The sequence below is a fragment of the Cupressus sempervirens genome, chromosome 10 (assembly GCF_028749045.1).
Source record: "Cupressus sempervirens isolate cs-2001-9-10 chromosome 10, ASM2874904v1, whole genome shotgun sequence".
Taxonomy (NCBI): domain Eukaryota; kingdom Viridiplantae; phylum Streptophyta; class Pinopsida; order Cupressales; family Cupressaceae; genus Cupressus; species Cupressus sempervirens.
The window spans coordinates 302824112-302896200 of NC_143127.1; positions in this window are offsets into that span (position 1 = coordinate 302824112).

The window sequence follows — 72089 nt, forward strand, 5'->3', positions numbered from 1 at the left end:
TACAATACTGATTGAAAACTCCAAATATGCAAGTTGGTTGTCAGATTTGAGATTGAAACCCCAGAGAAAAATCATTTTTGTCAAAACTTTTCTGATTCTCAAGATCATCCAAAGATGCAAGAGAAGAGCATACTTGATTTTTCAAAAACTACAATAAAATTTATTAGCCCCCCCCAAATCTCTCAAAAAAGGAAACTAAAATCTACTCTTGCACATAGAAAAACTCTGATACCGTGTTAGAATCTGAAAAGATTAATAACCCAGAAAACTAGTGCAAAGAGTAAATATCTAAATTATGAATGCAAATGATACAAAATCAAAATAGCATCATAGAGTTAGTCTCCAAGAGAGTAATGCAAATGCTGGAAGCAAAATAGCATTAAGAGGATGCAAAAATAAGAGATGCAAATACAAGCCAAGTAGCATGCTTATATAGGCTAGGAAGAGGGAGGAGGTGGCAACAACAACCAATGAGGAACAACCATCTATTGGACTAAAGATAGAAAAGTATCTTCCCAAGATAGCTAATGGATGCTCACATGTAGGAAGGTGACACCTCACAACCATTCACCTAATAAGACATGCTTTATTAACCTAAGCGAGATTATTAAAAGTGTAGGAAAAACCTAGCAAAATAGGAAAAATAAAAAACTACACTAACAGTTGTTTGATCAAAACTCTCCTAAAAATGAGGTTCTCAGCTTTTTTAGACTCAATGTGATCTACATAAAATTCTTTTTTGCAATCCTCTTGCACATATGCCATTCTTTTGTCCTCATTTGAGGAAGAAGGCTTCTTTGGGCATCTGTAGGTTGGATGATCGAAGCGGCCATAATTGTAACATTTCATACTTGCAAAGTATGAATTGGATCTTCCTTATCCTCTCCCTCTACTTGACCCTCCTTGGTTGTCTCTCCCTCTATTGTAACCACCTCTTGAGGTGTTATCACTAGCTGGCTCTATGAACTTGCTTTCATCTTGATTCTTCTACTCACTACCTCTACCCTGGTAGCCTCCTCTTTGCCCTCTTTGATTTATTCCCTTGCCTCTATCCTTAGAATTAGAATCTCCTTTCCTTTTTTTCTTTCCCTCTACCTTTAGAGCTAGCTGATGGCATCTTTGAACTGTGGTAGCTTCTCGCAAATTGAGCTCTTCTTGGATATTGTACTTTAAGCTACCTAGATATCTTGCCACTTTGATTGGCTCATCTTCTTTCTGCATCGATCTTATACATAACCTATAAAATTCCTTAGTATAAGAGGTCACATCTAGATTTTTTTTCTTCAATCCTTTCCTTCTCTTATGGATTGAATTTAAAATTCTTTAGGAAAAAAGTTCTCCTTCTTTTTAGTGACCATAGCATTCCAATTAGCTATACGAGTCTTTCCCATACTGATTCTTTCATCTTGTACATATTTCCACTATGTTATAGTTGAGCTTCTAATCCTTGTTTTTTCAAGTTTAACCTTTTGTGCCTCTGATACCCCCTCACACTCAAAATGGTTCTCCATGCCATCTATCTAGTCCATGATGACATCTATGTCCATATTTTTGCTGAAAAGTGGTACACCTTCTAGAGATTTTCCTCCTAGGGCTTTGATAGCCTTCAAGAAGGGCTCTCTATTCAAGATATGGTTAGCTTTAGGGACTATATCCTTCTTTGCTACCTTACCCTTCTCAAATTCTTCTTCTTCTTTTCTTCTTGCTACTTTAGTACATGCATCTACTTGCACCTTTACCTCTGATAGAGATTATTCAAGAACTTTAATCTTCTCCATTTTGTCATCAATTTACTTGGCTAGTTCTACATTTTTTATGATGTTGGTTTCATCTAATGACTCTCTAGTAGTTGTAGACATCCACCAACTATTCCCAAATATTTAACTTTGTCTGATACTGCTCTAATGTAACAACAAATCTTGATCACAAACCTTAAGCTCTTTGGGATCTTCTTAGGCCTTCCACCTAATCAAATAGATCTTCTTTCACACCTTATTCCTTTAAGGATTCTATCAAAGAGATCACACTTCTTCAATTGGTGCACATCAACAGGTCAGTACAAGATTGCTCAAACTTCCACAAACACACAAATAACCCCAATGCTCCTTGGACCTTTCCACTTGGTCAAATTAATACATAGACATGCCTTAGGTTACTCATCAACATTCTACACGCAAAACAAATACAAAAAGCTATTCAAATTGCAATCCACGGGTCAATTTGTATTAAGTTGCTTAGAAAAAGGCCACAAGAATTAGCCCTCCACATACACTAAAACTTAGATATTTTGAAAAATTCCTTAACAATAGCCAAAAAAAATCACTTTTGTAGTTAGCCTTTTTAGAGTACTTGAAGATTTTTTTAACTCTTAAGCCCCCAACTTGTCCATACTACCCAAGCACAATTTTAGGCTTAATTTAAGGGTTTCAAGGATTTTGGTGTTGTTTAGGTTTTATACCTCCTAAAAGTCCTTACCAAGAATCCTCCTCTAGGTTGGATTTATCCCTCACCATATACTTACTCACTCGAATCAAACATTTTAATCCACTCCCAAAAAAAATTGTATATTTGTGATCCCTAACCAAACATGGTTTGCTTTCCTAGGGCATCGCACTAAAAATGCTTGCTATTCCTCCCATGGGCTCTGCTTTTCTATACATAATAAAAAACATGTCTAGTTCGAAACCCCAAGAGGCCATACATTTCACACACTAGAAAATGGCCCTAAGATTCCATTTTGTGCTCGCAACTAAGTTTAGAACAAGATCATGCTAACTTACAAAATTATTTATTTGAACACACAAAACTCTCTAAAAAAAAGCACAAAATAAAAAATAAAGTAAAGGAAAAACTCCACTAACACTTCCAATTCAAAAAACCTTAAGTCTAATACATATAATGCATGAAAAAAAATCAAAACAAGAAATTATTGTACTAATGAAAATGTTGATTACATTCTATACAATGTCATTCTCCTTCTCCCAACCTCTTAAAAATGTTGAGTTTGACCTTATATAGGCTTGGAATTTATGATTTGATATACTTTAGGTGGTTGAAGGTATCCCGCAGAGAATTTTCTCCTTTTCCAGAAAAGGTGCAAAAGTTATAATGACAACTTTGCAAGAAATAAGTAATTTTTGCAATTTTGCAAATTATCTACCCAAACTTCCTCTACTTGCTACCAAACTTTAAAAAACCCTAAGATGGATCCAAAACACCTCACAAGGACCCTAATACACTTTTTCCCCCTATTTGTCTCTGAAATCCCAAAAATTCTCTATTGAAACAGATGAGCTATTAGGAGCAATATTGCATTGTGGGGCTCTTCTAACCTATCTAATGTTAGCATAGGACCAAGCTGATCCTATTGATGTTTTTCAAATATTAAGAAACCAAACACTTAATACCAAGATAATGAAACTCAAAAAATCTAAGGATCAACTACTTCCCATTAACAATTTATATGTGCTTCTTATCTGGAGCCAACTTCAACAAAATCAAGACTGATTTTCTACTCTTTAGGCTCTACAAAACCAAGATGGGTGTACCTAAGGGATGAAATATTTTCAATATAACATTAGACCTATACTTTATTCTGTCCATTACATTTAAAAACCATACACATCCCTTAAAAGTAGATTTGGTCACAATTCTTCTTAGATTTACACATAATTCTAGTAGTAGTAGCTAACTAAAACTCAGAAGTTACATGCAAAAAAGTACTAACTGGCATTGAAAATCCTTCAAACAATAAAATAAAATGGATTTTTGAATTATGTTTAATGATTCTCTATGACCTTTCCTTCTACGGACTAAAATAATTAGATTGGTGCCTAATCTATAGGGATTAAAAGTCTATTCAATTTCTAGATTTGACTGATTGCATTACAATCAATATTATCAGCAATTCTTACTGAAACTCATTCTTATAGACATCCCTTCTATTATCATGGTCATCATGTCAATTCGACTAAAGCATTTACTTCATTCTTTGAATTAAAAGAAATATAAAATTCACATAAAATCTGATCTAATTGCATTCAATTGAGTAATAATTGCTTATATAACTTCGAGGCAAACAAATAATTAAAATGGAGACAAGATTCATTTGAAAAATTTGCATACAATTGAATAAAACCTAGAATAGCTCAAGACCAAGCATCTAGATCATGTCACAATGATACATTTTCATAAATTTACAGAGAAAAATATCATAAAGTATACACACAAAAAACTAAAGCGAACAAACTTAGTAAAGACTTAAAAAGATAATAATTTGGACCATCTCTCTATCCTTGGAATCTCACTTATATAGTGTGAGATGCAACAAGCTTCATGCATAGAGAACTAATAGTTGTCCTTTTGAAAAAAGATATTTACATTTTGTAGCTGTCACAAAAAGAAAAAAAAAATTTTACAGAAAATCTTTACATCGAAATATTCTTTAGTTGGGCCGCTTTTCTATTACACTTCCAAAACTATGAATTCCATGACTAATTCTTTTGTTATTCTAACTCCTCAAAGTATGTGGCTATCAAGCTTGCTAATCATGTGTCTTGTTCTGATATGTACAAGATAACATCAACTTGGCAGTTTTCGTTGTCTTTATCATTAACTATTAGAGTAACAGTTACTTTTGAATCGCCATCTACCCCATCATCTTCTACCACCTATTCCAAAGAAAAAGGTTCTTCTTTCAATTTTTTGAAAATAGTGTCATTGAGCCAATCAAAATTTAAGATCTCCCTCTTCTTCTTTCTCACAAAATTTCCAACCTTTTCAATTTCAACAAAATCTTTTCTAATGGTATTGTAGAATAATTGTACTTTGACAAGTTCTTCATTGGTTATTGCCCATAGTACATGCCCTTTTTCATTTATGACACTGTTCATTCTTTGGCATAAAAATTCATCTAATTCTTTTCCCCATTCATCCCTTTCTTTTAATTTGTTATCTTTTTTCAATGCACTAGGGAAGAGATCAAACTTTTCTGCCATATATTTGGACAAACAAATTATTATCCTTTTCTATACAAAAGAAAAATTCTCATCAAAATCTTTTAGATTACTAAGCATATCAAAAATCTTCTCTATTTGATGACAAGATAATTTGATGATAGAGATACACATGGAAGTGATATCATTATCTCTCTCACTCCACTTTTGAACAATGGGTTTTTATGTGTCTTCATCTCTCCTCATCTCATCCCACATATCTAAAATTCCTACCAACTGATTATAAAATGTTGGCCACCCAATGTTATCTACTATAAAAAAATAATAATTCCTAAGCTTCTCTTCATATTAGTTATTTAATTCTACAAGCATTTCCCACAATTTATTCTTTTCCTCTTCAAATTCTTCCATAGTATAGGATTCAAGCCTCTGTGGAGCATCTAGTAATTCAACAATGGGAATGGACTTAACTGGCTCAATTGGGGAGCAAGGATATACAATTCTTTGCCTACTGGATTCTCCCATTTTCCTCTTTCCAAGTTGTTTATCCATTTGGGATGTTTGATTTTCTAGTAATTGTATCTTTTTCCCTCTTTCATCATATGCCTTAAGTATTTCTTCAAACTTGGCATTGAGTTCTAATAATCTACTTTTTTATTTCCCAGCCACCACATCCACATACTCTAACATTTCTTTAGCCATTCTTGTAACCTGTTGACTACCCACTTCATCAACCCTATATACCGTAAGAGCACCAGTATGTTCTGCACTTGAAATTTCTTGAATTCTAGTCCTTTTTATTTTTTCAATTGACCATATGACCAAGGCTTGATGATCATTACTAAACTTTATCCCCCTATGTGCTTTTAATGTCTCTTCCTCTATTTTCTACTACATATCCTTTTCTTTTCTAATAGAATAAAAAATCAAAGCATTAACTATGTCTCACTCAGGCAAACCCAAGACCCTTGACTCCTTAACCAACTATCTTCTAGCCTAAGGTGTTAGCTGGGAAAAATCCTCCATATATTTAGCCTTCACCTCTTCCATAATGTCAGAGTTAGATTTATTTGGCTACTCTACCTTTATCTTTTTACATTTTTCCTCAAAATTTCATATGTTTCTCCTCCACAAAAATTGTGCAAAAGCCCTAGATCTAAAAAAACTTTCTTCATCTAATGAACTTTTGATAAGTTTGCCCTATAATAGGATCTATCTCCTTACATCTATAATTAGAAATGATGAGGTCAAAGGAGGCCATGGGAGGCTTGTTAGGCACTCCTCTTGCCATATCAGTAGTGGTAACAACTATATCTCCTTCCCCACCCATTTGTCTTAATTTTTATCTTAAAGATGCTTCAACTTTTATTTGGAGTGGGGTTTGAGTTGATGAATACTCTTCCACATCAGAACAGGATCCCTATTCTAGTATCTATCTCTTGGGTGCACTAGTAGCAGGTGGACTCTCTGGTCTTGGCCTTTTGTAAGGGGGGGCATGTTGTATTTTCTATGCTACAACATATCCTACCCTCCTCTACAATGTATATTGGCCTAGAGTAACTATCATCTCGATATTTATTCTTCTCTCCACTTCCACTACTTTATCAGGATATGCTTTAACAAAGGTACCCTTCTTTTAGGTCATAGCTTGCATTATTATAGTAAAACTATTCATTAATATGTTCATTCTAGCCCTACAATACTTCTTAACTTTCAAAGGATTATAATTGGGGTCAAAAGAATTAATGAATTCTAAAACTTTACTGAAGAATATCCATTTTTCTTTTCTAACTTCTTGTTCCAGTAATGAAAAAATATTTCTAATAAAATCTTCAAGGAAGTATACATGTTGTGTAAAAACCTTATCTTTTGTCCTCTCCCTTAGGAGGTCATAGAATCCTTCTAGGTCAATATATCTTGCATGGGATTCTGCCATGTGATATCTATTCAAAAATAGATTAAGATTTCACCATCCTTTTCTTACAAAGACAAAATCACGAGCCACAATGACAATAGGAAAGAAAATGCCTTTACCTTTGCCTGTTATACCTCTTTCTTCAATGGTTCCAAATTTCCACAATAATTCTACAGTTCCTATCTTCAGAGGTACATGGAAAGGTAGAACATGAGGTTTTACTGAAAACCATAACCTCTAATCATAGTAGAAACATTGTATTGGATTGTCTCTCCCCAATTATGATAAACCATAAGTCCCTTAGCATGATCCTTAGGTCTAATTAATTCTAGTAATGGTTGTGGGATCCTTGGACTATCCCCTCTTAGGAGCAATCTAAGCCTTGATGCAAAGTATCTGTCAAATCTAACATAGCTGGCATCCCTAGCTTCCCAAGTCATGTTAGCACTCCATAGCTAAACTGGGATCTTCTCTCCATTCTTTTCTAGTTTTGGCTTCATCTCCTTAGAGAAAAAGGTAACCCCCTTGTAAAGACATATGTGCACCAGTAAGTAACACCAGCAAAAGGGCCTATTCACCTTACATTGAGATATACCCACCAAACCATTATGAATTTCTTCTACAAGGAAAGTAACAAAATCAAGAATGGTGCTCATTCCAAACTACAATTTCTAAGCCATAATAAGAACAATAGAACCTTGGATGTATTCCTTGTCATTCAATCCAAATATGTTACAAAGAGTGAAATATAAATCTTGGGATCTAGGATTAAAATACTTCTTCATTAATGGCTCTAGGGTGTTTGGTGTGACCAAGGCTAGTGACCCAATCTTGACAATATGTTGTTGCCATGACCCTACTCTCAAATATACCCTTTGTGCATCATACCTTGCTTGAAAATCATCCATATCAATAGGATAATGAACTGCATGATTAGGGTTGAATTTAAAAACCTCACTGATTAATGTAGGTGAAACCCTAAAAGGATTTTCTCCAGCATGATTCTTTACAATTCTAGTGATATGGTCATACTTTTTGGCCATATCATGCAATATATCACTATCGAAGAAAACCCTAAGAACAACCAATTTTTTGATATCAAATTCCCAAACAATACTTAGAGGGGTGTCTAGGCTGCATTTAGACAACTATTTTTTAAACAATTCTAACCCTCCTACATAAACCTTGGCATCTCTCAACCAATTGGCCTTATCATAAAAATCGTCACTCACAACCAACCTAGGGTTTTTTGGAATAAGCTCTTTGCCTATTGTTATTTCATTTATAGAGAGTGGAAATTGTTCAATGAAATCATCATGAATAGATCTTTTAAGATAATCCGTGTGACTAGAGAATTCCTTTCATAGAGGTATTTTTGAAAAATTCAATTTTACACAATTCCAATTCCTTGATTTTCAATAGTTATAGACCACTTAGTTGTTGAATTATGCTTCCTTTTCTATGTAAATTGTGTTGTAATTCACTGAAATCTTTGAAGAATTTTGATGCCCTAGCTCTAAATAAACCTTGTGCTCCGAGAATTATTTGCGATTGTGTGGTTTAGTAATGACAAATTTTTAATTTATACCAGGGCATTAAGATCACACAAATTAGTTTTGAGCAGTATTGATTTCCTTTAGCCATTAACTTTATGTTGTGCTTTATATTTGAATTTCATCCTTTGATCTCATAGCATCGGATGACTTTGTTTAAAAAGAAAAATTGTTTTAAAACTTTGAATATCTTGGCAACATGTCAAGGAGGTGCTTAGTCGTATTTTTTAAAGTTTGAGCATTTTGAAAATTTAGGTAAGTGTCAGTCATCAATTCCCTCAAGATTGACAGTCATGAAGATTCACAATATCATGCCAAATAAACTTTTAATATTGTGACCCAACTAGTATTCCACTTCCATACCCTTTTCAAACCTAGCATAAATCAAAAAATACCCTTCACAATTGGTTCCACCTTCCCACATGGTAGATTGGCACCTCCTCACATTGTTTAAGTGTCATGTAACTTCAAATTGTGGGTAAGTGTCAACCTTTGATCTTGTATAGATCAACAATCACAAAAATTGCACCTTTATAACATCCAGTCAGCTAATTTGACCAATACAATATCACCTTTTAAAATAGACATGTTTTGGCAATGGCCATGACAAAGACTTCATTACAGCTTGTGACAAGGGTGGTTCCATAACATTACCATCTACTACATGTCCTATTAGCACTTCCTCACATTATCTAAATATCGATCATTCTCTCAAAGTGTGTAAGTGCCAGCTGTTGATCTTGAAAAGATCAATAGTAGAACAATTTGCATCTTTCAAATGGTGTGAGACACTAGTGATGATTTCATCATGGACATGTGTCATTGAGGTGCATGCCCACATTGTTTAAAGTTCTTGCAACTCAATATTGTGAGAAAGCATTGTCCATTTATCTAGCAAAGATCAATGGTGGGATAGAATTACACGAGGTAGTACTAAGTCAAATACCTTAGCCAATGAATGCATTACACTTGTAGTACTGGTCTATCACATTTGTTAGTAGTAGTAATTCCTTTCAAATAATGTAGTGTTGATATCACCATATGCTAGACGTCAACAAGGCACTTTCCCACTTTGTTTAAAAACCTCTCATCTTCATCTAGTGGGTAAGTGCCAACCATTGATCTTGAAAAGACCAATGGTGGATAAGATGCATACTTGAGAGCTATACATGACATCTCTCTTATCATCACTTCAAACAAGTGTCAACACAACACATGCCTTCTTTGCTTAAACCTCGAGCAACTCCATCTTTTAGTAAAGTGCCAACCGTTGATCTTGAAAAGATCAACAGTGCATCAGAAATAAGAATAGAACAATCCATTAGGAATGAGACCACCAATGAGGTCATAGGAAAATGGAACATATCAGATTTTTACAACAAAAATAGTATTTGTCCTCAGCTAATGCTATGTGGCTTAAAGGCACTTCCCTGCATTATCTAAAAAGCTTGCAACTCCATCTTATGGGTAACTACCATTTGTCAATATTACTAAGATCAATAATTGACAAGAAGTACTCATCTAAGATTGAAAGGTTTCACATTAATGCTTAGGAGACATGACCACAGTTAAGGTAAGCTTGGAAAATAAGAGGTCTATTCGCGAGAAATAATAATAAAATAATCTTTGTAAAAAGAAAACTTAGGTTAAACTTATCCCATACTATTTTGAAATTGAATACCTCTTTCAAAGCTAGGGCACATAATGAGGGTTTTATTTTATCTTTGAAGAATTTTGAACTAGAGTTTTGACTAAGAATTACCAATTTTTCAAAATGACCCTAGGTTTTTTATATTGAGGTACAACATATGGCAAGAGAAAAAAACCAGGCCAATAGTGGCTTTTTCTAGGGACAATGAATACACTAAATTCATATGAGGGCTCAGAATCCCTATGAGAAGCAGACCACAAAATTGACACTCCTTCTAACTTGACAACTCGAGAGAGCGACAATAGTAGAAAAAGAATATACAAGGACTGCACATAGACAGCAAGGATATACTAATATATAGAAAACCCCAAAAACTATTGTTCATGGAGAAAACAAGTTTTTTAGTAGAAATACTTCATCAAGAACTATCCATGAACTAGTAGCTCAAGAATGTTACCTGATAGATCTTTCAATAAATAAGAATCCTCTCCCCATTAGGCTTCAATTAGATACGGACCCAACCATATAGGGTCAAATTTTCCATCTTTTCCTTTATCCTCAATTCTGGCATTCCACATGAGGACTAAATCTTCAAATTCAAATTTCTTACTCACTATCATTTATCATAAAGTATCTTAACTTGTAGTTGCAACTTTTGATTTCTGGGAGATGCTTCCCTCCTAGTCTCAGTCAATCTTACAAGCTTATCCAGTCTTTCCTACATATCATCAATAATATCTTCATCATATTTTTGGACACTATTATAAAATCCCACTAGATTATTTTGAGGCACCCTTGCCTTGATTCCATACATAATATCAAAGGGTGCTACTCCTATAGCCTTTTTTATAGTCACCTTGTCAGCCCATATTGCTAATTGCAATTTAGAGTTCCATGTTTTCTTATTATCATCCAATGTTCTCTTTATCACCTTCAATAAAATTTTATTTGCAGATTCAGCTTGTCCATTTCCTTGTGGATGATATGGAGAAGATGTTGATCTTGTAATGCCAAAATTCTCACAAAATTTGATAAATTCCTCAGATCTAAAACACATTGCATCATCTATCAGAATCCTCTAAGGGCAACCAAATCTAGAAATGATATTATTTAGCAAAAAAATGTTGACAATCTTGCTAGTTGCATTTCTTGCAGGAATTGCCTCCATCCATTTTGTGAAGTAATCAACTACAACCAATATCCATGAATCACTAGTACTAGACTTAGGAGGAACCTCACCTATAAAATCCATTCCCCATTGTTGAAATGATTCTTAAACTTCAACTGGTTTTAATGGAGTGTTTCCTAAAAATTTCTATTTACCTACAAATCTTTGACAGGTGTCACATTTCCTAATCATTATCTGAGCATCTTTGAAGAGAGAAGGCCACCAGAATATAGCTCTCATTACTTTATGTGCAGTGGTCTTGACCATATATTATCCTCCACATATCCTTGAATGCATTTCCTTCAATATTTCTTTTGATTTTTTTTATCAACACATTTCAATAATATTCCTTCAATGTTTCTCCACCATAAATTATTTTGGACAATAATATACCTATTGGCCTGTAACTTAGTATTTCTTTTTTGTTCTCAATCAAATGGGAAGGGGATGCCATATGTTAAAGATAATAAATAACATTAGTATAACATTCATTGTGGTCCATTTCACATAAGCCTAATCTTGGGTTATCGGCTACTATATTGATCTAATTGGAATCTAAGTTGGATTGACCCATAAGCTTGGCTAGTCCTTGACCTCTTACCAATTTAATGATCTAAATTTCAATATTAAATTCTTGGATCCTATTGATCCATCTATATCTTCTACCTAAGACTTCTTGCTGAGAAAATATGTCCTTGACAGCTACACTAGGTACAAAAAGCAATAACAATGGCATCTACCAAATAACACCTAAAAGCCTTGATAGCTTTCACCAAGGCATATATTTTCTTCTCATTTATTTTATACTTCAAATCAATAGGCTATAATGACTTACTAAGAAAAGAAAAAGGTTATTCAAATCCTTCCTCATTTTTCTATAACAACACTACAGCTACAATACATGGAAAGATGCAAAAGAGAATATGTGCATTGGTTTTATGTAATCTAGGGTTCTAAGCGCTGGAGAATTTTTTATAGTAGCTTTAATATCTTGAAATTCCTATGAAGTTTTACCATCCCAATTGATAGTGGCTCCTTTATTAAGCATTTTTGAAATGGGCCTACTAATTTCTGAAAATTTGTGACAAATCTCCTTAGGAAGTTTACTTGCCCAAAGAAAGTTTGTATTCCTTTCACATTTTTTTTGTTTAGGAACCTTGACAATGGTTGTCACTCTTTTAGGATATTTCTTTACTCTATCCTTTTATACTATGTGTGCCATTAACTTTCCTTTAGTTAGCCCAAATGAACACTTCTTTTGATTTAAGGACACCCCATATTCCAAGGCTTTGATAAAAATCTTTCTAGATGGATACAATGATCACTAGGTTTCTTGGAATATGTTGTAAGGTAATCTTGGTATACTACCATAAATTTATCAATATACTCATGGAATGCAACATCCATAGCTCTTTGTAAGGTAGCACTTGCAATAATTAAACCAAATGGCATCCTCACATATACATAAGTTCCCCATGGAGTTGTAAAAGCTATCTTAAATCAAATTCAATTTCTTTCAGAAGGACCCGATTATATCCTAAAATTCCATCCATCATGGACATTAACTAAAACCTAGTTACCTATTGCAACATAGCTTCCATATTTGGTAGTCCATAATTATCCTTTAGGGATGCAATATTCAAATTTATGAAGTCTACACATAATCTTATGTCTCCATTCTTTTTTGGATAGGTACTAAATTTGAAACCTAGGTGGAATGTCTAATTGACTTACTTATCCCTCCACACGTTAACTTCATCAACTCTTCTTGCATTTTGGGGGTTACAGTGGGATCTACTGGTCTCTGCTTCTATCTAAAAGGTTTTACATTATCTTTTAGTGGTATTACATGTTGAAACAAATCTTCCCTATAAGCTTTAAGGTCATCATATGACCATGTAAAAATGCATATATACTTCCTTAGCAAGTCAATTAGTGGTTTTCTAATTTCAGTAGGAAAATTTTGGCCATTATAAACTTTCTTGGGAGCCTTAGTAGTACCAAGATTTATTTCTTCTAATTCTTGAGGCTTAGGGTCCCTAATTCTAGGATTTACTCTATCTTGATTATCAAAAATATTCTCCAAGACCACTAAACCCTTAGGTACCTTGTTGATTTTCAACTGCATAATCTCCTGGCCAAATATAGTTTCCTTATCATTAATGGTTTCGATTAGATCACTGCAATCCATTTCTTGACCATAGTACTTATCTTCACTTATCATGAAGTTTAAAATATCTTTGTCATCTTCAAAAACTTGCCAATTTTCAACATTTTTAGGTATTGAAGGCCTATTTTGAACTTCCATTTGTGATATTCCTACAAATGACATTTCCTTAGGCTTAATTGCTACATTTGCTAGTAAGTCTACTATTTTATTCTGACTCCAGTCTCTCCATGAAATACGAAATGCATCAAAAAACTCTAGTTTATCCTAGACTACATTTCTATATTGTTTCAACCTTTTATTTTTTAAAGCATAAGTTTCCTTTATTTGTGAGATAACCAATTCAGAATCACCAATGACATGTAACTTTTTGATTCCATGATGGGTTGAAACTTTTAGTCTTAACAACAAGGTTTCATACTCTACTATATTGTTGGTACAAGAAAAGTTCAAAGTGAAAGAATGTCTAAATCTATTCTTCTTAGGAGAGACAAAAACTACCCTTGCCCCTAAACCTTCTTTGGAACTAGCCCCATCAAAATACATGGTCCAAAAAACTGGTGAATCCATACAACATTCCACTTCATGTTCAATCACAGTAGGAAATTTCTCTACTTCTGAATGATCAACTTTACCCTAAAACCATTTACACCAGTGTCCATAAAGCAAGTTGAATCCTTATTAATTCCTTCTCCTAGAATCTTGTTCCCTATCAATCCTAACTACCTTATCACCTATATGGAAATTTTCATAAGATAAATCACACTATAGGATACATCCCATACTAGCACTCTATTTCCTAGAAAGCAACATCCCATAATGTGGAGGAATGTCAACCATATGGACTAACCTGGTAAATTCTGCCTTAGGACATGTAGCTAGTTTGAATGGTAATGCATTGATACTGCCTATAATTGGGATTTCTCTAGCATCCATACTTATACATCTACCTGGCTTGGTATCTAAGTTCAAACCTAGAGCTTCCATGACTTTAAATTGCATAATCGTGTTAGATGCTCCTGAGTCTATCATGCAATTTTTTAGGGTTTTTCCTTTTATGATCAAATTGAGAAAAAATGAGTCAATATATTCAATGTAGGCTACTAATGAGTCATCCAAGAACATTTCATGGATTTGGGATATGTTAGATTGTGGTGACTGATCAGGAAAGTACTGTACATACTTCATAAATAGTGGTAGCCGACATATTATGGCCGACATATGGCCGACATGTTATAACCCTAAAGCGGTTTAATACTTGTATAAAAAGGGCTTAGGGTTGGGTATTTTTGATATGTGGTGATACGAAATTGGTTCTTGCGGCGGTATTGAGCTGTAAGGGATTACGGATTGTAATCAGGTTGTAATCACTGGATTGTAATAAGATCGGACTTGCTGTTTGGTGGACGTAGCCCAGGGATTGGGTGAACCACGTTAAATCTTGGTGCCTTGTGTTCATTTCTGTGTGTTCTATTATTTTCTGTTATTGGTTATATTTGCATGTAGTTTTTATTTCTGTCCGTGGTTTATCCTAACAAGTGGTATCAGAGCCTAGTTGTTTCTCAGTTATCCTCTGCAGGAAAGTCTCACGGTTAAGTGGGAGTCTCACGGTTGAGTGGGAGCAATGGCAGATGATGGTAAGCTGAGGGTTGATAGGTTTAATGGGCAGAACTTCCAGTTATGGAAGATGCAAATGGAAGACTATTTATATCAGAAGGATTTGTGGAAGCCGTTGGAAGGAAAAGCCAAGAATCAGGGAACTATGTCAGAGGCTGAATGGGATCTTTTGGATAGAAAGGCACTCGGAAGCATTCGGTTATGCTTGGCACCATCAGTGGCATTTAATATTACAAAAGCAAAGACGACAGAAGATTTGATGAAAACCCTAGCGACACTGTATGAAAAGCCCTCCGCTTCAAATAAGGTATTTCTCATGAAGCGTTTATTTAATATGAAAATGGCAGAAGGTGGATCTGTTGCAGATCATTTAAATGAGTTTAATACTATTACTAGTCAATTATCTTCTGTGGGTATCAATTTTGATGAAGAAATTAGGGCTCTCTTGATTTTGTGTTCTTTGCCTGAAAGCTGGAATGGCTTGGTAATGGCAGTGAGTAATTCTGTTCCTGGATCTAGTACCCTAAAATATGATGATGTGATCGGTGTTATTTTAAGTGAGGAAACTCGTAGAAAATCCTCAGGTGGATCTACATCAGGAAGTGCTTTAAATGCACAAAGCAGGGGCAGAACAACTGAAAGAGGAAGTAACTCTGGAAATCGTGGGAAATCAAGAGGAAAGTCAAAGGGGAGGAGGTCTCAATCGAGAGGACCAAATGATTGCTGGTACTGTGGGAAACCAAGGCACAAAAAGAAAGATTGCTGGACTCGAAAGAAAAATGAAGGAGATAAATCAGATGGAGACAAAGAGGCAAATGTGGTAAGTAACAAATCCGAAGAGGATGCTTTGCTTCTGTCTTTAGAGAGTGTTGATGATTCATGGGTTTTAGATTCTGGTGCTTCTTTTCATGCTACACCTCATAGAGGTTATTTCATTGATTATGTCCAAGGGGATTTTGGGCTTGTTTATTTGGGGGATAATGAACCCTGTCAGATTGTTGGAAAGGGAAAAATTAAGATTAAGTTGCAGAATGGGAATCATTGGCTACTACATGAGGTAAGACATGTTCCAAAACTAAGTAGAAATTTAATTTCAGTAGGGCAACTCGGTGATGAGGGTTGTGTAGTTACTTTTAATGATAAAAATTGGAAGGTTTCAAAAGGTTCCCTTGTAGTAGCAAAAGGTGTGAAAGTAGGCACCTTATATCTTTGTACAGGTCATATTGTTCCTTCTACTTTGATTGTTTCAGAGAAAAATGAATATTCAGGAACAATTACTGCAAATGAGCAGGGAGAACAAATAGCTGCTGTGGATTCTGATACAGCGCTGTGGCACAATAGACTTGGGCACATGAGTGAGAAAGGTATGAAAGTACTTCATTCAAGGAAAGTTTTACCAGGTCTAAAATGTGTGAATATGGATTTCTGTGAAAGTTGTGTGTATGGAAAACAAAAGAGAGTGAGTTTTGTAAAGACAGGGAAGGAAAACAAAAAGGAGAAATTAGAGCTTGTGCATACAGATGTATGGGGACCGGCTCAGGTATCTTCCCTTGGTGGCTCTCATTATTATGTTACATTTATTGATGACGCAACTAGAAAAGTATGGGTTTATTTCCTTAAACAGAAATCTGATGTATTTCAAACTTTTAAGAAATGGAAATGCTTGGTTGAAAATGAGACTGGTAAGAAATTAAAATGTCTCAGATCTGATAATGGTGGTGAGTATTGCAGTCATGAATTTGAAGATTATTGCTCCACTAATGGTATTCGTAGACAAAAAACTGTTCCAAGGACTCCACAGGAAAATGGAGTGGCTGAACGCATGAACAGGACTATAATGGAGCGCGCAAGGAGCATGAGGTTGCATGCTGGGTTGCCCTTACACATGTGGGTGGAGGCTGTCAATACTGCAGTATATTTGATTAATAGAGGTCCCTCTACTCCTTTGGGCTGTGGTATTCCAGAGGAAGCATGGACTGGCAAGAAGGTGAGTTATTCTTTTCTCAAGACCTTCGGTTGTGAAGCTTTTGCTCATATAGACTCTGAAAATAGAACCAAGCTAGAAGCTAAATCAAAGAAATGTGTCTTTGTTGGATATGGAATTAATGAATTTGGTTATAGGCTTTGGGATTTTGAAAATCATAAAATTATAAGAAGCCGGGATGTCATATTCAATGAAAAAGTGTTGTACAAAGATCTGTTGCAGCAACATGAGAAGAAAGAAGATGATTATGTAGTGCTGGATGATACTCCAAAAGCTGATGTTCCAGCCATTCCTCATGATGTGCAACAACCGCAACAACAAATACCACATACACCAGTGAATGTTAGACGGTCAACAAGGCCAATTAGACCTCCACAAAGGTTTTCTCCCTCTTTGTATTCTATTTTACTTACTGATGCTGGTGAACCTGAAAGTTATGATGAAGCTGTGCAGGTGGATACTAAGATTCAGTGGGAGTCTGCAATGAAAGATGAAATGGACTCTTTGCTGAAAAATAAGACATGGGATTTGTGCAAGTTGCCTGCAGGTAAAAAGGTTTTACAGAATAAATGGGTTTACAGGTTGAAAGAAGAGGAAGGAGGTAAGAAAAGATTTAAGGCCAGGTTAGTTGTAAAAGGATTTGCACAGAAAAAAGGAATTGATTTTGATGAAATATTTTCTCCTATTGTTAAAATGACTTCTATTCGTACTGTTTTAAGTCTTGTGGCTACTGAAGATTTGCATTTAGAGTAGATGGATGTTAAAACAGCCTTTCTTCATGGTGATTTGGATGAAGAAATATATATGGCTCAGCCACAGGGTTTTGAGGTCAAAGGTAAGGAGAACTTAGTGTGCAAATTGAAGAAAAGTTTATATGGCCTGAAGCAAGCACCTCGGCAATGGTATCTGAAATTTGACAGTTTTATGCATGCGCATGGATATAACAGGTGTCATTCAGATTACTATGTTTATTTTAAGAGGTTGGATGATGATAGCTACATTATTTTATGTCTATATGTTGATGATATGCTTATAGCTGGGTCTAACATGCATCATATTAAGGGGCTAAAACGCCAATTAGCACATGCATTTGCTATGAAGGATTTGGGGGCAGCAAAACAAATCTTTGGTATTAAGATTTGCAGAGATAGGAAGAATAGAACATTGACGCTATCTCAAGATGATTATGTTGAGAAGGTGTTGCAATGTTTCTCTATGGAGAATGCTAAAGCTGTCAGCACACCTTTACCTGGTCATTTGAAATTGACTAAGGAGATGTGTCCCAAGACACAGGAAGAGGAGGATAAGATGTCCAAGGTACCCTATGCTTCAGCTGTAGGAAGTTTGATGTATTCTATGGTATGCACTAGGCCAGATATTGCACATGCAGTGGGAGTCGTTAGCAGGTATATGAGTCATCCAGGTTTTGAGCATTGGAATGCTGTCAAGTGGATTCTCAGATATTTGAGAGGAACATCCAATAAATGTTTACACTTTGGGGGCTCTACTACTGATTTACAGGGCTATGTTGACTCAGATTTGGCTGGGGATATTGATACCAGGCGGAGTACTACAGGTTATGTCTTTACTGTTGGTGGGGCAGCCGTGAGCTGGGTTTCTAGGCTACAGAAGATTAATGCTCTCTCCACTACAGAGGCAGAGTATTTTGCTGCTACAGAGGCCGCCAAAGAGATGATATGGCTTCAGTTCTTCTTGGAAGAATTGGGACATCCTCAGAAGGATAATTTTTTGTTCACAGATAGTCAGAGTGCCATTCATCTTGCTAAGAATTCAGCTCTGCATTCTAAGACCAAACACATATAGTTGCGGTACCATTTCATTCGGTCAGTTTTGGAGGATGGACAGTTAAAGCTGGAGAAGATACATACCAATGAAAATCCAGCAGATATGTTAACAAAGGTTGTCACAAGGGAGAAGCTGAACTCCTCTTCAGCTTTAGTTGGTCTTTTAGACTAAATGTGAATAAAAGAACAACAGAGTCCAAGGTGGTTTGATCTAGTGGGAGCCCCATGCAGTAGTTGTATTGCTACAGGATCAGTCTCCAAGTGGGAGATTGTTGTTTAGTGTGGAGCCTGATCAGTCCCCAAGTGGGAGATTGTTAGATTGTGGTGACTGATCAGGAAAGTACTGTACATACTTCATAAATAGTGGGGTTCGGGGCATCGCCCCGAAAAAAAATTTTTTTGGAAGTAGCTGACATCGACATGGTAGCCGACATATTATGGCCGACATATGGCCGACATGTTATAACCCTAAAGCGGTTTAATACTTGTATAAAAAGGGCTTAGGGTTGGGTATTTTTGATATGTGGTGATACGAAATTGGTTCTTGCGGCGGTATTGAGCTGTAAGGGATTACGGATTGTAATCAGGTTGTAATCACTGGATTGTAATAAGATCGGACTTGCTGTTTGGTGGACGTAGCCCAGGGATTGGGTGAACCACGTTAAATCTTGGTGCCTTGTGTTCATTTCTATGTGTTCTATTATTTTCTGTTATTGGTTATATTTGCATGTAGTTTTTATTTCTGTCCGTGGTTTATCCTAACAGGATATAATACCACTATCTTCAGTTATTACTGGGGTTTGTTGGATGACATTTTGGTTAGCAATATTATTATTATTTCCTATCCCACCCAATCATGACAAAGCCTTACTCGTGTGCTCATCAATTCTAAATAAATCAGAAAAAAGTACTTTGACAGTAATTTGACACAACATAGATATGATATCAATAGGTTTAACTATAGTGGGGTGGAATTCCTTTGAACAGTAGGCATTATCATTGGTTTCATAAAGTTAGACCCTGATGTCTTCTCTTGTACAATTGTCTTTACCGAATCATTTATTTGGAACTAAACTTTCCTTTTAGGCTCCCACTACTTGGCCTTACTATATTTAGCCCTTGTTGTGTCTTCCTGAGTTTTCTTGCTATCATCCTTCATCTTGTGTGTAATATCCTTGATGAATATACTAGAAGATTTTCCAACATCATTTCCAGTTGTCCTATTCCTCAAATTATAGTCATTGTGCACTTGAGAAATCATTTCTACAATGATTTTGTCAATCACTTCTATGGAAGGCATTCTCAAATTTATACTTTCAATATTAGAGGATATATTACATACTTTGTCCTTATCATAACTTTCATCATCTGAGAACACTTGCTAATGGTGTAACTAATAGACAATTCTTTGATCTACAACATCATTTTCAGGCTCTTCCAAATCACAATCCATACAATCATCAAATATGCTTACCGTGTTGCAAGTTATATCATCATGGCTTTTTTCTTCTTCCTCTTCTTCATGTTGTGTACTCTGATATGAAGAAAAAGACTAAGAAACTACACAATAATAAGTAGAATGAGGCGATTGACATATAATGCACCATGGTACATCATCATTCATATTAATGGTGTTTCTTTACAAAGGATTTGGTGTACCCTTATCCTTTACATTCAGGATTTGATTAGGAATGGGTTTTCCATCTTTCCACTAAGTGGTATAAGGGTAATTTTGCATCCTTGGCTATCTGTTAAAATGGCTATTGTTCACAAGGGCCTTGTCAATAAAATTAGGTTTATGAGGGCTAAAATTTGGTGGATTCATCTTTCTTAATAAATCTAGTACTTGACTTATTGTAGCTTCTTCAGGTTTCTTATTCACAATAGACTTATCATTGTCTCTTTTATTATTCTTAGGGTTGAACAAATTTTGACCATCCCTTCTACCTAGCTTACTAGATGCCTTTCTATTATTTTCAATATTTATTGCAAACTCAAAAGAATCCCTTAAGGTTTTAGGTTATTTATCCCTTAATTGATAAGCCATATTGCTATCAAAAGCATTAAATTACATTGTAAGGCATACATCCTCATTCATTCTCATGACCTAAAACAACATGTACATTCCCTTATGAAATCTTACATTAAAATCAATTGTGGACTCATTAGGGTCCTTCTTGATATTATTGAGATCATTTAACATAAACTAGCATTAGTGTTGTCACCATATTGTTCTTTGAACAATTTCTCCATGTAACTCCAAGAATTGATGCAATCATCTGGTAATATCCTAAACCAATCCCTACCATCTTCTATTAATGAATGTACAAAAAATTTCATCACCACATCTTCATGCTCAACTTCAAAGTCATTCAACATGTCTACAAAGACTCTCAAGTATTCCTCTGCAGTGACATCATTGTTTCCAAAGAACTTAACAACTTTATCTCTTAGATCAAAAGATATGGGATGAGTGAAACCAGGAATCCTAATATTTGTCTAAAAAAATTCATATATATATATATATATATATATTCTTCTTCTAAAAATTGGCAGCATTGGATGTACTCACTATATTAGCCTAATTATAAACAACATTTTGATATGGTTGTATTTGGACAAAGGGGATTTGAATGCTTGTAGTGGATGGAGACATAGGGGTGGATTGAGACATGGCCTGGTTAGATATTACTGGGCCACAAGTAGGTATAGAAGTTGTAGTTTGAGTAGACAAGTTGGGCCAAGAAACTAAAGTAGAATTGGATTTGATAAATTGAATCTTCCTCCTAGTTTCTGCTGCTTGTGCTTCATTCTCAACCTTTTCAAGCTCCTTTTCCAAATCTTCTTGCTCTTTCCTAGCCTTTTCTAAGTCAAGATCCAGTTTAGACATGGAAGGGCTTACAAATTTTCTTGGTAAAGCTTGGGGTTCATTTATTTGGGTTCCTATAGGTTTCCTTTTCCCTTATCTATTATTTTCACAATAGGTTATATGGGATCTACTTGGACAAGCTGATAAGCTTGTATTTGAGAAATAGCAGGTTCTTGCCTTTGGTTCATGAGTTCTTCTTGTTTTATAAAATTATCTCTCAAACTATCTATATCCCCAAACACATCAGCATGAAGGACTCAGGTCCTTTCTTCTAGCTTCTTATTCTATTCTTTCAAAGTAACCATTCTTCTAAGTGGGTTATCTCTTTCAATAATAGCATTCGCAGGGGCTTTCTCTCTTTCTTTCTCCAAATGAATATGTTTGGCCTACTCTTCGGCAACCCATTTCTTCAATACTTATATCTCTAAACATACTTCCTTAGGATCTATACAAGTTACTTCTGAATCAATAGGATCATCAAGATCTATAAGATTTTTTTCCACAAATGGGATTGATCTGTGATCTTTCATAACATTCCCATACCCTAACCTATGGTTCATCTCTGATCTATGGGACATATCTCCTACTAAGGAAACATTCTTATCATGATAAACATGATCTTCTTTCATTAGGGTGCAAAGTATTCCATCCAAAAGCCTTGTAGTTTCTAATTCAAAACTTAATAAAGAGGATTCCCTTCCCACCACTGGTTGTAATTGATGGTATACTGACATGTTATCCTTGGGTTTCCAGGTGGGATTTGAATCTTCTTTATTTTTTCTCTGATTCTTCTTACCACCCTGAGATAGATCAGTATATAAGGGTACATCAAGATTGGCCCTTGTGTAAGCTCTTGTATTCTTCCTTTTATCAGTCATTAAGAGGGAATTTCTTATTAAATAAGCACTAGCTCCAAAACCTTAACTAAGTCACCACCCTATTCTAGGGAATAGATGATAATAAAATAGCTTTTGACTTCAAGGGTAAGATACAAGGAAATACTAAATAACTTTGCAATATAGAGGAACCAATTAAAAAAATAGATGACTACAAATATTGCCTGACAGATAAGACACTTTATAAAAGATGTATACATCATTGTATGTTTTTGGTACTTATTTTTTTTCTCCTTTTTTAAGTTCTCAAGGTTTGTCACTAAAGTAACCCTCTTTAACCATGAGCAATACTGAACAATTTGATAGACATGTATAGACCAAGACCAAAAAAACTAGAGTATGTTTCACACAAACATGTGTGTTAAGCAATTCCCCATTAGAGTCACCATTTTGTTGGAGTTTTTCAACTATTAAAAAGCCAAACACTTAATGCCAAGATAATGAAACTCACAAAATCTAACAATCAGCTACTTCCTATTAACAATTTATATGTGCTTCTTATTTGGAGCCAACTTCAACAAAATCAAGACTAATTTTCTACTCTTTAGGCTCTACAAAACCAAGGTGTGTGTACCTAAGGGATGAAAGATTTTCAATATAACATCAAACCTATACACATCCCTTAAAAGTAGATTTGGTCACAATTCTTCTTAGGTTTACACATAATTCTAACAATAGCAGCTTGCTCAAACTCAAGAGTTAGGTGCAAACAAGTGCTAACCACCATTGACAATCATTCAAAGAATAAATCAAAATGGATTTTGGAATTAAGTTTAATGATTCTCTATGATCTTTCCTTATGCAAACTAAAATAATCAGATCAGTGCCTAATCTATTGGGATTCAGAGTATATTCTATTTCTAGATCTGAATGATTGCATTACAATCAATATTATCAACAATTCTTACTAGAACTCATTCTTATAGACATCCCTTCTATTATCAAGGTGATTCTATCAATTTCACTTAAGCATTTACTTAATTATTTGAATTAAAAGCAATAGAAATTGACATATAATCTAATTTAATTGCATTCAATTGAATAAGACTTGCTCATACAACTTCAAGGCAACTAGATAATAAAATGGAGACAAGATTCAACCAAAAAAAGATGTGGTCACAACTCTTCTTTGCATTAATTTCAATTGAAAAATTTGCATACAATTGACTAAAACTAAGAATAACTCAAGACCAAGAATCTAGATCCTATTACGCTGATACATTCTCATAAATTTGTAGAGAAAATATCATAATGTATAGACAAAAAAAACTACACCAAATAGACTTAGTAAAGACTTAAAAAGACAATAATTCAGACCCTTTCTCTAGCCTTGGAATCTCACTTATATAGTGTGAGATGCAACAAGCTTCAGGCATATAGAACTAATAGCTGTCCTTTTGACAAAAGATATTTACATTTTGTAGTTGTCACAAAAATAAAAAACTGTATGTAACAAAAAAACTTTACATCAAAATATTCTTTAGGTGGGCCACTTTTCTTTTACACTTCCAAAACTGTGAATTCCATGATTAATTATTTTTCTATTCCGACTCCTCAAAGTATGTGCCTATCAAGCTTGCTAGTGATGTGTCTTGTTCTAATACTTGCAAGTTAACCTCAACTTGGGAGTTTTCACTGTATTTATCATGAACTATTAGAGTAATAGTTTCTTTCGAATCCTCATCTACCTCATCATCTTTTTCCACCTATTCCAAAGAAAAAAGTTCTTCTTTTGATTTGTTGAAAATATTGTCATCAAGCCAATCAAAATTTAAGACCTCCCTCTACTTTTCTATCACAAAATTTCAAAAATTTTCAATTCCAACAAACTCTTTTCTAATGGTATTGTAGAATAATTGTACTTTTACAAGTTCTTCATTGGTTATTAGCCACAATACATGCCCTATTTCATTTATGACATTGTTCATTCTTTGGCATAACAATTCATCTAATTCTTTTCCCCATTCATCCCTTTCTTTTAATTTGTCAACATTTTTCAATGCACTAGTGAAGAGATCAAACTTTTTGGTCATATTCTTTGGACAAAAAAATTATTATCCTTTTCTATAAAAAAAAATCTTTTTGCATCAAAATCTTTCAAATTACTAAGTACATCAAAAATATTCTCTATTTGATGACAAGATAACTAGATGATAGAGATACACATGAAAGTGACATAATTATCTCTCTCACTCCACTTTTGAACAATGGGTTTTAATGTGTCTTCATCTCTCTTCATCTCATCTAAGATATCTAGAATTCCTAATAACTAGTTATAAAATGTTGGCCAATCAACTTTATCTACTAAAAACAAAATAGTTTTCCTCAAATTCTCTTCATATTGGTTATTCAATTCTACATGCATTTCCTACAATTTATTCTTTTCCTCTTCAAATTTTTCCACAATATAGAATTTAAGCCTCTATTGAGTATCTATTAATTCAACAATGGGAGTGGACTTAAATGGCTCAATTTTGGGACAAGGATATACAATTCTTGGCCTACTGGATTCTCCCATTTTCCTCTTTCCAAATTTTTTATCCATTTGGGATATTTGATTTTCTAGTAATTGTATATTTTTTCCTCTTTTCTCATATGCCTTAAGTATTTCTTCAAACATGGCATTGAGTTCTAAGAATCTACTTTTTTCTTTCCCAGCCACCACATCCCCAAACTCTAACATTTCTTTAGCCATTCTTGTAACTTGTTGACTACCCACTTCATCAGCCCTATATACTATAAGAGCACTAGTATGTTGTGCACTTGAAATTTCTTGCATTCTGGTCTTGTTTCTTTTTTCAATTGACCATATGACCAAGGCTTGATGATCATTACTAAACTTTATCCCCTTATGTGCTCATAATATCTCTTCCTCTATTTTATACTGCACATCCCTTTCTTTTCTGATAGAATCAAAAATCATAGCATGAGCTATGTCCCACTTAGGAAAAACCAAGACTCTTGACTCCTTAACCAATTTCTTCTAGCCTCAAGTGTTAACTGGGCAAAATCCTCCAAGAATTTAGCTTTCACCTCTTCCTCAATGTCAAAGTTAGATTTATTTGGCTGCTCTACCTTTATCTTTTTACATTTTTTTCTCAAAATTTCCTATGTTTCTCCTCCACAAAAAAATTGTGTATAAGCCCTAGATCTAACAAAAATTTCATCATCTATGATCTTTTGAGAAGCATGAGATATAATAGTATCTATCTCCTTAGCTTTGTAATCAGCAATGGTGAGGTCAAAGGAGGGAATAGGAGGCTCCTTAGGCACTCCTCTTTCCATATCAATAGTGGTAACAACTATATCTCCTTCCACACCCATTTTTCTTAATTTTTTCTTTTAAAGAAGCTTCAAACATCTATATGCCTTACTTTTGCATGAGTATCCAAAGAATATACCTTCATCACCTTTCACATCAAATTTTCCTTTTCTAGATTCTTTCAAAATGTAACATTTACTTCCAAATACTTTAAGGTAACCTACATTAGGTTTATAGCCATACCATAACTCATAGGGGGTTTTGAATGAGTCTTTCTTCAGCTGTACTCGGTTCAGGGTATAAACTATAGTGCTAATAGCTTCCTTCTAGTATTTGATAGCAATGCTCTTTTCAATCATTAATGTTCTTGCACAATCCATGATGGATTTGTTCCTTCTTTCAGCTATTCCATTTTGCTAGGGTGTTCCAAGGGCTGATACCTATCTTTTGATTCCTCTTTCAATGCAAAAGTTATTAAACTCATGTGAAATGAATTCTCCACCTCTGTCTGACCTCAAGCATTTTAATCTTTTCCCTATTTCCTTTTCTTCTCTGGCCAAGTACCATTTGAACTTTTCAAATGCTTCTGATTTATTTCTTAGATACATGACTATCATCATTCTTGAGTAATCATCAACAAAAAGAATGAAGAAATTTTCTCTAGTATAGCTTTCAATTCCAATGGGTCCACATAAATCAGTATGCACAATTTCTAATATATCTCCAGACTGATAGTTTTTACTTTTAAAACTAGTCTTTCCCATTTTTCCAATCTAACAATTTTTGCATAGACTGACCTCAGGTTTCTTTATGTTAGGAATGCCTCTAACTTTCTTGAATTTGCTTATCTTTACTAGATTATAAAAGTTCACATGACACAACCTTTTATGCCATAACCAACTTTCTTCTACTTGAGCAATGAAACATGAACATTCACCTAGTTCAAGATAGAACAATTTACCTTTAGTTTGAGTACCTGATCCAATCAGCTTTTCTTTGCCATCTAGTAGTCTTGCTTTACCATGCATGAATTATACTTTGAATCCATTATTGAGTAGTTGTACCACACTTAACAAATTATGCTTTAGTCCTTCTACACAAGAGGTATTATCACATATAAGTTCCTTGGTTAGAGAGATTCTTCCTCTTCCTTTTATACGACAAGGTCCATTGTTACCAAATCTTACACTGCCACCATCATAGTCTTCAAAGTATTCAAACTTAGTTTTGTCACCAGTCATGTGATGAGAACAACCACTATCTATGATCCATGTATCATTTTTTCTCATATGAGAAATGAGTGCCATTTCCTCATCATTATCAGATTCATCTTTCACAACAATGTAGACAAATTCATCTTCTTCTTCATCATTAGAATCATTAGAATCTTTAGCCATAAAACATGTTTTCTTACCTTTATCCTCGAATGATTTGAAATTTTTCTTGCCATTCCATTTCTGATCTTTCTTCACATCTTTATTCTGCTTGTTTGGACACCTAGTAGCAACATGACCAACTTCTTCACATGAAAAATAGATTAGGGGTACTTTACCTTTGTATTTTCCTCTGCCTCTAGAATATTTCCTAGCTAGAAGGGCTTCAATTACTTCAAGATCACTGTTTGAACTTTGGTTTGATTCATCTTCACTTTCTGACTGGGATTTCTTATTGCCTTTCTCCTTGAGTGAAAGTTTGGCTTCAAACGTTGATTCAATGTTCTTGGAAGCTGGAACACAGTTATCAAAGTTGTCTAGTTCAAATGCAGTCAATCTTCCAACTATAGCCTCTAGATTTATCTTATGATTTGCTTCACATCTTCTTTCTTGAATTGCAGAAACTCTGATTGCATAAATGAGAAGTAGAGTTCTGAGAACTTTACTTATAATTTTCTCTTCCTTGATATCTCCTCCAGATGCTTTGATTGCACTGACACATGCTTTGACTCTTTCAACATATTTTGCAATGTTTTCATCCTCTCTCATCCTCATTTGATCAAATTGTCCTCTCAGACTTTCTGCTTTGGCTCTTCTAACATTATCATCTCCTCCATAGATCTCTTTTAGCTTTTCCCACATTTTGAAAGCAAATTTGTAGTCCTTGATATCATCAAATTCTTCATAACTTAGAGCAGATGCTATATCTATCATCATAATATTGTGGGTCTTCTTTTTAGCAATATCATTGATAGATAGTGTACTAGCTAGTTTTGCATATTTTTCATCAAGGTGTTTTAGTCTTGTATCTCCAATAGAAGCTAGATGAAGTCTCATCAACCCTTGCCATGCTGAGAAGTGATCCCTATTAAGTCTTGGAATTTCCCTCTTATAAGACATCCTGATCTTTAGCTTAGATCCTTGAAATCTTATCCTACAAGCACCAAGAGCTCTGATACCAATTGTTGGAAATAGAGATGGAGTAACTGAGAGGGGAGGGGTGAATCAGTTACCACAAAAATAAATCCACAGATCCTTAGATGTCTTAAAATATAGTTGTTGCTGATAGTCAGTAACCACACAAATAAATGCTAAAACTTGATAGATGTTCTGTTTAACTTATTAAGCATTTAAAGTGATTAACATGCATGCATAAAGAAATAACATGAACACAAGAGACACCAGATTTAATGTGGAAACCCAATTTGGGAAAAACCACCAAGTAACTAGTTACCAATTTTCACTCTTCTGAAGTGAGCCCTATCAGGAGACAACCCTGTTAAAGGTTACAAAACAAACTGTGAGGTGTGACCATGTAAGAGGATTTAATCACCCCGTTAGGAGTGGCCTTGTCAGAGTTCTTTAGAACAATTCAACTGACTATCACCTTGTTAGAGGATTTACAAAATGGTTGTTAAACCAACTCTATTAAGAGATTTTTAATCACTATTACAATGATTAGAAAACAACAATGAAGTGATCTAAAATATATGCAACTTATCTTTGCTAAATACATATCTCTGTTCTACTTCACTAGATCCTCACTGATCGAATACAACTTTGTAGCTCCATAAGCATATCTAATCCTTCTTCAACATTTTCTCATATATTCAATATTCGCTCATTCCATATCCATATATTCGAACTCTTATGCATCCAAACTCTTACTTCTTATGAATTCACAACTTGACCTTTCATATATACCTTACAGATTGTCAAGTCAGCTCAATTACAAGTTACAACAATTGAAAAGCATTAAATCAGTCGGCTGCAAACATTGCATAAAACAATTAAACTTGATTCTTTAGAACCATAAAGTTCTTCATTGCCTGACCCAGCTTGGTGACCACTACTCCAGAATAGTTTCCCTAGTGTTAACTAAGTGAGGCTTGGTAAACATTGCAAACCTTGCAACTTCCTTCAGAGATCGAGTTAACTGCAACTTCCTTCAGAGACCGAGTTAACTCGATAAACACTGACCTTCCTTTGCTTACCAAGTGAGCTCATTTAAAGCTAACTTTCTCTTCGATGACCGAGTGAACTTGGTAGTTATTGACTTTCCCTTTGTTAACCTTGGGAGCTTGGTTAACACTAACTTTCTGCTACAAAATCCTTTGATGATCGAGTGAGCTTGGTAAGAGCTAACTTTCTATGTAATGTTCAGGAACACTCGGTAGTCACTATAAATATCTTTGTTGACCATCTGAGCTCGATAGACTCTGTTTGATGGCTGATATGACATTTGTGTAACATCAAAGATAGTACACAATTAACAATTGTATCCAACAATTATGACTGACCGAAGTCCCTTAACATGGTTCTTAGGTCTAATTAATTTTAGTAAAGGTTGTGGGATTCTTGAACTATCTCCTCTTAGGAGAAATCTGAGCCTTAATGCAAAGTATCTGTCAAATCTAACATAGCTAGAATCCCTAGCTTCCCAAGTCATGTCAGTACTCCATAGTTGAACTAGGAGCTTCTCTCCATTCTTTTCTAGTTTTAGCTTCATCTCCTTAGAGAAAAATCTAACCCCATTATAAAGACATATGTGCATCAACAAGGAATAGTAGCAAAAGGGCTTGTTCATCTTACCTTTAGATATATCCACCAAATGATTATGAATTTCTTCTGCAAGGAAAGTAACAAAATCAAGAATGGTGCTCATTCCAAACTACAATGTCTAAGACATAATAAGAACAATAGAACTTGGGATGTATTTGTCCTCATCCATTCAAAATATCTTGCAAAGAGTGAAATATAAAGCTTGGGGTCTAGGATTAAAATACTTCTTCATTAATGGCTCTGTGGTGTTTGGTGTGACCAAGGGTAGCAACCCAATGTTGACAATATGTTGTTGCAATGGCCCCACTCTCAAATATATCCTCTGTGCATCATACCTTTCTTGGAGATTATCCATATTAATAGGCTCATGAACTACATAATTAGGGTTGAGCTTAAAAACCTCAGTGATCAATGCATGTGAAACCCTAAAAAGATTGTGTCCAACATGATTCTTTACAAGTCTAGTGATATGATCAAAGAAAACCCTAGGAATAACCAATTTTTTGATATCAAATTCCCAAACATTACTTAGAGGGGTGTCTAGGTTGCATTCGACAAACCATTGTTTACACTATTGTAACCCTCCTATAGAAACCTTGGCATCTCTCAACCAATTAGCCTTATCATAAAAATCCTCACTCACAACCAACCTAGGGTTTTTTAGAATAAGCTCTATGCTTGCTATTATTTCATTTATAGATGGTGGAAATTGTTCAAGAAAATCATCATGAAAAGCTCTTTTAAGATAATTAGTGTAACTAGAGAATTCCTTTTGTGGAGGCATTTTTGAAAAATTCAATTTCACACAATTCCAATTCCTTGATTTTCAATAGCTGCAAACCACTTGCCCACTCAATTATGCTTCCTTTTCTCTATAAATTGTGTTGTAATTCACTAAAAACTTTGCAAAATTTTGATGCCCTAGCTTTGAAAAACACTTGCGCTCTAAGAATTTTTTTCCATTATGTGGTTTGGTAATGACGAATTTGAAAATTATTCCATGGCATTAAGATCACACAAAGGAGTTTTGAGTAGTATTAATTTCCTTTAGCCATTAACTTTATGTTGTGCTTCAAATTTGAATTTCATCCATTGATCTTATAGCATCAGATGACTTTGTTTAAAAATAAAAAATATTTTTAAATTTTGAATATTCCAACCACGTGTCAAGCAGGCACTTCCCTACATTGTTTAAAGTTTCAGCATTTTGAAAATGCAGGTAAGCACTAATCCTCAATCCCCTCAAGATCGATGATCATGAAGATTCATAGTATCATGCAAAAAAAAACTTTTAATATTACGACCCAACTAGCATTCCAACCTAGCATAAATCAAAAAATGTCTATCACAACTAGTCCCACCTTGTTGCATGGTAGATTGGTGCTTCCCCGCATCGTTTAAATATCATGCAACTTAAAATTGTAGGTAAATGTCATCCTTTGATCTTGTACAGATCAATGATCACACAAATTGCACCTTTATAACATTGAGTCAGCTAATTTGACCAATAGAATATCACCTTTCAAACCAACATGTTCTAACAATTTCTAGGACAAAGACTTCATTATGGTGTGTGACAAGGGTGTTTCTATGACATCACTATCTGCTAAATGTCCTATTGGTGCTTCCCTACATTATCTACATATCGATCATTCTCTCAAAGAAGGTAAGCACTAGCTATTTATCTTTAAAAGACCAATGATGGAACAATCTACATCTTTCAAATGTGTAAGACACCAACGATTACATCATTATGGACATGTGTCATTGAAGTGCTTGTTCCCATTGTTTAAAGATCTTGCAACTCATTATAGCAGAAAAGCGTTGTCCGTTGATCTACCAATGATCAACGGTGGGACAAAATTACACCAGGCAGTACTAATTCAAATACCTCGACCAATGAATATGTTACACTTGTAGTACTAGTATATGACATCTGTTGGTAGCAGTAATTCCTTTTAGAGAATGCAATGCTGATATCAGCATATGCAAGATGTCAACAAGGAGCTTGCCCACTTTGTTTAAAAACCTCTCATTTTTACCTAGTAGGTAAGTGCCAACCATTGATCTTGAAAAGATTAATAGTGGATAAGAAGCATACTTGAGAGCTATATATGACATCTCTCTTGTCATCACTTCGGACAAGTGTCAACACAATGCATGCTCACTTTGCTTAAAGCTCAAGCAACTCCATCTTGTAGGAAAGCATCGACCTTTTATCTTGAAAAGATCAACGGTCCATCAGAACTAAGAACAAAACAACCCATTAGGAATGAACCCACCAATGAGATCATAGGAAAATGGAACATGTCAAATTTTTATGGTGCAAATAGGATATGTTGTCATCAAATGCTATGTGGCTCAAAGGTGCTTCCCTACATTATCTAAAGAGATTGCAACTCCATCTTATAGGTAAGCACCATCCATAAATCTTACTAAGATAAATGGTTGACAAAAATTACTCATCTAATCTTAAAAGCTTTCACATTAGTTCATAGGATACATGCCCACAGTTAAGGTAAGCTTGGAAAATAAGAGGTCTATTCATGAGAAAAAAAAAATTATAAAAAGAAAACATAGGGTAAACTTATCTTGTGGTTTTTTGAAATTGAATACCTCTTTGAAAGCTAGGGCACATAACAAGGGTTTTATTTTATCTTTCAAGAATTTTGAACTAGGGTTTTGAAGGAGGATTAAAAAAAATTCAAACTGACCCTAGGTTTTTTATTGTGAGGTACAAAATATGGCAAGAGAAAAAAACTAGGCCAATAGATCCTATTATTACTATAGTGATATGGTTAGAATCACTATATGTCAAAAACAACAAAGAAGCCCTATGTCTAGCCTTTAGCCTACCTAGGTGCTCCTGCACCAATTGGGTACTCTCTACCATATCATGAGAGTAGACCATTTTTTCCCTTTTTTGTCAAATTTTTTTTTATAAATATTATATTGCACTAGATTCCATCTCAAGCACTAGTTACAAATGATTAGATGTCTTATGTAGGGTTGGGGAATCATTATAAAGAATAAAAGGAAATCTTATGCTTCATCATTGGGCTCGACAATATCTTTACTATGCATTAGGACTAACAAGACAGAAATAAAAATTACATGCAAATATAATCAATATCATGAAATAATAAATTGCATAAAATAGAACACAAGATACAAATATTTAACATGGTTCACCCAATTCCTATGCTACATATACCAAATAGTGAGTCTTGTATTGTTATTATCTAGTGATAACAACCTAACTACAATCTACAATCCCATACAGATCAATACCATTGCAAGAAGGTAAAATGTCATCATGCATGATAAAATCTCTAACCCTAAAGCCATTTTATATCATTTTTTTTGTTGATTACAAAAATTAGGTCTAGAATGATTCATCCATGATAAAACTAATAGTCAACACCTTTTATAATAATAAAAATTTGTTGACATTTGGGGGACATTATCTCCAAAAATCCCTAGGGGGCATTTCCCCTTAACTGCACCTTATATTGCAACAAGAAACACCCTTGGGGATCTTCCCTAGAACCCTATAAGGAGTGTTGCCCCTTGACTTTGTCTTGGAGGCACTACCTCCAAACCCTTGTAGTAAAATTTGGGTAGAAACCAAACAAATAAGGTGGAGAAATATTAACCTCCAAGTGTGATTAAGATCCACATCACAACAGTCTCCCACTTGGAGACTGGTCAAACTTTATAATAATGACCTCCCACTTGGAAATTAATAATAGCATTTCTAAACCTGTAGCTACTACTCGAATGTAAAACCCCCTAGATTGTTTCTTCTTTTATAATGTTCAATCGAGAAGATCAACCAAAGTTGAAGATGAGTTCAAATTCTCCCTTTACATAGCCTTTTTAAACTTATCTAGGGAATTATCATTTGTATGTATCTTTTCAATCTTTCAATGTCCATCTTCCAAAACATAATAAATGAGATGGTATTGCAACAATGTGTTTGGTCTTTGAGTGTGGACAAATTAATTTTGCAAGATGAATGGTAGTCTTTGTTTTTATAAACAAATAAGTATCCCTCTGTGGGTATCCCAGTTTTTCCATGAAGAACTAAATCCATATCATTTACTTTGTTTCATTTATAGCACAAAAATACTCTACCTTTGTAGTGGATAATGCATTTACCTTCTACAACCAATAAATCTAACTCACTACAAACCCATGTATAGTAAATACATAACCTATAGTACTCTACCTGGTATCAAGAACCCCTTCCAAATTTGAGACAACATAGCCATGTAAATCAGTAGTAAAGCCCCCAAAATGTAAACACTTACTAAATGTTGTTCTCAAATATATAAGAGTTCATTTGACTGCATGTCAGGGCACAATCTAAGGATGACACATATATCTACTAATAACTCTCACTACATGTGCAATATCTAGCATAGTACATACCATACCATATATCAATCTTCCAAAAATTACAGCATAAGGTACCTTAGACATCATATCCTCCTCTTCTTGTGTCTTTCATCTCCTTAGATATATTCAAATGACAAGGCAAAGATGTGTTAAAAGCTTTGGCATTCTCCATAGGGAAATGCTAAAATACCTTCTCAATATAGTTATTATTTTGTTCTTCCTATCTCTACAAATTTTTATACCAGGGATTCTCTCTCCATAGGGAAATGCTAAAATACCTTCTCAATATAGTTATTATTTTTTTCTTCCTATCTCTACAAATTTTTATACCAGGGATTCTCTTTTTGCCCCCAAATCCTTCATAGAAAATGAATGTGGTAACTGTTATTTTAACCCTTTAATGTGATCCATGATAGACCCATCTACAAGCATATTATAAATATATAAGCATGAAATAATGTAGTTATTATTATCCAGACTTGTAAAATAACACAATGATATGAATGACAACTGTTGTACCCATACTCATGCATAAACCTATCAAATTTAAGGTACTATTGTCAAAGTCACATAAATGTTTCTTCAATTTGCACACTAAATTCTCCTTCCCTTTGACCTCAAATGCATGTGGTTGTGCCTTATATATTTATTCATCCCAATCACCATGAAGATAAGTTATTTTAATATCAAGCTACTCCAAATATAAATCTTTAGTAGCCAAAATACTTAAAATAGTGTGAAGAGAAATCAATTTTAACAAAAGGTGAAAAAATCTCATCAAAATAAATGTCCTTTTTCTACACAAATCATTTTACAACTATCTTGGCTTTAAATATTTTCTTACCTTCATTCTCTTTTTTGAACCTGTAAACACATTTACTTATTAGAAACCTTTTACTTGTAGAAAACTTACATAAATCTCAAGTCTAATTTTTAAGAAGGATTCCATTTCTTCTTTCATTGGAGAGTAGTAGTGAATCTTTGTATCCACCTACACACCTTCATCATAACACTCAAGTTGACCAACATCTGTTAATAAAATATAATATAAAGAGGGAGAAACTATTACCAAAGGTCTACTTAGCCTTGTTGACCATCTAACATTCACGAGGGTGTGTGGTATTTTTTATTACCTTTGTTGTGAAGCATTAGGGACTACTGGAATATCATCATTTTGAGCACCATCTAGCACTATATAGTTACTTTCTTCCTTGGCATAGTACTACAACAAATCTTTATAGAACAGTTTCTCATTGAATACGACATGTTGTCTTCTTACAACTTAAAAAATTTCAAAATAAAAAATCCTATAGCCAAATTCATCAATGCTATATTTAAAAAATACACATTTCTTTAACTTTTCTTTTAGTTTGGTTCTAAATTTAGAATCTCTATGTGCAAATGCTTCACAACCAAAGGTTCTAAGAAAAGAATAACTCACATTCTTACCATTCCATGCTTCCTCTTAAATACCACAACTGAAATGAGTAGAGGGACTTCTATTAACCAAATATACAATAGTATTGACAACCTCTACCCAGATGTTTAAGGGAATCCCATCATGCAACCTCATGCTCCTTGTACTCTACATTATTGTCATTTTCATGCATTTAGCCACTCCATTTTCACATGGATTCCTTAGAATAGGTTTCTATCCATGCATAACAATAATATTCAAATTATTTTTTGCAATACTCACCACCATTATCATATCTATTATATTGAAGGCTTTTATCAATCTCATTCTCAACCAAGCATTTTTAATTCTTAAGTGTTTGAAATACATTCTATATTTATGTCTATTGAAATAAACCCATACTTTTCTAGTTGCATTATCAATTAATCTAACATAGTAATCAGAGCTACTAGGGGAAGATACCTGGGCTGATCTCCATTCATATGTATGCACAAGCTCTAATTTTTCATCTTTCTTTTCATTCCTACTCTTCATAAGACTAACTCTCTTTTGTTTTCCATAAACACAACTTCTATGAAAAAACCTCTATTAACACATTTTAGACCTAGTAAAGCATTCTTTGAATAAATTATTTTCATACCTTTCTCACTCATGTACCCAAGCCAATTACACCATACTATTGTAGCAAAATCTACAACATCTCTTTTTTCTCCCTACTCAATTACAACAATTGTTCTTGAACATTTAGTTTTCTCTAAAACAATCAAAGTAGAATGGACAATGTGAACTTGATGAAGGGTGATCCCCTTAATACCATAAACCATAACAAAAAAAAAAGAAACAAAAAAAAATGTGAAAACAAAATATGGACTTCTTATTTGTGTTACAAATGTGGAATTATAGAATTCAAAAGTACAATATTATAACCCACATGGGTGCCTTCATTACAATAATTTTCAAGACAAGCTACAAACTATCACCCAGAGTTGTCCTAGACAATGTTTGGGCCCTCCTTAAATAGGCAATTTTATGCCGCCCAAGAAGGTTCTAGACAATAAAATATAATATGTAGGGCCAACATAACCTAAAAATACATATAGAGTTTTCCAAATACATCTTTGACAATTGTTTTAGATATTTTGGGCATCTCAAATTTGCAAGGCCATTACTCTCAAAATGTTGCTCTGATTGGCTATTATAACCACTTTTCAAAAATGCTAGCTTCAAATCTACAGGCTCAAAATGTTGCAAGCACCCTTCTGTCAAGCTTTTGGACCTCATCCGAGCACTCTAAGGCCTCCAACAATGAGCCTATAGATTTTTCTACAAAATTTTCCACCAAAAATCAGCAATAACTTCTTTGATACTTAAGCTAGAGCAGTGAGATTTTATGGTAGCCTTATAACTCTAAAATAAATCTTCCTATAGAAAAATGAGAACATTCTAAGCTCATATGAAAAAATTACTAAAAATAGAAAGTTCCCATAAATAGTAACCACCTTGTCTACTAGTCCTTATTAAAATAGAAACTAAAAATAAAATATTTTTGGGTGATGCAAGATTGCTCTTACACCGAGGATGCTCCTTCATCAAACACGTGGGATAATTTGAGAAGTGACCCTATTAAATCTTAGGTGTTTAGATGAAAACCAATAAAATTAACCTCCTCCCTTGCTAGCCATGATGAATCCTCTACTGGCCTCCCTTCCCATTTGACTAGGTATTCCTCATAAGTTCTATCCCTGGTACTTTTACCAACATGATTATACAATATCTCCTCATTGCTGGAATAGTCCACTCTACTTTTGCAATTTCATCTCCATCAACTCTTTTATAATACTCTATCAAATCTAAAATGTTAAATATAGATAAAATATTCAATTCAACAAGAAACTCCACTTCATATGCATTTCCAAAATCATGTCATTTCACTATCTTGCACGGTCCAAACTTCTTCTTCTTCATCTTATTACATGTACTCACTGTAAACTATTCCTTCCTCAAATGAACCATGACATCATCTCCAATTTGAAACTACTTATACATCCTTTTCACATCTTCCTTAGACTTATAATGTTTATTCATCTTTATGATGTTCTTCCTCACCTCCTCATGGATGTTCTTCAAGTGTTTATCAATCTCTTCTACTTTAGCACTATTTATCTCTCCTTTAATCAACTACCTCAATTCAGAAGCATTTTTGGGACTTCTCCCATATACAATCTACAATGGTGATTTATGAGTACTCCTATTGAAGAAATTATTATATGCAAATTTTTCATGTGGTAAAATTATATCCCATCATTTTGGCTCATCTCCAACCAAACATCTTAGCACGTTTTCCAAACTATAATTCACAACTTATGTCTATCCATAAGTCTTTGGATGATGTGATGAACTGAACCTCAAATCTATCTTCAACTTCTTCCACGATGTATGTGAGAAATACCCAACAAATTTTGTATCTCGATCTAAAACTATACTCTTTGGTAGACCAAGTAGTCTCACCAGTTCTCTAGAAAACAACTCTACCACATGAGTAGCATTTATAGTCTTCTTGCAAGGAATAAAATGTTCGATCTTTGAAAACCTATCAACCACCACAAAAATAGAATCATGCCTGCATTGTGTCATCGATAATCGAAGAAAAAAATCTATGATAAAAAACCTCACACGACTTCTTGTGTACATGTAATGGCTGATACAATCCTATATTCTTCTTCACTCCTTTCACCATCTAACATACTCTGCAAGGTTGTACAAACCTCTTCATGTCTTGTTGTAATTGTGGCCAATAATAATTCTTAGCAACTAAAGATATGGTTTTATCTATGCCAAAATGTCCAGCCAATCCTGTTATATGCTTCTACTTGATGAGATTCTCTCTCATTGAATTTCTAGGAATGAACAATTGGATTTCTTTGAACAATGTACTATCATGGATCATGAAATCCAACCACTTTGTCTTGTCAAGTGTAAAATTTTTGTACAAGCCTTCCATGCTTCACCAAAATTAGGATCATTTGGATATAAAGTATTGAACTCCTTGAACCCAACCACCTCAATTTGCATTTGTCAACAAAAGTTGTCTTCTACTAAGAGTATCTATAAATTTGTTATACTTTCCACTCATGTGTTTTAAAACAAATGTATAATTGTACAAAAAATCAACCCACTTTAAATGCCTTTGGTTCAATTTTCCTTTAGTATTCAAATATTGCAAAGCTTGATGATCAAAGAACTCCTTAGGAAGAAGATAGTGTCTCCACTTCTTCCATGCTTTAACTATAGCATAAAATTTTTGATCATAAACAAAATATATTATTTTTGGATCATTCAATTTCTCACTAAAATACACAATAGGTCTACCTTCTTGGCTAACAAAAACTCCTATTGAAGTACCACTAGTAGCATAATCTACTTGAAACACCTTGTTAAAATCAAGAAGTACTAAAACACGATGCTTAGTTTCTTTTCATTTCAATAGATTAAAACTCTTATCTACTCCTATAGTCCACTTAAATTCTTTCATATCCCCTCTCGTTGTTTTAGTCAAGGGTCCATAAATACTGCTAAAACCTCTTATGAACATTTTGTCAAAACTAGCCAGTCCATGAAAAGATCTTACCACTATCACGCTTTATGGAGTGGGACATTCAAGGATAGCCTTCACTTTCTCTGGGTCCATTTTTAGACCTTTTTCTAAGACTACACCAAATCCTTCTTTACGAAACTACACTTCTTTAGGTTTATCATCAACTTTTCTTCCCTTAACTTATCAATCACCTTGGGAGTATGAAACAAATGCTCCTCCAATTTCTTACTAAAGATCAATATATCATGTAGGTAAAATAATAACAATCTTATCCAAAAACTCCTTCAATACCTCATTCATGAGCCTCATGAAAGTGTTTGGTGCATTGGTTAGCCCAAAAGGCATGACTAACCACTCATACAGTCCTTCTTTGGTCTTGAAAGTAGTCCTCCACTCATCACCTTCTCTAATACGAATCAGATGGTACCCACTCTTCAGATCTATCTTTATGAAATACTTAGCTCCACTCAAACAGTTCATAATATCATCCATCCTTGGCAATGAAAATCTATACTTGATTGGGATCTTGGTGATTGCATGAGAATCTGAGCACATCCTCCATTCTCCATCTTCTTTGGTGCTAATATGGCTAGTATAACACATAGACTCAGACTCTCTCAAATCAACCCCTTTTGCAACAACTCATGAACTTGTCTATTCAACTCTTAACTTTTTGCTGGTGTCATTCTATGCACTGCCTTGTTTGGAAAACTAGCTCCTAGGACCAAATCCATTTGGTGACTAATCTGGCTCATTAAGGGGAATCTATTAGGTACATTATCTGAGACAATATCAAAAAATTCTCCCAACATATCTGCAACTTCTACAAGTACCTCCTGTACTTATTCTTTACTATGTTCTGGAATTATAGTAAAACATATATGATCATGCTTCATATCTTTGAGAAAGTCCATCAATAAAACACATTCTAGTGGGACTACATATCTTTTCTTCTTCTCCTTTAACAACTTCAACTTATGTTTCATTCCATCCTTTCTCAGAGTGTAGGTATTTTCTTGCCCATCGTATACAACATGCCTGTCAAAATGCCATGGTCTACCTAGCATCATATGACATATGTCTAGAGGTATGATATCACAAAGTACCTCATCCTACTAGCTTCCAATATTGAACTTCACTCAGCACTACTCATTGACCATGACCTTGTAGTCATCTTTCACCCAAGTAATATAGTATGGGGGTAAAAGCACAAACCTATGGCACCCTTTTTTAAAGGAAAAGGCTAAAAAGAGCATAATTGTTCACCTTCAATGATATAAAATTGGTATTATTATTAAGAATTTGAAAATCAAGTAAACTAATGAAGTTTATAGAAATAGTTGAAGTTGAGGATTATAATTTTTAATAATTATTTGGAATAAGAAATGATATATTTTCCTAATTTTTATAGACAATATTTTTGTTGCTAAAAAATGCTGAAATTTAGCGATTTAGTTCCCACCATAAAACTATATGGATATAAAATTATTTCTATTTGGACTCAAAATATGTTATAGATAACACATATATCTAGAACAATCAAAAATAAAAATTGACTTTAGATCTATATTTTCTCTTCTATAGTGATTCAAATTTCTACTCACCCAAAATCGATAGTTTTCATCTCCCAGTACATTTTTCAAAATAAATCAATTCTAACTAGAAGAAAAATTATACATTCTAAAAGAGGGCTATCTCCTCTAGAATGTCATATAATTTTATTTTTTAAATTATATGATTTAATATTTTTTTCTTTTTCAAAATTGACATATTTTTAAGTGTTAAAATACATGCTTGTAGAATTTTTTAATTACACTATACTATATCTAATAAAAAAATGACCAAGACTATATGGGAATATTCTTGACTTTGAGTTCTATAAAATGGTATTTTTTGTTTAGTAAAAAATATCATAAAAAATAGTAAGAGTTATTGAAATTTTAGTTTTTTGAAATAATATTATTTATTTAGTAATTGGATACAAACTGGTATAAAACATGAATTTAATAGATATTTTCAATTGGAAAAGTGTGAGACAATACATAACTTAGCTAGAATAAATTTATCTAGATCATATGTTTCAGAAAAAATGATTTTTGCATATAAATACTCAAATTTGGTTGTTCTAATAATTCAGCCTGAAAGGTGACATAGCTTTGTACTTTTACCCATGGACATGGTTGTTTTTGCATCTTCATCTTTAACATGATGACCACTTTTTTTGACAGAATATTGTTAGTACTTCCACCATCAATGATGACATAAAAATACTTATCTTCACATCTTGTACCTTGTGCAAAAGAAGCTCCTTCTTTGATCAAGTTCATTCTCACCACTTAGTAGGACTCATCTATTAACTAGGACTTCTCCTCTTTCAACATCTTCAAAATGTGACGATCTCAGATTTTCATCAACATGTGCAACTCTAGCCTTGCCTTATGTTCTTTGATCTATTCTTCCTTAGCATTGGGAACATTCAAACTATTTATGCCCTTCTTCTCTATAGTGCAAACATTTCCCATAGAAGCCTCCTCTTCCAGATCCTTGTCCTCTACCTCTTCCTCTCTAATCTATATTGTTCTAATCATGGAAATGGTTGGAATTATTTCCCCTTTAGTTATTACTACTACTTTGAGCCTCATCCTTGTTCTTCTGATCATCATTATGACCTACATAAGATTGTCTACTAGATCTTCCATAGTGATCTATGCCACTATTATTGTTATCAAGCTTCATGCTTAGTTTCTCCTCAACCCTTAGGGTAAACTGGTATGCTTCCTTAATACTGTTTGTCCAAACAAGACTCATCTCATCTTGAATTCTTGGTAGTAACCCATTAAAATAAGGGGCAAATTTTTCCTTATCAACTTCTACATGGTTGATTCTAATGAAAACTCAATAGAACTCTTTAGTAGAACAGATTTTTCTGCTTGCTTCAACCCTTGCATTTTCTTCAATAGATCAAACTCATAATCTCTGGCAATGAATTTTTGTTTCATTTTAGCTACCATCTGATCCCATCTATTGATTTTGTCCTTTCATCTTTTGTTTCGATCCAACTAGTTCTCTTGCCACTAGATCTTTGCATGATCCTTCAATATGGCCTTCGCAAACTTGACCCTATCTGTATCTTCAATATCTTCATATTCAAAGTACTCTTCCAATTCATTGATCTAATTGATCAATTCCTCTAGGTTGAGATTTCTCAAAAATGTGGGAACATCTAACTTAGGTCTTTTTTCCAATACTAGAAATGGCCCTAAAAAGCTTCACCTCCTCTAGGTTAAGAACTTCCTCTACTATGTATGTGTCTATGTTTCCCTCTTCTTCTCTTTCATTGTCACTTTCATCATCTCCTACTATAAGATTCATTCCTCTATGAATCTGTTCTTACATCGCTTACATTTTTCTCTCAAGGTTCTAAAATCCTTAAATGTAACACCATTGACTCTTCAACCATGCTCTCTTTGTGGATGTATTTTTGTGCTTTTGTTGAAACCCTAGTACAAAATACTTCACAATCAGCAATCTATCTATATTCTTAGCCCAAGCCATGGTCCTAGTGTGAGATACCTCATAGTTGGAAATCATTCCACAAACTCAAGAACTCTAGCTCTAATACCATTTGATGAAGGGTGCTCCCCTTAATACCATAAACCATAACAGAAAACAAAGAAACAATGACAAATGCAAGAACAAAATATGAACTTCCTATTTGCACCAAAAATGTAGAACTATATAATTTACAAGTACAATATGCTAACCCATATGGGTGTCTTCATTAAAATAATTTGCAAGACAAGTTGTGAACTATCACCTAGAGCTATCCTAGACAATGTTCAAGCCCTTCTTGAATAGGCAATTTTATACCACTTGGAAAGGTTCTAGAGAGTGAAATGTAATACCTAGGGCCGACGGACCCTAACAATAAATATAGAGTTAATAAAATAAATCTTTGACAATTATTTTAGATATTTTAGGTAGCCCAATTTTAGAAGGCCATAACTCTCAAATTGTTGCTCTGATTGGCTACTATAACCACTTTTTAGAAATGTCAGTGCAAGCTATTATGATCTACTAGCTTAAAATTGTGCAAGTTCCCTTCCATCGAGTTTGCAAACCTCGTCTAGACACTCTAAGGCCTCCAATGTTGAGCCTAAAGATTTGTTTACAAAATTTTCAACCAAAAATATGCAATAAATTCACTGATACTTAAGTTGGAGCAATGAGATTTTTATGGTAGGCTTATAACTCTAGAATGAACCTTCTTGCAAAAAATGAGAATACTCTAAGCTCATATGAAAAACTTACTAAAAATAGAAAGTTCCCACAGATAGTAACCACCCTATCTACTAGTTCTTATTAAAATAGAAAATACTAAAAAGAAAATATTTTTTGGTGATGCAAGATTTCTCTTACACCTAGGTTGCTCCTACATCAGAACTATATAAAGATATAAGGTGCTTACTTTCACATTATTTTCTACTATAGGGGAACCTCTTATAATATTCCATTTTTTATCATTAAAAGTAATTGCATAAAGCTCATAATCGAGTTTCCCTAGAGAAATTAAATTCTTACTCGGCCTTAGAACATGTGTTACCTCTTTTTGTAGCCAATGATTCATGTTCTTTAACTTAATCTTAATTCTACCCTTTCCAACAATTTGATAAGGTTTATTATCCCCCTAATCCCCTTAGACATAATCAAGAAAATAATCTCAATGGGAAGTAGCATAAATTGAAGCCCCCGAATCTAAAACCCATGAATCATCAACACTTTCTAAGGAAAGAAGAAAAGAATCCTCTTCAAATTTGTTACTTACCACATTTGCATCATTGTTCCCTTCTAGCTTGTCTCCTTCATTGTTCTTTTGAGTCAAGCAATCTTTCTTCTTATAGAATTTTGACATAATATTGTTTAATGATAAAGACATTAATATAATTATTTAAAAGATAGTTTTGGAATCGATTATTTTCAAATATTTATTTCACATTTTCTATTCAAAAATTATATACAAATAATGTATCTCACATGTTAAAGAACATAAGTTATCATTAATTAATGGCTAGTATTTTAGCATTCACACCTGCAATTCTATATAGTTTCAAAAGTGGTGAAAATCTAACAGGCTTTATTGGGAGTAGGAGAATTAATCAAAATAATACAAGGAAGAATATAGCTAAAAGTATATTTAAACCTATTATGGAAATTTATTATTCTCTGATGTCCACAATTATTTGACAATTTTTTTTTAATAGAGAGCTTTGATTTATTCAAGCATGATGTCATATTCATTTAGCATATTTGAATTTTTAAATGCTAATGTTTTTAGTTATTTATTTGACAATGAGATGGGATAATCATGATGTTTGTAATAATAGAATTATCAAATTCAAAAATTGAAAGTTCCTTGGCTCAAGCGATCAAGTGATTTCTACTACATAATGTTAAAGACCACAACTACTTATGTTTTAAATTAAGAGCTAAAAGAGGTTTTTGGTAGGGACCCATAATGCTAAAAGTATTACAAACATATTTAAACATTGTAGTCAGAAAACAAAAACAACACCACATAGAGTTGGCATGCCAATCAACCAAAACAATGTTTGAAAGCCTGTGACTACTAAGAAAAATAGCAATTTAAAAAAGACATAGATAAAACCTAAGGAATAGGAATACCAATAGAAGAACATAGACCAACTCCTTAACCTTTTCATTTAGCTCCTCGTCAAGCTCTACAGCTTCCTTTATCTCGATCATCTCAAGTGTAGGACTAATATTATGCTTGTTTGTTGAGCTAGCTCTTGTCTATTTTCGGAGGCTAGTCAAATACAACAGAGTCCATGAAAGAAAAGAGTCCACCTAAATAAAGTTTGATTATGTTATTTAATGGAAAATATTTTACCTAACCACATATAAAAGTGGATAGTTTAGTTTAGCATCATGTGTTAAACACAATAATTATTCACTCTGGTAATGATCAATTACAAAATTACAATTGTAATATTAGATAAAAGACTAAAATAGTACTCTATTTATCTACAACCATGGAAATGACTTATAAAAAAGTTAAACTTTACACAAAACTACATTTTGAAAGAATGATAGGTTTTTTTTCATACCTAGTGAAATGCAATATATGGTGCACAAGATTCTTAACCATAGTCCAAATGGTAAGGATCTTAATCTCTACCATTTGATTTCTTAAAATAATATTTATTTATACCATTTATCTTTTGTATTAGATGAATCAACCTCCAAAGAGAACAATCTGCAATATAACCTTTACAGAGAGTGTTTTATTTTACTACATAATATGTCTCACTTTTTCCCTCTTAATGATAGTATATGCACAATTATCCCAACACAATCACCAAAGAGACAAAAAATAACCTCAAGTATATCACCAAAATTGATAGAAGAAGACACTATAAATATTTTGCAATACCTATTAAACATTTATCCAACAAAATAATCTTACATACTAATCAACCTCTTCATAAGTAGAACCATTCTCCAAAACCAAATATTTAAGATGTCAAGGAGGAGGAACTTCAACACTAATCTCAAGAAGTCCATGACTAAAATGACCAAGAATATCCTCATTCATGAAATTTAACTCCCCTTATAATTCCAAGCATTCCTCACACAATGGAGAAGTAAATACAAAAATTTAATAATTGAACAAGTAAAAGAGCATAAACACTTACTTCATATTATATTCAATGAAATGATATTATTGTTTTTAGAAAATAATAGGATACACTCACATGGGAATTTTCATTGCAATAATGTACAATTTAGAGCTGCATTATGCATCATCAAAATTTCCCCTACTAACTCTTATTTTAATTCTTAATAGTAGGATTATTAAAACTTCTAGAACATTCGAGAAATTGTAACCTCAATTTAAGATCGATCATATTTGTATCAGTTTCCCTACATTAGAATATGATGATAATATGCCCCCAAATAAGTTATAGAACTCACTGTATTGTTTGCATGGATTTTATTCCTCCCAAAGTAGTAAAACATCTGGAGGCCATACATTTAGAATTATCAACTCAATTTTCTATTATAACTTATTTTCAAAAACTTCTTGATTAAAAGGTATAAAAAATTGTTCAAATGAACATAATTGTAATGAATAATTTGAGAAACATTGTATAATTTGTATACATGATCTACTACATATGCTGGAATGACATACCTATTTTCTATATATCTCTACATGCACATGATTAGGAGTTCGCTCAATTATTCTACCTCATATGTCATGAGTAATACAATAAAATTCAAAATCTGTAACATAAAAAATGACATCTCCACATAATAGATGTGCCCTCTACAAACTATACACTTTCTATAATGTATACTTTCAAGATTGGATTTAAATAGTTAGAACAAATATCAAGGGTGATGTAAATGACAAAGAAGTTTTGGTTTTTTTTTGTCTTAAATCTTTTTAGTAGAGTCACTATTTTGGGTTTACCTCTTAAATAGGATTTATCAACTGGGTAAACTCTTTTAGCTAGGGAATGAAAGAAAACAATATATAGGTCAACAAAAGGCACATAACTTGAATAATTTTGTATGTGGCTTAGTCATATAGTTGCTATATAGTTATCCTAAGTACAACTCATTTGTATATATTCTCTATCATCCTTGAATAGACATATCAAACATTATTTTTTATATCCTCCTCTCAAACATATTTAATTTAAAAAACAAAAGAACCACTCTAGGTATAGTTCTCTAATGATAATCATGGAATAATAATATTTGATACCAAATGAAGAAAGTTAATTACATATTTACAAGATATCAAATTAAATTTTATAAAAGATGGAATAAAATTGTCATCATAAAAAGTTAAGACTATAAATGTCATTATTTATAACACTTGTAATACCTAAGAGATTGGGAAATTGTATTGATACACATGCTCAAATCAACATGAACCCACCAAAATATGTGTTTAAAGGGTAGGTTGTGAAATTCTAGGTCCTTTATATTAGATCTAGTCCTATTTTTTGAATCCATTGATGATTAGATGTAAAGTATAAGATTTTAATCTTAAAATACAATAGGAGCCATCTTTTTGAATTCAAAGTTAAATTTAGGATTCAAATAGTCCTCAAAATGTTTATTGAAGTGGACAATAAAACAAGAGCTAAGGAGAGTGTGAAGTTTGGCTCATTATTAAGGACTATAATTTATGATTCTTCAAAACATTTTAGATTATATTAAAAAATCAATTTAATTTTTATTTTTCTCTATTTTACATATAGAAAAATAAACCAATTTTTTAAGGATATTATTATATACGTAAAATATTCATTTTTTCTCTGTATTTTTCTAACATGAATAGGTATTTTTAGTGGAATGTGTACAACACTAATCGGATTTAGAATATCCAAATAAGGGAAGGTGTCATAAATGGGATAATAGAGAGACATAGATTATGACAGAATATCTATCTACAATCAAAGGAAGAAAAATATACTTTGCCTTAAGGTTTTAAAAAAAAAATTCTATATCATGAGAGTGGACCATTTTATTTTTCTCTTTTTTGGTGAAATTTATTTTTATAAATATTATATTTTACTTTATTCCATCTCGCCTACTAGTTACAAATGGTTAGACCTCTCATGTAGGGTTGGGGGTTCTTTATAAAGAATAAAAATAAATTTTATGCTTCATCATTGGGCTAGACAATCTCTCTACTATGTATTAGGACTAATGGGACAAAAATAAAAATTACATGCAAATATAATCAATATCATGAAATAGTAAATCATACAAAATAGAACACAAGACAAAAATATTTAGCATGGTTCACCCAATGTCGGTGTTATGTTTACCAAACAGTGAGTCCAACATTCTTATTATCCAATGTTTACAACTTGATTACAATTTGCAATTATTTATAGTTTAATACCATTAAAAGAAGCTATAATCTCATCATACATAATAAAATCCCTAACCCTAAGCCATTTTATACAATATTTTTTTACCGATCACAAAAATTAGGGCTAGAATAAGTCATCCAAGAGAAAATTTGTAGTCAACACTTTATATAATGATAATGTTAGTTGAGCTTTGGGGGCACTACCTCTAAAAACCCTTTAGGGGGAATTCTCCCTCGATCACACCCTGATATTGTGATAGGGAGTGCACTTGGGGCTCTACCCCAGGACCCTAGATGGGGCATTTCCCCTTGACTTCATCTTGGAGGCACTACACCCAAACTCTCATAGTAAAATCTAGGCAGAAACCATGAAAAAAAGTGACAAAATGTTAACCTCCAAGTGTGATTATGAGCCACATCACAAGAATCACCCACTTGGAGACTAGTTAGATTCTATAACAATAACCTCCCACTTGGAAATTAATAATAGCACTATTAAACCTATAGCTCTTACTGGAATGTAAAACCACCTAGACTATATTGATCTTTTATTATGTTCAATCTAGAAGACCAACCAAAGCTGAAAAGGAGTTCAAATTATCCCTTTTCACAGCCCTTTTAAACTTATCTAGGGAATTATCATCTGTATTCATCTTTTCCATCATTAAATTTCCATCTTTCATAATTGACTAAATGAGATGATACCACAATTCTATGTGTTTAGTCTTTGAATGTGGAGTATAATTCTTTGCAAGATGAATGACATTCTATTTACCTATAAAAACATAACTATTCCTCTATAAGTATCCCAATTCTTCCATAAAGAACTAAATCTATATCATCTCCTTTGTAGTGGATAATGCATTTACCTTCTGCAACTGATAAATCTAACTCACTACTAACCCACATAAAGTAAATACATAACCTATAGTACTTCACCTAGTCTCAAGGCCCCTTTCCAAATTTGTGTCATCATAACCTTGTGAATCACTAGTAAAGCCTCCAAAATGTAAACACTTACTAGATGTTCCTCTAAAATATCTAAGAATCCATTTGACTGCATGTCAAGTCCCAATCTGAGGATGACTCATATATCTAATAACAACTCTCATTACATGTGCAATATCTAGCCTAGTACATACCATACCATATATCAATCAACCAACAACTAAAGAATGAGGTACCTTGGACATCTTATCCTCTTCTTGTGTCTTTTATCTCTTAGTTATTTCCAAATGATGAGGCAAAGATGTGCCAAAATATATGGAATTCTCCATAGAGAAATGTTAAAACATCTTAATATAGAAAAAAAAATTGTTCTTCCTATGTCTACAAATTTTTATAGTCAAGGATTTTTTTTTCTACCCACAAATAGTTCATAGAAAATGAATGTGCTAATTGTTGTTTTAACCTCTTAAAGTGGTCCTTGTTAGACCCATCTACAAGCATATTATCAAGATATAAGCCTAAAATAATATATTTATCCTTATCTAGACTCTTAAAATAATACATTTATATAAATGACAACTAGTGTATCCATGCTCATGCATAAACCTATCAAATTTAAGGTACCATTCTCGAAAGAAATATAAAGTTTTCTTCAATCAACACACTAAATTCTTCTTACTTTTGACCTCAAATGCATGTGGTTATGCCTTATATGTTTCTTCATCTGAATCACCATCAAGAGAAGTTATTTTAACATCAAACTACTCCAATTATAAATCTTGAGTAGCCAAAATACTTAAAATAGTGTGAATAGAAGTCATTTTAACAATAGGAGAAAAGATCTCATCAAAATTATTGCCCTTTTTCTATGCAAGTCATTTTACAACTAATTTGGCTTTAAATACTTTCTTACCTCCATGCACTTCTTTGAACATGTAAACCCATCTATTTTGTAAAGACCTATTACCTATAGGAAACTTACATAAATTTGAAGTTTGATTCTCTAGAAGGATTCCATTTATTCTTTCATTACAAACTTGCAGTGAATCTTTGTATCCACCTACACACCTCCACCATAACATTCAAGTTCACCACCATTCATTAATAAAAAGAATACAAAGTAGGAGAAAATATTTCCATAGGTCAATTTATCCATGTTGATCATCTAACATTCACTGGGGTGTGTGGTATATGTTGTTACATTTAGTGCAAAGCATGAGGAACTACTAGGATATCATCATTTTAAGTATTATTTAGCACTACATAATCACTCTCTTTCTTTTCATGCTATTGCAAAAAATCTTTGTAGAACAGTTTGTCATTTAATATGAAATATCTTCTTCTTAAAATTTTACCAATTTAAAAATCCCAAATCCTATAGTCAAATAAACTAACACCATATTTGAAAAATATATATTTGTTTGACTTGCTTCCAATTTGGTTCTAATTTTAGAATCTCTATGTGCAAATTCTTTACAACCAAAGGTTTTAAGAAAAGAATAACTCACCTTCTTATGACTCCATGCTTTATCTAGAATACCATAACATAGAGGAGTAGAGGGACCTCTATTGATCAAATATACAATAGTACTAATAACATCCACCCACATGTTTAAGAGAAGCCCATCATGCAACCTCACGCTCCTTGCACTCTTCATTATCACAATGTCCATGCATTTAGCCACTACATTTTCATATGGATTCCTTAGAAAAGTTTTCTGTCAATGCATATCATTAGTAGAATAGTAATATTCAAATTATTTTTTGTAATACTCACCACCATTATCAGGTCTAATATTTTGAATTTTTTTACCAATCTAATTCTCAACCAAGCATTTTCATTTCTTAAAAGTTTGAAATCTGTTATAGATTTATGTCTAAGGAAATAAATACATACTTTTCTAGTTACATCATCAATAAATCTCACGTAATAATTAGAGCTAGAAATGGAAGATACCTAAGCTTGTCCCCATACATATGTATGCACATGCTCTAATTTTTTAATCTTTCTTTCCATCCCCACTCTTTACAATACTAACTCTCTTTTCTTTTCCATAAACACAACTTCTGTGAAAATCCATGTTAACACATTTTAGACCTGGTAAAGCATTCTTTAAATATAGTAATGTCATACCTTTCTTACTCATGTGTTCAAGTCTATTGCTCCTTACTATTGTAGTAGAATCTACAACATCTCTTTGTTCTCCCTACTTAAATACAACAACTATTCTTGAACATTCATTTTTCTTTAAAACAATCAAACTAGAAGGAACAATACGAACTGTAAAAAGATATAAGGTGCTTACTTTCACAACATTTTCTACTACAAGGGAACCTCTTATAAAATTGCATTTTTTATCAATAAAAGTAATTGTGTAACCATCATCATCGAGTTTCCCTAGAGAAATACAATTCTTACTCAACCTTATAACATGTCTTACGTCTTTTTGTAGCCAATGATTCCTATTCTTTAACTAAATCTTAGTTCTACCCTTTCCAACAATCTAACAGGGTTTATTATCCCCCAAATAAATAGGACCAAAATCCCCCTTGGATAGAATCAAGAAAATAACTTCCATGGAGAGTAGCATGAAATCAAGCCACTAAATCAAAAAGCCATGAATCTTCAACACTTTCTAAGGAAATAAGAAAAGCATCCTCTTCAGATATGTTACTTACCACATTTGCATCATTTTTCCCTTCTTGTTTGTCTCCATTTTTCTTTTTAGTTGAGAAATCTTTCTTCTTATGCCCTAGTCTCCCACATTACCAACAATATCTTGTTTGTCTCGATTGAAACCTCTTTCACTTTGATTTTTCAATTGATTTTCCACAAATTCCAAAATTGCTTCCTCTCTCATTCATTATGCACTCTACTTTGTGCATTCAAAATGCTCCCTAATGTAGACTGGCCTTATCTTTTCCTTTGAATTTCCTCACTAATAATAATAACAATCACATCATCAAATTTTAGGGTATGAGATCCGAAAATATAATTACTCACATTCGTTACCAATCCATTTCAACTTTTAGACAAAAAAAAAATCAAGAGAGACCTAGTTTTTCCATCAAAATTAACATTTACAGAAGATAGTTTCATGGTAGTTGTATTAAAATCATTTAAATGACCTACAACAAATACATTTTCTGTCATCGTTATTTTGAATAAATTCTTCATGCAAAATGCCTTATTTGAAGTGGAGGGCTTTTCATACTACCTTTCTAGGATTTGTGTCAAATCTTTAGCCATCTTCACTTTTGTAACACTAAATACCACTGATTGTGGTAGGAAATAAGAAATATTTCCAGGTGACTTTCTATCTAAAATATCAAAGTCTTCATTTATCATATATGATGGTTTCTTTGATTTTCCCTCCAATGGTAGCCATAAATCTTTCTGATAAAGATAGTCCTCCATTTTCATTTTCCTTAACTAAAATTTCTAGCCACCAAACTTCTCAACCTTCAACTTACCCTCATCTGCCATTTCTCCCACTCAATTATGAGACCTTCCTATAGAGAATAGCTAAAAAAAATGACCTCTCTCTAATACCACTTGTTAAGATTAATGAGACAAAAAACTAATTAAATGTAAATTATGGGTGAACCAACAATAGTGGGTTACACTTTTTTGGAGGAAGAAATTCTTCCAAAAAATCACAGGGACCAGTTTTTCACTTCAGTAGTATTGAAGAAAGTAAATAGTTTCTATTGAAACTATGTATGCACATAGTTTCTATAGAAACTATTGTTTCCATAAAGTTTTGATTGAAACTTGAATGCTAGAGTGGTGTTGTTAAATTTCACTCATAGGCTTATTAGTTTCGATCCAAACTTACCTACAGAGTTTCATCAAATTTTAATAAAAGTTGGGTGGAGTTAAAAAACCAAACATTCGATCCCACATGTCATTATTGATAGTAGTGTCTCTAGTTTTGATCATAAGTGGGAAGAGGAAACACATCTAACTCATCAAACTTTGAAATAAGTATGGATTTTTTATGGCCCTGTCTAATATGTTTAGTTAAATTTCATTTTTTTTTTGTAATATGTATATATACACACACGCACACATACACAAACGAACACGTATACAATGTGTGTGTATATATATAACTATACATATATGCATATACATATATATACATGTATATATGTGTGTGTGTGTGTGTGTGTGTGTGTGTGTGTGTGTGTGTGTAGACATATCATGTTTGTATATGTACATATATATAAACATACATATGTGTACATGTATATCTATCATATGTGTGTGTGTCTATCTATAGTTTTAATCAAAAGTGGGAAGAGGACATGCATCTGACTCATCAAACTTTGAAATTAGTATGAATTTTTTTTGGTCTTCTCTAATATTTTAAGTTAAATTTTATATTTTTATTTTTATTTTTTATTTTATATATGTATATCCACATATATATGATGTGTGTGTGTATATATACATATACATATATACATATACATAAACATATATTTATAATACATATATATACACATATAAATATATATTTGTGTGTATATATATAAATATATACATATATGTATATATGCATATCATGTGTGTATATATAGAAATATATACACACATTCATATATGTGTGTATATCTATCATCTGTGTATATCCATTTATATAAAAATATATGTATATATGTGTATATATACATATCTATACATGTATAAGTATATATGCATATATACATATGTACATGGATGTGTATATGTATAAATTTATACATGTATGTGTTGAAAATAATTGTGGAATTGTATATTGTCTTTGATGTTACACAAAATGTCAAATCTTTACTAGTCACTATCTGTTGAGATCACTCAAGAAATAAAGATAGTTTTTGGTATGTATCAAGCGTTGAAGAGTTAATCAAATTCAAAGATAGTGTCTACTGAGTTCACTCAAGCACCAAAGGAAGTTTCCAAGAAGACAGTGTCTTTAGAGTTCAGTCAGGCACCAAAAAGAAGTTGGCATGGATCTAGTTTTAATAGAGTTCACTCAGTTACTAAAGGTATTCCATTTAAGATGCAATTTTAATCGAGTAAACATGGTTAACAAAATAAGTCTAAAGAAAGTCTTTTCTAAGTTAGTGTTGGCTGAGTTGGGTCAACTAACGAAGGATTTTTTTGAATCGATATTGGTGAATTTATTTATTAAGTCTAGCTAACTTAAGGGATGGATATTGAATATTTGTAAGTGTATTCAAGTTGACTTGACTAAGAAGAAGATATAAGTATAAGGTCAAGTTGTAGGATTGAAAGACATAATTATAGGATTTAAAATGATAAACCAATGAAGCAAATTGGAAGGATAATAGAGTATCCTAAGTTAACTGAGCTATAGAGTTTCATCTAATCAAGGAGAATCAATCACTCAAGCCAGAATAGAGATATGAAATCAAAAATATACTTGCATTAGCAATTAGGTAGTATCATTATTACTCTCTAATAATTATATTAGTGTACCAAATCTCTTAATAGAGTTATGTTAACAACTATTTGACAAATCCTCTAACAAGGTGGCATTCTAGATTGATGTCTCTAAAGACCTCTAACAAGGACACTCCTAATAGGGTGATTAAACCCTATAACACGGTCACACCTAATAGCATGTTTTGTAACCTTTAATAGGGTTGGCTCCTAACAGGGCTCACTTCAAAAGAGTGAAAAATAGTAACTAGTTGCAATTGGTGATTTTTCCCAAATTGGGTTTCTATGTTAAATCTTGGTATCATATGTGTTCATTTTATTTTCTTTATGATTCCAAAACTAAGTTAATTAAGGTTAATCGCATTAAACATCTTAAGTAGAGTTTATTTTATTGATTGCTAAGTGATTTAGTGTTAATCGAGTTACAATTGTAGTTTTAAGTTCATCAAAGTTTGGTTTTGATTTATGTTGATATCTAAGGGATATGGGAGTTATTTTTGTGGTAACTAATTTACCTCTCACCTCTCAATTATTCCTCTTATATTTCCAACAATTGGTATCAAAACCTTTGGTTCTTGCAGAGAAGGTTTCAAGGACCTAAACTAAAGATCAAGATGTCTTATAGAAGGGAGATCCTTAAGCTAAACAAAGATAATTCAAGGCCTTGCAAGAACTCATGAGATTGTATTTGGCAACCATTGGAGACTCAAGCCTAAGGTACCTAGACACCAACTATGTGGCACCTACTATAACTATTATTGTTGAAGAAATTAGTAAAAAGAAGAATCATAACATTATGATGATTGATATTGCTTCAACTCCCAACTATGGTAAATTTGATGAAGTCAAAGACTATCATACTACTTATGAGATGTGGATCAAGCTCAAAGCTATGTATGGAGGTGATGATGATGTAAGTAGAGTTAAGGCATAAAGTCTTAGAGAAAAAATTGATCAAATGAAGATGAAACAGGATGAGAACATTGCAAAATATAGTGATATAATGAAAGCCATCGTGTATGCAATCAGAGCCTCAAGAGGAAAGATAGATGATGAAATAGTGATAACAAAGGTTATCAAAACACTTCTTCCTATATATGAAATTAGAGTTTTAAGAATTCAAGAAGCAAGATGTGATCCTAAGAATGACCTATAATTGGATGCGCTAGTAAGAAGGTTGACATCATTTGAGTTAAATAACTATGATAACTATGTTCTTGACTCTAGAAACCTTGACTCTTCATTTCAAGCCAAGCTATCACTAGAGAAGAAAGATGAAAAATCTAAAAGGAAATATGATAGTGAGGATGAAGATGGTTTTGATGAAGATATTGAAGCCATTGAAGCATTACTTGCACCAAGATTTCCCAATGGAAAAGGGAAGTACAAAGAAAAAATTTCTTTGATCTTATTTTCTTGTGAAGAAGTTGGTCATATCTCTACAAGGCATCCAAATGGAGAAGGAAAAGAAGAAAAGAAGAATGACAAGTACAAGGGCAAGAAGGACTTCAAAAGCTCCAAGGACTACAAGGACAAAGTCAATAAATTTTGTTACATAGCTAAAGGTGTAGATAGTAGTGAAGAAGAAGATAAAATGGTCTACATTGTTTTTAAGGATGAATCAGATGATGAAAATAATAAGATGGCACTTATCTAACATATTAGTAAGAATGATACATGGATTATCTATAGTGGCTTTTCTCACCATATGACTAGTGAAAAATCTAAATTTAAGAACTTGGTACACTATGATGGTGGAAGTGTTAGATTTGGCAATGATCAACCATGTTATGTGAAAGATAAAGGTTGTACTGCACTAACCAATGATCTTGGATGTGATGATGCTTATTGGATTGAAGGACTAAAGCATAATCTATTTACTATGGCTAAATTGAATAACATTGGATTCAAGGTATTTTTCATTAATGGAAAGGAAAATCTACTAGATGGGAAAGAAACTTTGGTTGGGACTAGTAAGCAAACAAAAGGTATTCTATTCTACCTAGATCTTAATAGAAGTTCATGTTTCATTACTGAATTACAAGAAAGATGGTTATGACATAAGAGGTTATGTCATGAAAATTTTGATAACCTCATAAACATAAGAAAAAATAAAAGGGTTAGAGGCATTTCAAGCCTGAAGAAACTTGGCATGAGTATGTGTGAGAATTGTCAAATTGGTAAGATGGGAAAGACAAGTTTTAAAAGCAAGAACTATCATTTTGAAGAAGTACTGGAGTTGGTTCAAAGAGACCTTTGTAGACCTATTGGCATAGAAATCTACACAAGAGATAAGCACTTCTATTTTTTTGTTGATGATTACTAAAGAATGATGATTGTTATGTATTTGAAGGATAAATCAAAATCCTTTCAGAAGTTTAAATGGTATCTAGATAGAGTGAAGAAAGAAATAGAAAAGAAGCTAAATTTTTTAAGATCAAAAAAATGAGGAGAATTAATTTCTAATGAATTAAATGAATTTTTCAATGAAAGAGGAATCAAAAGACAAGTGTCTGCACCTATCACACCTTAGAAAAATGGCATTGCTAAAAGAAGGAGTAAATCAATCATGGATTGTGCAAGGACCTTGATGATAGAGGAGAATGTTTCTATCAACTACTAGAAGGAAGCAATCAACACTGTAGCTCATACCTTGAATTGAGTTCAATTGATGAAGGATTCAAATGAAACACCTTTTGAATTATGGTATGGCTATAAACCTAATGTGTGTTACTTCAAAGTAATTGGTAGTAAATGTTATATTCTAAAGGAGTCTAGAAAAGGAATCTTTGATGTGAAAAGTGATGAAGGTATATTTCTAGGATATTCCAATAAGAGCAAAGCATATAAATGTATTCAAACCTATCTACTCATAAAGTTATAGAAATTGTACATATGAAGATTGATGAGTTTGCAGAAAAGAGTGAAGAACAAAGCAATGAGGAGCTTGAAGATTACAAAAAAAAATTTTACTATGAGCCTTAGAGTATTGTACCTATTGTTCAAGGAAGTGGCAATCAATAGCCTTCATCACCTGAGTCCCCAAAATCTCTAGTTCAACCCAAGTTGTAGCAAGTGCAATCCAAGTCATCAGAAGGACACAAGTTACAACCATAAGAACACAAGTTTCACTAAGTGGAAACTAAGTCATAGTCTAATGTACCTTAGTCACAGTCAGTGGGACCCAAGAATGATTCAGAAGATCATGATGAACGTAGTCATTTTAGAAAGAATGAGCCCAGACTTGCTAGATATGTCAGAAGGCATCATGCACCTAAGAAAATCATTGGAGATCAATTAGTTGGTACAATGAGAAGTAAGAAATTAAAAGGTACATGTTTTCTTATTGAATTTAAACCTAGATCTATAAAAAGATGCATTAGAGAATGAAAGTTGGATTGAAGGTATCAATTAATAAATTGATCATATAGAAAGTAATAAGAATTAGAATCTTGTTCATAGACCCGAGGATAAAAAAATGTAATTGACACAAAATGGGTATTTAGAAATAAGTTGAATGAGAATGGAGAAGTTTCAAGGAACAAGGGAAGGCTAGTTTGCAAGGGTTATGCTCAAGAGGGAGATATTGACTATGGAGAAACTTTTTCTCCTATTTCTAGACTTGAAGGCATTAGAATAGTCCTTGCATGCACAACACACAAAGGATTCAGAGTGTATTAGATGGATGTGAAATCACCATTCCTAAATCAAGTCTTAGCAAAGGAAGTCTGCATTGAGAAACCTAAAGGTTTCATTGATCCTAGCAAAAGGGATGTGGTTTGTAGACTACAAAAGCTTTGGATGGTCTCAAACAAGCCCTTAGAGCCTCGTATGAAAGGTTACACAAGTATCTCATAACTGCTTTTTTTCAAAGAACTAATCATAATACCATCCTATACATCAAAGAAGGAACAGATAAGAAGATTGTGTTGGAAGAAATCTTTGTTGATCATGCACTTTTCACTGGAAATGATGATTTATGGAAACATTTTTTAGAGGAAATAAGTAAGGAATTTGAGATGTCAATGTTTGGAGAGATCAAACTCTTTGTTTCCTTGTAGATTCAACAAAAGAGGGATGGTATCTATATTACCCAATCAAAATACATCAAGGAGATACCAAAGAAATTTGGTATGGAGGGTTCTAGACCAATTGGAACACCTGTATCTATTGAATATAAGCTTTCCAAAGATGATAATTCAAAAGAGGTAGATTAGACTTCATATAGTCAATGATTGGAAAACTTTAGTATGTGGTGCATACAAGACCCATATAGCATTAGCGGTTAGAATGGTGGCAAGATTATCTACTAATCCAAAAGAAAATCATATGATGGAAATCAAAAGAATAATGAGGTATCTAAAGGGCACTAAAGATTATGGTTTGTGGTATAAGAAAGGAGGTAAATTTGAAATAAAAGCATTTACTAATGTTGATTGGACAGGAAGCATTGATGATAGAAAGAGCACTAGTGGTGGAGAATTCTTTCTTGGTAAGTAGCTAGTATCTTGGACAAGAAAGAAGAAAAATGGTACCTCCCAATCAATAGCAGAAACATAATATGTTGCTACAATAGTTAATTGTTCAAATTTTATTTCATTCAAACAATTTTTGATAGGTATGAAGGAAGAGATCAAGGATCTAGTTGTTGTTATCTATGATAACACTAGTGCAATAAATATTTCTAGCAATCCTGTGATGCATACCAAAGCTAAGCACATTACAATTAATTATAATTTCTTACAAGAATTGGTGCAAGATAAGGAGGTAAGATTGGAATATGTGAATACAAAACAATAGATTGCTGACATATTCACCAAGTCATTACCTAAGGATACATTTTTGTATCTAAGAGGTAAGGTAGGGGTCATTCCCCTATCTAAAGCTCACTAATCATATCTTTGTAATGCATCATTCAAGAATGTTGAAGATCAATCAAGATGATGTGGTATTGTAAAGGGAAGATTTCATGTGAATCAATACATTAGGTATGTGGAAGTTTATTGAAAACTATGTGTGGCATGAGATGCAAAAGAGGGATAGTTTTTTCATATATCAAAGACATTTTATGTTTGATAGGGATAGTTTTCTATCATATCTCAGAGATATTCTTTATATATGTTAGAGATGTCAAAGAGGAAGAATAAACATGAAAGAGGGAGAGTTTGATAGTGCAGTTATTGTAATCAGAGATTGATAATAGAGGGAATTCTCATGAATGAGAATCAGAATGAAACTAAGGATATCTATTTTACTCTAAAATTTATGATGTGTTGTGTTCCCATTAATGCCTAAGAGGGAGATTGTTGAAAATAATTGTTCAATTGTATATTGTCTCTAATGTTACACAAAATTTCAAGTCTTTATTAGCCAGTGTCTACTGAGCCCACTTAGGCAATGAAGATAGTTTCCATTATATGCTAAGCACTCTAGAGTTAATCAAGTTTAGAGATAGTGTGTCCTGAGTTCCATTGGGAAAAAAAGGAGGTTTGCACGAAAATAGTGTTTGTTGAGTTCACTTGGGCACCAAAGTTAAGTTGGTACAAAACTAGTGTTGATAGAGCTGACTTTGTAACCAAAGCAATTCAGTTTAGGAAGTAGTGTTAACCAAGTTCACATGATTAACAAATGAAGTCTGAAGAAATTCTTTTTTGAGTTAGTGTTGACTGAGCTAGGTTGGCTAAGGAAGGATTTTCATGAATTAGTTTTGATGAATTTATTTGTTAAGTCTAGTCGAATTAAGCGATTAATATTGAATATTTTTAAGTGTATTCAAGTTGACTTGACTAAGAAACAGATATAAGTATAAGGTAAAGTTATGAAATTGAAAGGGAGAAGTATGGGATTTAAAATGACAAACCAAGGAAGCGAATTGGAAGGATACCAGAGTATCCTAAGTTGACTGAGCTAGAAAGTTTCATACAATCAAGGGTGATCGGGTATTCAAGCTAGAATAGAGATTTGAAATAAGCAATATAGTTGCATCAATGGTTAGGTCATATCATTGTTACTCTATAATAATTTTAGTAATGTATAAAATCTCTTAACAAAAGTTAGCCTAACAACTATTTTCCAAATCCTCTAACAAGGTGGCATTTCTAGATTGAAGTGTATTAAGACCTCTAACAAGGAAAGTCCTAATAGGATGATTAAATCCTTTAGCATCTAATAGTTTGTTTTGTAACCTTTAACAAGGTCGGCTCCTAGCAGGGCTTACTTGAAAAGAGTAAAAAATAGTAACTAGTTGCAATTGGTGGTTCTTCCCGAATTGGGTTTCCATGTTAAATCCTGGTGTCATATCTATTCATGTTATTTTCTTTATGATTCTACATCTAAGTTAAGTAAATTTAATCATATTAAACATCGTAAGAAGCATTTATATTAGTGATTGTCGAGTAGTAGTAATTCTTAGTGTTTGCTAATTAATTTAGTGCTATCCAAGTTACAACATCATTTTTAGTTTTAGCAGAGTTTGGTTTTGATTTGTATTTACATCTAAGGGATATGGGATTTATTTTTGTGGTAATTGATTCATGCCTCCCCTCTAAGTTACTCCTCTTATATTTCAAATAGTATGTATATTATAGATATACATACTTTTTAATTTTTTAATGTTTAGATGTGTTTATTTTTATGTATGCACATGTGTTATATGTATATAAATATTTTTAATGTACACACATATTAGATGTATGCATGTGTTTGTAATATATTAATTTTGAATGTATATATATTTTTAAATTAACATGTCTTAGTTTTTAATTTGTGTACATTTAAATACATCGATATATACACATATATGACATTGTATATGTTTAATGCAATGTTAAAAATATTTCAAATTGTACAATTATTTCCTTATAATTTTTATTCAATTTCCTCTTCATATTATGTGTAGGTTGAGTATCATATTCTCTCAATCTTTTCACATTCATTTCAATTAAATGGTCTATGTTTCTATGACTAATTTTTCTCTTCAATCTTTAAGCTAGATTAACATTCTCATTTGTTATTTCATCGTGGACTACAAAAAAAAAGAAGAAGAAATAATCTAAAGATATATAGGACCTTTTTAGGGGACATATATGTATATACATTACTTGAAAGATTATATATAATTTTATCTAAATCCCAACATTTGTAAATATTATAAATTTGTAACTTTTAATTTGAACTAAAGAGCTTGATGTATATACTTCTTTGACCTTGGGATGATCCCTCTTTGATATTTATTGCTTCAATTCCTCTTTTCCAACATTTCTATCATCAATTACTACACACAAAATATAAAAGATAAAATAAAGCAATTTTGTAAGGGGGAATTAAAGTTCTAAAGTTTTCCTAGACCTAAAAATCTAGAAAGAGATTGTACACTTGCGAGAGGTACATGTGTACTTGTTAGATCTTGGGATGAACCTTTACCAATCTCGGTAAGTTTTCCTAGTTGACTATTTCATTAATATTCATAATTTTAAAGACCGTAATTTAATAAACACCAATCTTAAATATTCTTAATTTAATAAACCCTAGTCTCTAGTTAATAGAAACCCTAATTTAATATTTACATATTCCTAACTGAATGAACCCTAATCCTAACTATAGAAATATCTATCTAGAATAATATTGTATACTATAAATAAAATTGTAATAAAAAAAGATTGTACATATATACCTTGCCTCTTAAAGTATCTTGCTAAAGTTTTTTGATGATTTTCATCTTCTTGTTCCTCTTTTCTTTTTTTTGTGCATACTTATTTTCTCTTTTTTCTTTATTTCTCATTGCAAATTCTTCTTCAAATTTTCAAAAATGGAGAAGTTGCAATTATTTGATCCTTCCCAATTCAAATCCAAATCATCTAATATGTTTTTATTCTAAACTAAAATTAATGAATAATTATTTATATGGGAATCACACAAAATAACAAAATTGCCACAAAGGGCCAACCATAGTTTTGATCGAAACTAGTTTGTTGGTTTCAATTGAAACTACCTTATGCCCAGTTCATTCAACATTAACCGAGACTTTTAGTTTTGATAGAAACTAACTAAAAAAGTTTTGATCAAAGTTGTGTAAAATGTTTTTGATAGAAAGTTGTTTTTTAATTGAAACTAGCAAAATAGAAGTGTTTTGTAAAGGCTATAAGGTTTTCAATTGTTTTCATGGCTTCCTAGCTCAATTACTATGTTTAAATGGAACATTGAAGACTTTCCATTCTGCATGACACAAGTACTCAAAATGAGCTTTCTGATGACTATGTATTTGATATATTTTGAATTTTTTCAGGTGTATAGGCTTTTTATGTTAATTGAATAGAGGTTCATAATAAAAAATAAACCTCCATATTGGAATCTCATAGAAAAATAGTAACTAAAAGAATATTTTTTTGAAAAGTAACTAAAGTCTCTATATTTGAGTCCTCTTTCAATCAAAAAATTAAAATTTTAAATTGGTATAAGTATATAATAAGTTACATGTTTCCAAATCCATGCATGTCCAAATTAATGTTAGGTCAGCTTTAAACTCTAATAAAATATGAAATACTAAGGATAAATAAATTAGACCACCTGCACGGTTTTGGTATTTATGCTAACAAACTTGATGTGAAAGAATCACATCAATATCTATTTTAGTTTAAAAAATAATAATGTGTGTGAAAAAAAATGTCACTCTTTAAAAATCTTTTTTTTTGATAACATGTCAACCAAATCAATTATATAAAAAAAAAAAACTAAAAATATATATATTTAGAATTTACACATAAAATCATAAAAGACTATAGTTTACATTATCTTCAAATTCATAACCGTTAAATAATAATTTACATCAAAATGTTAATTTTTTGTTGAAAAGTCATTGTTATGTGTCAATTTAGGCAAAAAAGTGTAACCCATTATCGTATAAAATAATAAATCACAATATTAGTTGAAATTTATTTTTATATAGCCAATATTACAAAATAATAGATGACACTGAAGAGAACACAAGACAAGAAGATTTAACATGGTTCACCTAATCCCTAGTACATCTACCAAATAATGAGTCCAATATTCTTATTATCCAGTGATTACAATATTCTATGTAAAATAATTATATTTTTTACTCTCTACCATATCATGAGAGTAGACAATATTTTCTTCCTATTTTCTATCAAATTTATTTTTATAAATATCATACTATATTAGATTTTATCTCTCCTACTAGTTACAAATGTTTAGGTGTCTCATGTAGGGTTCATGGTTCTTTATGAAGAATAGAAAGAAATCTTATGCTTCATAATTGGAATAGACAACATCTCTGTTATGTTGTCATCTCTAAGACCAAAATGCTAAGGGATTAGTAGAAATGGTTGAGTATGGACAAATTATGCATTATTATTTTATATTTTTAAATATGCTATGGGTCTCAAGGAAATGCAATATTTTTATTTGAATATTGAGGTGATCCATGTAATAAATAAAAATCTACTTCCTTATTATTATATGATTGGTCCATATGGAAGAAATTTTCATTGATATTAAATATCCACAATTCATTAGCTAAAGATACAGGATCTTCTTTTTCTAGTTTAAATGAGTTTATCACTCAAAATCATAATGTGCAACTTTTATATTACATGTTCTTATGCCTTCATATGAATAATGAAAAATAATTTTATAAACTAAAGTAAAAAACACTTGAATAAATAATTAACACAACAGCAATATGCATAAAAATATAATAATTTAAGATAATTCTTAAATAAGAAAAAAGGAAGATAAATAAATCAAACAAAATAATGTACTTATTAATTTTATTGTAATACACTTTAATATTAAATTAAATAATATCTAACAATATTATGATCTCTTAGAGAGGAAATAGATGTATTTATATTAATGTATATTTGTTGGACTAGTCTACATTGATCGAGAAAAGTGATGAGTAGTGAACCCAAGTATTAAGTAAGTATAAAGTATTATCAGTGATTGGCAACCAAGTAACAAGAAGTAATGAAGCATTGCTAGTGCAAAAACTAATAGACTAGCATACTACTTGTGATATAAGAAAGATGCAGAACATTGAATTCTAGTTATCATGGGCCAACCACCATTGATGTGACAAAACAAGGGAATGTCTGAATGTGACATGACATGTACACATTGAGAAGTGATAGAATGCAACCTATGAATTCAAGGTCACATGTCTACATATAGATGTGAAAATGGACAAAATAAGAGTTTCTAGATTAAAAAATATGCATTTTTAATTTATGCATCTGTGTGTGATATTCTATGATTTTGCTACATACCTTTTATCATTTCCTTACTAGTTAAATGTATACTAACAAAGTGCATATCTTAAATCTATCAACATAACTAGTAAATTTTGTAAAATAGGGACCAACAATTGATATCTAATCTTAGACCCTAATGGCTACAAGTCTAAAAATTAGAGGAAGATTCGATGACATCATTGAAAAGGAAACTAGAAAAAATACTAGACACTATTGAGGATTTAAGGAACACACTAAGAGAATCCTTATCCAAGTAGAAGAAGCTAATGAAAAGGTTGGGAGAAATCCAAGAGATATTAGAAAATCTCAAAGAGAAAAGTAGTTCTAAAGATTAAGAGGATGCAATATTAAAACTTACGACCAAGAAGATAAAATAGAGAAATAGAACAATGAAAAGGGAAAAAGATCATGCAAAAATTAGAATAAGTGAAGGATAAGATTAAAAAGTAAATACCATCCTTGCAATAGGGAAATCCTATGAGGAACTCACACTAGCTTAATAATAAAACTACTGAGTTGAGGATGTGGTAAAAGAAAAATAAGATGAGATGGCCCTCATGGAAGAGGAACACTAGTATATAAAACAAGAAAATAACATTGTACAAGTGAGCATGATCATGAAAAAATAGAACAATTGAGTGCTCTAACTAAGGAAGCAAGGTAGATGGAGGAACAAGTTCACCAATCAATGGATGAACTCAAGATAGTAAAGGAAGAGTGTGACAAGATAAAAAAGCCAAATGAAAATACCCTAAAGGTGGAGTGGTAGTTAAACACTTAAAGAGATATGATAAGCACAATTGGTCTAGGATTCAAAGGTATTAGCATGACTGAGAAATGAGACTCTTCAAAGAAGAGATGCACAAGTCCACAAAGGAAAACATGAAATTTTTGAAAGGAATGTCATCAAAAAAACCTAATTTTTCTAGTTGTCAAAAAATAGGACACAAGTCAAATGTGTGTTGGCATAGGCAATTTACAATTGGTAGAAAAAATTTGCATAGAGACTTTTGTAGTATTTTCCTTCAGCATTGAAATAGTATGCATGAGTGCATGAATCTTTCAAATAAAGAAAGCATATAAGGCTGCTCTAATACTATTACTATGAAATATAGTATTGTAAAAGTGAAAAAGAATATGGATCAAGTACTATATCATATCATTACTCTCTTAAGAGTAGGAGATAGGTTTTTTTTTTCTATAGAAATGTAGTTACATTACAAGATAAAGAAAGTGGTGAATAGGTCATTTCAACTATGCAAGACCATGGAACAACACAAGAAGAACAGTCTATAAATATCACAAAATAGGTTATATGGCATAAACCCAAGCAACAAAAATGGCAGAAAAGGAGAAGGAATGGCCATTGATGTTGACAAAGTTAATAAGGACTTTGCTAAATTATAGACCAAGAAAAATTCAGAGGATACATGAGTAACAATTGGAGAAGCGGTGATATCACTAGAAAGTGGTGAGACCTCGAAATCAAATTAAGATGGCTAAGCTTAAAAGAACTTAGATAAGTAAAATAATGTCTATATAGGTCCCTATTTTTAAACTGGTAAGTTATCACATGAGATTCAATAAATAGAAACTTTTCTACTAGTGTGATGTGAAGATAGGTTGACACTAAATTTTGACTTCTAGATAAATTTTCAGGAGATATTTACTGCACAAAGGTAGAGGTAGATAAGGAGGTGAGTTTACCATTAGGATATCAACATTACTTTCTAGTCTAATCGATAAATAGACATATCATTAAGAAAAAAGTCACATTTGCACAATCGTTAGATTCAAAAAGCTTTTATTTGCACAACCCTTGCTACTCAATGAGTGATTCTTTATGAAAATTTTAGCAAGAAGATAATAGCTACTTTGACACTCTAGAATCATCTCAGTTTAAAAATTCAAAGAGAAACTCTAGAGCTATAAATTTTAATGCAATAGTATGATGGTATATTTGAATTAGACATGGTTGATGGCCAAAAACAAGATCCAACTATCTATGAACTAATCTTGCATAATGATGACAAGAAATATACAACTAGACCCTTATTCTCACTCCAAAATAATGTCTAACTACTCAAAGATGTGAATGACTACCTTAAAGAAAAGATAATGGAGGTTGGGGATGCAAATTGTAGATATATTTATGAGAAGTTTCCTGGGATTAGTCAGTGGAAAAAAGGTTTTGAAGATGTAGAAATGACAACCATAGCTCATGTAGTGGATATACCAAATTTCTTCAAGGATGAATAGGTGTGAGTGGTGCTCATTTATGTAAATGACCAATACATGTGGCTAGATAAGACATACAAGATCACAAAGGATTTGATCAAGCGAAAGATGAGATTCAGCGAAACTATAGAAGATCTGGCAACTCGAAAGCTCAAACATAATGAACTGGAAAAATTGAATGGTTGTCTATTGGAAACTATAATTGAAAAAATTGTTATGTAGTCATTAATGTCAAATATACTAATGATACATGTTACTATGTGATCTAAATGTCATATATATTTGATTGATGAAGAGGATTTGAGAAATTCCTCATAACAAAAGCACATAGAGGAAAGGTTGAGTTATGAGAAGGAAGCTACAATGGATGTTTGATTAGTTAGACTTTGACAAGATAAATTTGTTGTTTACATAATGAAGACATGAGAAAAAACTAATAGATTTCACATGCCTAATCAATGAATATAATAGAAGATTAAGGAAATATAAATTTATGCCGAGTGATGCAAGTGTCAACCGAGCCACAATAATTGTCAAGAAAATTCAATATTGACCAAGCATCAACATCAACCAAGGAAACAATGTCAATGCTAAGCTAGAAGCTATATAGCCACTAAGAAAATCATTCGTGAAAAAGTGTTAGAACCTCATGATGGATGAGTAATAGAATTTTGAATGTGTATGACAAATCATGATTTCTAGTCAAATCAGTTGATTTCTTGGAGTGTGGAAAGAGTGTTAAAGATAATCATTGAGGAGTTGGGTCATTTAATTCAAGGAGAGGATTATGTAAATGGTTTAAGAGATAAATTCGATGAGAAGCTTGTAGAAAAGAATAATGATTAATAAATACAATGAATATTTTTAATTGAATCACAAGCCCTTAGATCTATAGTGATTGTGAAAAGGAAAAGGATAAAAATTACCTATTTAAAGAAGCACAAAGATGAACTTTAGTGAGTGTAAAGCATGTAAGATGGAACAAAGCTCCTAATGTTGATAAGTGAATCTAACAAGAGGGCTTAATATTTCTATGAAGAGAAGGGTGAATGCTTGAAGGGATACCAAGAAAATTGAGGTCAGGTGACAAGGAAGGCTTGTTTGGGAATCAACACATGAATTTAATAGATATATGAAACTACAAAGTGAGTTATAATCATACATATCAAACCTTGATGTTTTATTTATAATCATAGTATTTATAGTTTGTATTGAAATCATTTTAATTAAAGCTTGACCTAATAGTCATTGAGTACTTGACATTTTTTGTAAATCCTTTAACAGGGTGACACTTTAATGGAATGTTCTAAAGTCCTCTGACAAGGCAACTCCTAATAGGGTGATCAAATAATCTAACTACATCACATTTAGCAGTGTGTGTTGTAACCTTTAATAGGGTTGGCTCCTCATAGGGTTCATTTTAGAAGAGTGAAAGAGTGGTGACATGTTGTTGGTGGTTTTTTCCCAAATTGGGTTTCCACATTAAATCCTAGGGTCAAACTTGAGTAGAGTATTTTATGGTGTTTCTCAAAGATAAATTAGATGTCTTTTAATTATTTAAGTGGTATTTAGTGAGAGTTGAAAAATAAATAGGGAAGAATGTGAAGTTTCTAAGATCTGATAAAGGTGATGAATTCATTTCCAATGAGTTCAACACATTTTACAATGATAGAGGAATTAGTAGATACGTGTCAACATTAAGGACCCCTCCTCAAAATGGGATAGTTGAAAGAAGAAATAGATCAATAATGGATTATGCTATGATATTGATGATGGATAAGAATATATCACATAAATATTGTAGATAAGCTATGAGTAGTGTTTTTTATACCTTAAATAGAGTACAATTCAAGATGTCATGTCCCCTTTTCAAATAATTAAAAAAATAATAATCTTTGCTAAGGCAGGCAGGCCCAAGAAAGTGAAGTTTCAAAAAAAGGGGGTTAATCTTTGGAAACTGTTGGACTAATAAATGAAAATTATTATTAAAATATGTTTCATTAACCTCTCTTGGACGTGAGTTACAATTATGCCCTCTTTTAAGGGGTTTGGAGGCATTTTGGGCTGAGGGGAGAACTTGATTTTTGCTCATTCTTTGTTATTCTTCAGAGGCTGCCAAACCTGTGGAGAAGGAGACCCAAGAACGGGAGTTTGCAGGTTTCCAGGGAGACCCAAGAATGGGAGTTTGCAGGTTTCTAGGAAGGCTAAGTATGAGTTTTCCTTTGTGCTGAACAGTGTAGATTTGTGGGTTTTTGGGTGTGTTTTTTGCATGAGTTTGGTATTTTTAGTTGAGCATTTCATATCAGTTTTGGTTGCTGTTTTATTTCAGACTTTAAGCTGTTAAAATAGAGCTGAATATATGTATTGTGACATGATTAAACTTTTGAGATAGTTTATTAGTGTTGTGTGGTGTTTCCGGGCATTTTTGTGTTAATTTCGGGAGCCCGATGAGCATAGTTTTTGTCCTACATTTGAGAACTGTTGTGTAAAGGTTATACGGATTTGGAAATGTCATTTTGTAGGATATTATGCTGCTGAAATTTCTGTAAAAATTTCCACTTTCAGATTTATTAATAATTGGTGAAGCTGTGAAGCTTTTGGCACAATTTCTGGCATACCCGATTTGGGGTTTCTTGAGAAATTTGGAGGATCTTTGTGATATCAGTTGTTTGATTTTGAAAATCTGATTAGAGGCGTGAAATACCATATCAAATCAAAAAAGGGGACATTTCACAAGAAAGGTACAAATTCTACACCTTCTATAATATGGTAGGGATATGCTCCTAATGTGAAATATTTCAAAATGTTTGGAGGAAAATGCTACATATTTAAAGATAATATGAATGGAAAACTTGATATTAATAGTGATAAAGACATATTCCTAGGATATTCCACTGAGAGTAAACCTTACAAGTGTTTACACTCTAACACTAAAGAAGTTGTGGAAAGTGCAAATGTGAAAGTTGATGAACTTATAGAAATAAATGATGTTGAATATAAGAAAGAACCTAAAGATTATATTAAATTCATATATGTAGATGATGGTGTTTTCAAAACTCCTACTAAACAACAAAATAAAGTTGCATTTTCACAACAAATAGGGAATGTTGAGGTGTAACATGTTGTTGAGTAGTAAAAAGTGGGTGTTGAGTAACAGGTAGAAGATGTTGAGTCATAGACAAATATTTTTTACCATTGGGTAGACAATGTTGAGCATGTTGAACCTGAACCTTAACCTTAACAAGAAAGAGATAATAAGTCTATGATTATTTTTTAAGATGAACCTATTGAAGAAAAGAGAAGGAAACCATCTGTCCTAGCTAAGTATCTAAGAAGACATCATAATCCTAAAAAAAGATTGGAGATGTATAATCTAGTGTTATGACAAGGAGGAGACTCAAAAATGATACATGTTTACTTCATGACTTTGAGCCCAAATCAATGAATGATGCTTTAGAAACTAAAGATAGGATCCAAGCAATGAATGAAGAAATTGAAGAGATTGAGAAGAACAATACTTGGATGCTAGTGCCTTGACCAAAGGAAAAAATGTGATTGGAACAAAATGGGGTTTTAGGATTACGGTAAATGAAAAAGGTGTAGTTACAAGGAACAAGGCTAGAATGGTTTGCAAAGGCTATGCTCAAGAAGAAGGAATTGACTATGGAGAAAAAAATTCTCTTATAGCAAGACTAGAAGGAGTCAAAACTTTGAATGCATATTCAGCCTACAAAAACTTTGAGGTATATCAGATGGATGTCAAATTAATATTACTAAATAATATACTTGAGGAAGAAGTGTACATAGAATAAACTAAAAATTTGTGGACTGAAACAAGAACAATATGGTATGTTAACTAAAATCTCTATAAGGATTAAAATAAGCTCCAAGAGCATGGTATGAATGACTACACAATTACTTGGTGAAGATTGGTTTTGAAAGGACAAATGATCATTGTAACGTATACTTGAAGATTGGTAAGAACAATGAGGTACTACTATCTAAAAGAATTATTCATAACACTATATTTGGAGGAGAAGAAGCATTATGCAAATCATTTGTTGATGAAATGAAGAAGGAATTTGAGATGTCAATGTTTGGTGAAATCAAATTCTTTGTTGGCCTAAAAGTATGTCAAATTAAATTTGGCATTTGCATTACTCAGTCCAAATATATTAAGGAGATACTAAAAACTTTTGGAATGGAAAACTACAACATGTTATCCATAGAAGACCTAATATTGCATTGGTTTTTAGAATAGTTGCTAGATTTTTAGAAAATCCTAAGGAAAATCATATGATGGTAGTGAAAAGGATATTGAGATATATGAAAGACAAAAGAATATGTATTGTATTACAAGAGAAATTATAGATTTTAATTAGACATATTCACTAACTGTAATTGGGTACGAAATATTGATAATAGAAAAAGCACTAGTGGTGGTGCATTCTTTCTAAAGAGATTGATGTTATGGACAAGAAAGAAACGTAATTATATTTTCCAATCAACAGGTGAGGTTGAGTATGTGGCAACTGTAGTGAACTATTCAAACATTATGTGGATCAAGAAATTATTGAATGGAATGAACGAAGAAATTACAAACTCAATGGTTATCTACTATGATAAAAAAAAGTGCTATAAGTATATCAAATAACCTTTTAATACCCACAAAAGCAAAGAAAATTTCTATCAAGTACCACTACTTGAGATAACTAGTTCAAGATAATGAAGTGAAGTAATAATATATATACACACCAAAGAAAAAATTGCTGACATATTCATTAAAGCCTCACCAAAGGATGCTTATGAATATCTACATAATTAGGATGTATGAAGGAAATAAAGTCAAGAGAGATGGTGTCTTTAGAAATGTTTCCAAAGAGGGAGATAATCTTTAATAAGGAGATAATATACCAAAAGGTGAGATTAAATTGAAATATTAGACAAAATTCTAGAGGGAGAGTATGTATACAAGAAACAAGAAGAAGTCTATAACTTAGAACTTTGAGGGAG